Here is a 72,089-nt window from a genome sequence, read left to right on the forward strand (position 1 = left end):
TGTACCATAGAGAAATTTATGAAGTTGAATCCGCCAGCTTTTTCTAGAGCGACTGATCCTGCAGTTGTAGAGAACCGGGTGCAGAAGGTAGGGAAGATTCTGACAGTATTTGACTACACCGATGAGCAGAGAGTTTTATATTCTACGTATAGGCTGACGGGGGAGGCCGAGAGATGGTGGTCAGCCACCAGACTGTTAGAGGAGCAGAGGGCGATACCAGTGTAGATGACCTGGGCCCGATTCAGGGACATGTTCTTTGATAGATATTATCCTACTTCAGTTAGAGATGCTCGAGTACAGGAGTTTGTACCAGGGGTCATTGATTGTCTCGTAGTATGCAGCGAGATTTATTGAGCTCTCTTGTTTCTGCCCCTATGTTGTCCCAGATGAAGCAAAAAAGGCTAGAATGTTTGAGAGAAATTTGAGACGTGATATTTACTAGCAGGTGGAAGTACTGAGGATCCAGGATTTTGTAGAATTGGTTGACAGGGCCACTATAATGGAGGAGAGTCTATCTAGAGAGACGGAGACGCAGAACAAAAGAAGAGGGTTGCACCCTCGAATTTTCAGGCGGGTCCCAGTCGAGGCCCTTGGAGAGGAGGTATATTTAGCTGAGGCCAAAGATAGATGGTAGAGCATAGGGGATTTCAAGATAGACAGCTTCCTGTTATTTTCCCTAGATGTGGACGGAGACATCTAGGTGAGTGCCGACTGGGGGAGAATGTTTGTCATCGATGCGGGAGGCCTAGTCATATGGTTCGATCATGTCAGATGCCGTTGAATTATGCACAGTCTCCTAGACCATTTCGAGGTGGATATCAGGCGCCCCGTGTTGGTCAGTAGAGGAACACTACGTCCGCGAGGGTCTCTGCGTTGACACCAGGAGAGGCTGAGACGGGTGGAGATGTGGTCACAGGTACTCTTACTGCTTTACCATATAGAAGGATTGTTTTATTTGATATAGGTGCTACTCACTCTTTTATATCGACGGGGTATGTGAAAATAGCTGGAATAGAGACAGCCATTAGATATAGAATTTTCTGTGGGTACGCCAATGGGATCTGTGATTAGATGCAAGAGGGTACTTCAGAATTTTCTAGTAAGTATTCAGGAGAGAGTGCTTTTAGCCGATCTTGTGGCCCTGGATATGCAGGGATTTGACGTGATACTGGGTATGGATTGGTTAGCCATTTATCATGCTAGTATTGATTGCTATCAGAAGGAAGTAATTTTCAAACCCCCGGGTGTGCCAGAATTTAGATTCATGGGTTCACACGTGCGTGCTTCACCACAGCTAGTGTTGGCTATTCAGGTGAGGAGACTGCTATAAGATGGTTGTCAGAGGTATGTCACATACATAAAGGAATTTCCAAAAGAAGTATTGAGACAAGCTGACATACCAGTAGTGAGAGAGTTTCTAGATGTATTTCCAAAAGAATTACTTGGTTTTCCGCCTAATCATGAGATTGAATTCACTATAGACCTATTACCGGGATCTGCACTAGTATCTAAAGCACCATACCATATGGCACCAGTCAAGTTGAAAGAACTAAAAGATCAGCTACAGGAATTATTGGATAAGGGTTTCATCAGGCTTAGTGTGTCGCCCTGGGGAGTGCCAGTTCTGTTCGTGAAAAAGAAAGATGGAACCATGAGATTATGTATTGATTATAGGGAGATAAACAAATTGACAGTCAAGAATAAATATCCTCTCCCTAGGATCAATGATTTATTTAATCAACTCCAGGGGACCCAGGTTTACTCTAAAATTGACCTGCAGTCAGGTTACCACTAGGTGAAAGTTAAAGCAGAGGATATTTCGAAGACCGCTTTTCGTACCAGATATGGACATTACGAGTTTTTAGTGATGCCATTTGGGTTGACTAATGCACCAGCGATTTTCATGGATTTGATGAATCGGGTGTTCCACCAGTATTTGGACCAGTTTGTGGTTGTGTTCATTGATGATATACTAGTCTACTCGAGCAGTTTCGAGGAGCATGACCATCATTTGAGGCTGGTATTACAGGTATTAAAGGAAAGGAAATTATATGAAAAATTAAAGAAATGTGAGTTTTGGTTAAGGCAGGTTATTTTTCTCGGCCATGTGATCTCAAAAGCAGGAGTATCAGTTGATCCAAGTAAAATAGAGACAGTGGTGAGTTGGGAGAGGCCGAGAAATGTTCAGGAAGTTAAGAGTTTTCTGGGGTTAGTAGGTTATTACCGGCGTTTTGTGGATGATTTCTCCAAGCTATCAATTCCATTAACACGACTTACGAGAAAAAATGTAAAATTTGAATAGACCAATGATTGTGAGCAGAGTTTTCAAGAGTTAAAGCAGCGGTTAGTTTCAGCTCCAGTACTGGCTATTCCTTCAGGGGAGGATGGTTTTGTAATATATAGTGATGCCTCTTTAAAAGGGCTTGGGTGCGTGTTGATGCAGCACGATAGGGTTATTGCATATGCGTCTAGGCAGCTTAAAGAATATGAGAAGATTTATCCTCACCATGATTTAGAGCTTGCTGCAGTGGTGTATGCTCTCAAGATTTGGAGGCATTATTTATATAGTGGAAAGTGCGAGATTTTCACGGATCATAAGAGTTTGAAATATTTCGTTACTCAGAAAGAGTTGAATATGAGGCAAAGAAGGTGGCTAGAACTTATTAAAGACTATAATTGCACGATTAGTTACCACCCAAGAAAATCAAATGTAGTGGCAGATGCTTTGAGCAGGAAATCAGGAGGATCCGTACTGGCAACTATGGAGATTCAGCACTCAATTTTGGTGGTTTTGGAGAAACTCAATTTGGAGTTAATAGAGGAGAGTCCACAGGCAGTTATTGCCAGTCTAGTGGTTCATCTTACACTATACGAGAGGATTAAAGCAGCTCAGAGCGATGATGTGGAGTTGGCAGCGGTGATGGCTAGAGTACGTGATGGTCAGGGTGAGGAGTTCAACATATAAGATTACGGAACTCTGCGATTCCGTACTAGGCTATGTGTTCTTGCAGATACTGAGATTAGGAGGACTATACTAGAGGAGGCTCACAGATCCCTATATACGATTCATCCCGGTAGTACTAAAATGTACAGGGATCTACGATAGTATTTTTGGTGGAGTGGAATGAAGAGGGAGATAGCCGAATTTGTTCAGCAATGCTTGATATGTTAGCAAGTTAAATCTGAGCACCAGAGACCAGCAGGACAGTTGCAGCCATTGTTCATTCCGGAGTGGAAATGGGACCACGTTTCGATGGATTTCGTTACGGGGTTACCACCAGTACGACAGGGATTGGATGCGATTTGGGTGGCTGTAGATCGTCTGACGAAGACCACTCATTTCATCCCTATTAAAATTGGTTATTCCATGGACAAATTGGCAGAGATATATGTTCAGGAGATAGTTCGTGTTCATGGAGTACTAGTATCCATAGTCTCAGACCGAGATCCTCGGTTAACTTCACGATTCTGGAAAAGTTTTCAGGAGGCTATGGGTACGTAGTTAGCTTTTAGCACTGCTTTCCATCCCCAGACAGATGGTCAAACTGAGAGAACAATTCAGACCATAGAAGATACGCTTCGTGCGTGCGTACTAGATTTTGGGGGTAGCTAAACTTTGTTTCTACCACTAGTTGAATTTGCCTATAATAATAGCTACCAGTCTAGTATCGACATGGCCCCATATAAGGCATTATATGGCAGGAGATGTCGTTCTCTTCTTTTCTGGGATAAAGTAGGTGAAAGGCGAGTTTTGCGTCCTGAGATAATACAACAAGCGTCCGACAAGGTCCGATTAATTAGAGAAAGAATCAGTACAACACAGAGTCGGCAGAAAAGCTGTGCAGACACTCGTTGCTGAGAGTTGAAATTTGATGTGGGAGATAGAGTATTTCTGAAGATAGCTCCTCTGAAAGGAGTTATGAGGTTTGGAAAGAAGGGCAAGTTAAGCCCTAGGTATATTGGCCCTTTTGAGACACGTGAAAAAATAGGGTCATTTTCCTACAGGCTACCTTTGCCGCCAGCTTTGCCTCGAATTCATGACGTGTTTCATGTTGCGATGTTAAGGAAATACATTCCAAACCCATCTTACTTCCTTAGCTATGCGGAGATAGAGCTTAAGGATTCATTGGTATATGAAGAAGTACCAGTACAGATTTAGGATAGAAAAGTTCAGATTTTACGCACTAAAGAAATATAGTTAGTTAAAGTTTTGTGGAGGAATCACGCTATAGAGGAAGCTTCTTGGGAGCTCGAGGAGCAGATCAGACAGAGATACCCGTAGTTGTTCCAAGAGGTATAGAGGTACTCAGGTAAAGTATAATAGTTAGATAGGTTTCTTTTGCAGGTACATGTATTGATTTTAGTTAGTAGATAGTTTGTAGTTTTATATATGTAATCTCCCAGGACGTAATGTAACCATGGTATTCCTCCGCCATAAGTGAGGGCAGGAAATAAAATAAGTAGACCTTTTTCCTTTACGGAATAATGGACTGTATAGATGGAAATATAGATAGTAAATTTCGAGGACGAAATTTTATAAGGAGGGGAGAATGTAACAACCCAAAATTTTTACACAAGGTTCGTCGATGAATACAGGGGATTTGTCGACGAATGCATAAGGGACTTCATCGACGAAGCCATGTCTCGTCGATGAGAAAATACCGAGAGAGGTTTTGGGGCAACCTGAATTTCGTCGACGAGGGAGCAAGTTCGTCAACGAGGTGACGTGTCTCGTCGACGAATTTGGCCCTACAAATAGTGAAAACTCAAAATTTTATCTATTTTCAGTGCCCTTCTCTCTCTCCTCCCTCTCTCTCTCTCTCTCTCTCTCTCTCTCTCTCTCTCTCTCTCTCTCTCTCTCTCTCTTTTTCTCTCTCTACGTCCCTCTCTCACTTCTCTCTTCGTTTCCGGGCCTGTTTCTCGTTGGATCGAAGATCTAAGGCTACCACGACGCTCCTAGCGAAGTTCTTTGCAAGTCTACCAAAGCTGATCGTTGGAAAAGTTAAGTTGAATTTCGTCCCAATCTCAGGGTAAGACATTTTATTCAGTATTTATCTTTCCCTCAGTTATAAGAAATATTGTAGGTAAGAAAATATTGATATTTTGTTCTAGGGGATTGTGTTTTCAGGACGTTGAGCTAGGAACTATGCGGGTATAGAGCTAGAATTTTATAGGGGCTTTTCAAAGTTAAGGTAAGAAAAATATGCTATACTAGGAGTTTTCATAATGCTATCAGAGATTTCATAGACATATATTTATATCAGTTTATTATACAGTTTTTATAGAATATGAGTTTAAATGTTTGTGTGGCCTGAGTAGATTTTCATGTGATGAAGAACTTATATAGCTTTTATAATATGTCATACTATACTGAATACACAGATATAGACAGTATATACAGTTTATATAGTTTTTCCCAGTATATGGAGTTATACAGAATATACAGAGATAGATATATATATATATATATATATATATATATATATATATATATTCACAGAGATTATACAGAGTCCCAAGGATAAAGCACAGTTATGTATATGTATACAGTTTTATAGTATATGATGAGTATAATATGATATTAGCAGTATGAAAAGTAGAAAATACAGATGATACAGTTATATTTTAAATTTTGAAAAGGAAGATATGCTTTGCAGATTATTTATTGTATTACAGATCAATTGTTATTTAAAAAGTATTCTTAACTTAGTTGCCACACACTAGTAATAGCATATTTCCACTTACTGAGCGTTGACTCACCCCATTACTTTAACATTTTCCAGCTGAGCCAGTTAGGCGAGCAAATCAAGCTCGCGGATAGAGACTATTTGATTACCCTGGTTATAGGGTGAGTTTTTGACAGAGTTGTGTATATTTTTGGATAGATGATGCTGGAGGGGTATTTTTGTATGGCTATGGTCTGTATATACTGGATTCTGGTATTGTATAGTATATACGTAAATGGTTGTATGATATGTGTTCCCACTGCTTAGGTATGGATGTAGATACACAGATATATATATATATATATATATATATATATATATATATATATATATATATATAAATGGTAAGAATTCTAAGGGATGTTACACATTTGGTAATCTCAAAATCATGATTTTCAAAATACAGTTTAAAACAAGTCAAGGCAGTGCCATCTCCATAACACAATATATAACACAATATATCCACGATTTTCCAACAAAACTAGAGATGCAACCTGATGTTGCCTTTTTCCCAAAACTGTAACACGAAAACCTCGTAATTTTACCAGTTAGATTTCCCCAAATAAATGGCCAAAACACACACAGGATCGTGAACCACAGTTCTACCAAATCTGATTTAAAAAATAACCGATATAAACAAAATCCCCTTACCTTTCCCCGAAAATCCAACCCAAACTCTACGGCTCCTAAACAGCAAACTGAGTTCCCAAAACCTATAAACCATCGTACAATAATTACTCACAATTTTAATCCCTACAGTTCTACTAAAACGGAAATGAAAACTGAACCCTACCTTGATTTTTGGGTCAAATCCCGAAGACCTCAAAATGAAGATCCAGTCCACAGAACACGTAGAGATTTCTTCCCTAATCCTCGCTGTAACGTTGGTTTGTCGATTTTAATAACGAACGGCGAAGAAATCTAGAGAGAGAGTGTGTGGCTTCAAGTTCTAGAGAGAGATGGAGAGAAAACCTTGTTAACTTAGCTTCTAAGCAAAGAAAAAGATATTTATAGCACCTTTGACTCTGCCAACCTCGTCGACAAGGGAGCATCTTCGTCGACAAGCCAGCGAAGGAAGTTTGTTGACGTAGTGGTGGTCTCGTCGACGAGCCTAAGATTTCCGGATTCCCCAAAACCTCTCGGCTTCTCCTCGTTGACGAACCTCTGAATTTCGTCACCGAATAATAGAAGGGCCTTCGTCGATGAAACTCTGGCTTCGTCAATGAAGTTTGCTGAAATTACTGTTTTACCCTTTTCGTATTTATTTATTTTATATCTCACGAGTCGGGTTCTTACCTGCCTTGTCCATTTGGAAGTAGATTTCATTTTAACAAACTGCCAATGTTTTCACATTTTCACCAACTGTTATGATATATATGCATTAAGTTCATATTGGTTATATACTTGCACTTGCATATTGACTTGATTCTCAAATAATCTTAGTATAGCAATAGTGTAAATATACTAAGATTTGATTTTTAAGCATAGACCACTTCCTAACCTTTTAGTCATCACTACCCCCTAAACCTGAACCTAGGATCTAAGAAAGAATTAACTAATTTGGTAATATTAATTTAAATCCATTTTTCTTAGGTCCTAATGGGTTTGCTTTCATGACAACCCACTTCATTTCTTTATCTATGCCTCTGACACCTCTACCTAAACAAGTGTATTTAATATACCCTTTCTTTCCAATGAATAAGCATGATTTATATGCACATGAACGATTACACTTATTTGTTCTACTTCTACTTGATGAAGCATGGCAATGAGATTTATAAGATGAACCCTTTTTGAATGATTTGTTTCTTTTAAATCCTAAGGGTTGATTTCAGTTATCTCTTTCATTTGTGGGTTTGAAAATCATTTCAAAATAGTCTTCAATTTTTCTCTTCAAGAAAATGATTTTCAAGACCTTCTTAATCTTTTTCTTCACAAAGATAGCATGATGTTCCTTTAATTCTTTTAGTTGTTTAGCTATCCCCTTATTCTCATTTTTCAAAAATATTTTTTGTTTATTCATTCTAACTAGAAGCTTATGCATTTTCGATAAAGCATTTTCTAGTTTTTCATTCAACAAGATGCTTCCATTAATAAATACATTATGTGATTCAATACAGAATTTAACACAATAATTATCATATGAATCACTGCATGAATTGTTAGCCAAAGCATCACATGATCTATCAGAAGATTCATCACAAGATATGTCACAATATTTGTTATCAGAATCATTGCATGCAACATCCGCAGTATAATCATAATTTTTAACAGATGATTCAACGCATAATTTATTCTCGTATTCTATATGAGAATCATCAAGTCCATCAATAATAGGATTATCACAATGTTCGATATATGATTCAGCACATGGAGCAACATAGCATTCAACACATGAGTCATTAATCGAGCTAGAGTAAGAATCATATACCTCATGTTCTGTGAGTGCACTAACCCTGTGATTTACCACTTACAGATCATTTGAGCTTGACACTATCGAAGTGGTGGTCTCCTTCTTCTAAGACTCTCCATATTTCTTTTCAACCTTCTCCCAGATATCCATCGCATTTTTACATCCCAAAATTTCATGAAAAATATGAGAAGCTGAAGCACAATATAAAATCTCCATGGCATATGAATTTGCATGCACAAAAGTAGTATCATTTTCATTCATTTTCATACAAGTTCCTCCAACAATTACTTGCCAAACCCTCCAATCCATTGATTTTATAAAAATGCTCATTCTAATTTTCCAGTGGGTGTAGTTTACACCACAAAACAATGGAGGGCTAGTAGGTATCTGTCCTTCGTCGAATGGGGATACACCCAATTGAGCCATTGCGATCTTTTAAAAAAGCTATTAATCCTAGTGCAACAGGGCTCTGATACCAATTGTTAGCTTTGGTATATTCCCAAGAGTGGGGGTGAATTGGGTATTTAAAAAATTTGTCTCTAAGTCAACCAATCTAATAGCAGCATTACACAAACCTAGGGTCTTTCAATTCAATTATAAACTCAATCAACACATGTAATACATATAATGAATCAAGCATATAACATACACGTGCTGAAAATAAAAGTGCGGAAAATAAATTTGCGAAAATATAAAGAACACGCACGATATGTTATCGGGGTTTGGCCAACTATGCTTACATCCCTACCTCTAGCTCACAAGCCCAAGGATTCCACTAAAGCTAACTTAACGGGTGGAACAGCACCGATTACAACCAGGTCAATTCAAGGGGTTGACCTTAACCAACACGTCTTACCGAGATGGCACACCTAACTTTCCTAACAGGGTTTAAGCCACTTCGAAACTATTTAATAGGGCTAGTCTCCCCCTTCAAGCCCATGTCTAGAACACAACAAATGTGTCTAAAATATTGTGTACACAAAAATGCTTCTTACACTAAGCAGATTATGTACCACTAAGTACAGTATAATCAATGCACCTCAATGATGTAAGAACTATAAGCTCAGTGCTCTACGTGTGCAATCAACATTCAGAATAATGACTTTATCTAATCAAGCACAAGAGTGTATATCAAACAAGCTATTCTTTGAAAACCAGATAAATTAAATCTCAATGTCAGATTAGGGTTTCAAAGATGTTAGCAATAATATTCAAACAAACTCAAAAATATTTTCTTCAATGTAGCAAGCACAAGAGTTGTTCCAAAACAAGCTTTGAAAATGATTTTTGCACACAAAAATATAGGCTTAGGTTACTTGCAATGATAATGCAAGAACGGCAACCTTCCATGTCTTCCCACACAAGATTAATCAAGTTAAATCAGTGGAAGAACTTGATGCTTCTAATCTCAAAAAAATCAAACAATCAATATAATCTAATGAGAGTATTTGCAAGTATGAATGAAGCACAAGCACACAAAATATACTCACAACACTTGTAAGATCAAGAAGGATGATGTGTACAAGTGTTTTGGAGTATTATAGGCTAAAAAAGGATTTTTGATTTGAGAGAGTTTGGCCCTAATCAATTTTTCTAATCCTTGCTAATTATGACAAATGAACATGTATTTATTGGCAAGGAGGTTTTTTTTACCGTTGGGGAATAAATGGGGATTCTTAAAATTGTCTTAAAATGGTTTAGGAAAATTAATTCATTTTACCCCTTTTAAAAAATCAGTAAAAATATTTTAACCTGCGAGGTTCGGGTGCCCGGCCTGAGGTTCGGGTGACCGAACAGACTTATTCAAAAATCCAATTTTCAATGGTTTGGGTCCCCAAATTGAGGACCCATTGGCTGAACCAAAGCCAGTAGCTAAATTTTTGAGGTTCAGGTGCCCGAGGCTATATTCGGTTAACTAAACCAAGCAATTTGGTCGCCCGAGCCCTTTTTGAACATGATCGTTCGGGCGCTCGAGTAGTTGAAAAGTGTTTTATCACAGGTTCATCTACCCAAGGTTGATACGCTCAAATCAAGTTTGGGTGCCCGAACACAAAGTCAATATATTGACTTGTTCGTTCGATCGAGCCGTTTTACATGGCTTGGGTTCGGTCGCCCGAGCCCCCTCGGCATTTCAATTTAAAGTTCATTTTAGTCTTGATTTGATTGCCCTGATATGAAAAGTGATGTTGAGGACTTAAGTGATTGTGCAAGACCTAGGGTCTTTTCTAAGGCCATTTTGAGATAGTCCCAAAAATCCGACGTCAGTCGATTGAACCCTAAGGTCTTGAGTTTGTAATTCCTATATGCATGATATGTATTAAATATTATAGACCTTTTTCCTATTTACTATTACATACCTGAATTGAATGATAATATAAATTACAACATCGACTAATCTTCAAGGTCTTCAGGCTTCAAGCTTTCACATGTCATCAAATATGAACTTGCCAATAAGAATCTGCACACAAACTTGAAAGCCATCAAATACAAAGAGTATTTGTCATTATCAAAACTGAGAATGACCTATAAGGTCAACAGCTATTATTAAGTCAAGCACCAAGTAGCTCGCGAGCGGCTTGGCTCATTTGCAACTCTATTAGTCGCAAGCATTAAAATGTAATTCTAAAAGGTAGTATGTTAGCATGTATTTTAGGTTTTGGATTTAGATGTGCGAATTTGAATAAAACGTAATACAATTTTTCACAACGTTTTGTTTAAATCAACACAAATTCAAATTCAATACTTGAAATTCATGCTCTCGTACATAAGGAAAGTGTTGATTGATCTACGCTTTGACACCTAGTGGTTAATAACCAATAGACCCAAGCTCAAAAATAGCATAAAATTTAAAAAAAAAAAAAAATTTAGCCTAACCGATTGAATCGATTGAACTAGTTGAATCAAGAACAGGATAGTTGCTCAATTCATTTGTCAGCCCAAGTTTTAAAATATTAGCAGCATAAGTTATTTGCACAAATCTTTTAGTTTTAAAAATTCATATTTATAAAAGACATTAAGTTTTTTGAAGTTGACAAAAATACATAATCTTCCCCATGGTTTCACAAATCTCACGAACCTCTCTTACGATTTGACAAAAGGGCAACCTCTCCTAATTTTCTAAAAACTCACTTACCTCTCTCAAAATATCACTTACCTCTCTTGGCATTTGATTTTTTAGGCATCCTTCTTACCAAACTCAGAAAAAATTAATGTTTTTTTAATTGAAAAAAAAATTTTAATGCCCATATATATATATATATATATATATATATAGATAACAAATTAAAGTTCTTCCCATAACGAAAGCCTAGAAGAAACAAGCTTAGATGAAGAGCAGAAGATTTTGAAAATGGGGGTAACTTTGCTCATGTGCAAGCCTTGTAATTCATAGAAATCTTGGATTCTGAAATACCCTACTCCCAACCCAAGGTATATTCAGCACCTTCTGCATAAGGTTCCTACACTATTTTGGATCTGGGAACAAGTTGTACATAATCCTTGAAAATACTTTTGGTGGACTTGAATCGACTAGTTCAGATGTAAAAGATGTTAACATTGAGTCGGAGTTTGTCCTACCAGCCGAAACAAACTGACCCAACCCCACCTAGGTTCATTAAGCTAATTTAAGAATTGAAATAGGAACACTGCCCATTTAAGAGGAACAGAAACACTGAACGCTTAAGAAAATCAGAAACAGTGCCCATTAAGAATTGAGGTCTACAAACAAAAATGCCTGTTTTGATCTCGCTAAAATTACAAGGTGTTGGGACATGAAGATGTAAATTGGATACATATATGAACTTTTGGTGAACTTGACCCTTTGGGGGAAGCAGCTAACAAAAATTTGGTAAGAAACCTATTTAGTTATACACCTTAAGAGAACAAATCAAATGCTAAAAAGGATAGAAGTCAGCCTCATCATCTCCTCCTCTTCCTGCCTTTCCCCGGTTGACCAGATTTGAAAGCATGTTCTTGTTCTTGGAGGAAAGCCAGAGCCCTCCCATATTTCTCCACCCTCTCTTCTTCCACTAGTGCCTTCTCTTTTTCTTTCACTTCATATAAGAAATAATTATCTTTGCGCAGTTCACGAATTGCCCCTCTAGCTTCCTGTTTTATTAGCTTCTTCAACTTTCTCCTCTCAGCCCGTTCACGATCTGGATCATAATCTCTGCCCTTGACAAAGCTGTAAAATGACAGATTATTAAATCAAAGTTCCAATTTAAAAAAATAAACATATATATATATATATATATATATATATATATATAGAGAGAGAGAGAGAGAGAGAGAGAGAGAGAGAGAGCCAAGGGGGTTGAATTACTTCTCCTCAAATTTTGGATTAAGCAATTTGATTGGCACAGGCTTCTGCTTCCGCATTTGAAGTGGTTGACGCTCCATATAATGTTCATGAGCCTTTTTCTTGATGAGCTCAGCCACAGCTTTAAATTTATCCTGCAATGAGTTCAGCATGTGCTGCTGTTCTGCCACTTCAAATAATAATGTTGAAATGGGCAAGAATATTTCCGGAAAGGAATTAAACTCTTCGTAAGCATCAACAAATCCTCGAAGAGTTTCAATTACAGATAACAACACACCAGCCCTGCAAATTATATTTCATCAAACAACAAACATTTGGATAGAAAATATACCAGGAAAGCCCAGTTGCTCACGGGGCAAACATCTCAACATAACTATAAATCAACAACTTAGTAGCAACAAGAAAACTGTAAATACAAATCCAGAAACTTTCAACCTTAGACTTGATGGCACAGGGTGCAATAATTTATTTTAAAATTTAAATCAAAAGGCAATGCCAAGTATATAAATCTAATTGAAGCAAGTTTAAAGAAAGAAGCGAAACCACACACAGCTTTCCATCAAATGGAAGGTCCAAAGCTTATGGATGCAGTGAAGATCTCAACATCAATATATGCTATTTGCGATTGTAAATACATTTTACATCTAGAATTAGCGAGTAAGAAAACCATGCATCTGTACAAAACTTTTAAACTGCAACTTCCAAGAACAAACAGGATATGCGCACTAATTATTTTAAATTAAAGCAATGTCAAGCAAGTAAACAAATCATGGCTCCTCTGAGGATTATGCCATGCACAATCGTTGCCAAGGGGATGGCAAAATATCCGTTTTGTTTGGAAGTCTGGACTTCATGCCTTGGGTTTGGATTTTTATGGATTTTGACAAAATTCCGTACAATTTTGTATTGTATTTTATTCAAATCTACACAAATTCAAATCCAAGGCATGATCTCCATTACAAATATTCATAAAAGACATACAACTACAGCATGACTACAATGTTAAGAGTGTATATGTCGCCCACCACATACTCATATAAGAAGACAAACCCAAGAAATACAAACCTAAAACAGTCAGAGCTGAAGAAGGGAGAGTCCTCTGCCATGTCCATTAGCTTGAAAATATCCAGAGGACTAAATTCATTTATACTATCCTGTATACACAGGAGGGGGCCAATGGCTTTTATTTGCATAACAGAATTGAACTGCCACAAAATAAAAAGTTAGAGCAGTGAGTTTCTTCATGCAACCAACTGATGGTGTCTCTCCCATGAAGAGTAGCACAGAAAGCAATCAGGAAGCCACCAATATTGAAGAAATTGTGCAACAAAAACATAAGCAATGGAAAGGAATCAAACCTGAGAATCCAGACATGATGCTCGTTTCCTGTCCATAGCAGCCACCAGCAAAGTTTGGAGAAACATTATGGCTTCAGGACAGAACTTCCTAGATTGTTTAGCAACCTGAGAAATCAAATTGTTAAGCTGAAGGCCAATACTCCCCAAAAGAAGGGATCTTAACCTATGAAGGTAAAAAACATTACTATGATCATACAGATCAAGTGAAAATTATCCCTCAAAAAATTTAACATTCAGTTCCATCAAAATTGGGAATTTAAATCAGGTACCCTTGCGCACACCCCCCCCCCCCACCCTGCTCCTACCCCTACCCTTGTGTCGTGGTCACCCTACCCTTGTGTCATGGTTCCACATCGGATGTGTACTAGGGAGATCTTGGACATATAAGGAAGGTTTGGGCTCCAACTAAGTGAAGCACCTTTTATAGGACAAACTCATGCGGCCAGTGGGCCAAAGCGGACAATAGCTCACAAAAGTTGGGCCTGGGACCTTTAAATTTGGTATCAGAGCCACCCTAGGGATACCGGATACTATCATGTGAGTGGATCTGCCCTGGGGATACAATCATGTGAGTGAATTCTACACTGAGGTGTAAACCACTTTGATAAGTCAGTCAGAAATCGGACAAGAGGGCCTGTAGTTGTCTCACATCGGATGTGTATTAAGGAGATCAAGCTGACAAGAACATCAGAAATTAAACGGGAAAGCCTGTCACAGACTCACATTGGTTGTGTACTAGAAAAATCACACTAACAAGGACGTCAAAGATTGGACAGGAGAGCTTGTCATAGTCCCACATCGGATGTATACTAGGGAGATCTTGAACTTATAAGGAGGGTTTGGGCTCCCCAACTAAATGAGGCGACTTTTGTAGGAAAAACTCATGAGACTGGTGGACCAAAGTGGAAAATACCTCACCGGAGTTGGGGCCAGGTCCATTACACCCTACCCCGGCCCCTGCCCACACCATCTGCATAGGCTGAAACTTACCCACCCACCACGCCCTTTGGATAAATAATAGCAGCCACACCCATTCAACCTTGCAAAAGAACTTAATTTATGGGCAAAATACACTGACCTCAAGGTTTGTTAAAAAGAAGCTTACCTCTTCTGCCTTTTCAATGCTGGAAACCTCCCTCGGCATCTATTTTTTACGACACTTATTGCCCCTCTATCAAGTAGCTGTTAAAGAACCCAATGGTATTTGATAATGTCATCAAATTTGTTTAAACTAACCCTTCTACCCTTATCAGAAATATAAGGAAATAAAGCATGGTCATGGTTTGAAATAACGACTGCAACTGTTACGTAACACAGTTATGTAACAGTTTTTTGGGTACTCGATATCGTTACACATCACAAAATCAGTGGGAAAAAAAATCACAGCTGTAGCGGCTGTTATGGACCGTGACCATTACGTAAAGGTTGTTACGGACGTTATGTAATCACTACAAGATTGTTACGCCAAAAATTTAGTTTATTTTTTACTTTTTCTTATCACTTCTATTTTTCCACCCTTTCATAAATAATTCTCAAAATACTATAGGGCAAGTGGGGGAAAAGATTATAATGAGGATGATAATGATACAAAATTTACTTTAAAAAAAAAACACACACAAGAGATGCATTAATTAATAATTTGAAAATACTAACTTGTTCGGAAAACATTTTATTTTGATAATTTTAGCAATTTGAAATTTAAGTTCAATATTTTTCAACTTTAACCTTGTTTTCTTTTCTAGTTCTTGTATATTTGTATTATTCGTACACCTTATGTGTCCAATAGATTAATGGAGTGCATAACATTTTTTGTTTTATAATAAATTCAACACACATAAGAATTTATTACACATAAGAATAATGAGAAAGTATAAATACACACACACGCACACACACATAATTTTTTATGTCAATGGTGGTTTAAAACAAATGTAAATTTCTTTTCCACAACTTAGTTGAAATAAAGGATCCAAAATAAACTAAAAACTCTTTCTAAAAAGGATTCAAAGCTTAAAACATGCAATTACACTAATATGCACAACGTTGTGTGTGCTTGAAAAAAATTTACAGCCGTTATACCCACTTCCTGTTCTAGAACATCCGCTACTCCCGCTTCCCGTTGCACCCGTTACTGTTACGTTACGCTACCCACTATTGTGATTTAAAACCATGACCATGGTGGGAAAAACTAACCATAAATGACTAAAATTGGTTTTAGGGTCCTTTTGCACTTTTTCCACTTTTTTTTACCTTTTATGGAAGCTTAGAAACACAATTTTAAGTTGGTTTGATTTATTTAGTAATTTTTTTATTAAAAAAATCATTTTTGCATTTATTTTCCTTGACAAGCATGGATTTTTTTTAGTAACTAGCATTCAAATAAACCATTTTTTCTCTCATTAAATTACATATGTTTGTATTCTAGGTTCTCTGTTTTCTTTTTTTCTTTTTTCTTTTTTAGCGGTTTTTTCTTGCACCTGATTTGGAGACAAAAATACATTCTATAGCCATGCATTTTTGTTCTCGTTTGACATATGAACATTCTACACTTTATTTTTTGAATAATAAAAATTCCATTAAAGATAGAGTCAAAAGATGGCATTCTATATTTTATATTTCTTTACATTTATGATTTCTTAGTTTAAACTTCACTTATAATCAATATACAAAAAAATAGCAAGTGCATGCTTCGTCTCAACAATAGCAACTAAAACAATCAAGATGGCATCCAATACTCGTAGTATATATTATTATATTATATTTAAATTGATTGAAATTTACTAAAAAAAAATTTAAAACATTAGTATATAGGATGCCAGAATCAAAACATGCAATCTATATGCTTTTAACAAGTTCGCAAATGCAAAAACTGAATTCACGGGCATGGTGTCCATTACCCATTATGTAACATCCACTATGGCTGCAACCATTACGCTGTTACTGTTACTGTTATGCAGACTGTTATCATTATTTAAAACCATGCTGCCATCCATATGTAAAAGATATATTATCCAATTGTCAAGGAAACCCTTGGTTATTTCAACTAGAAGGAAGACCATGATTGATAAAATGAATAATATGAAAATACGAAAGGACAGATAGTGAAAATGTTCAAATGAAGGATGACACTCATTTTAGAACAAGATGCAAGCAGGAGGAAAAAGCTTTGTAAGTTAGTTATTGATAGTGAAAGTTGCAAAAATCTGCTTGCTGAAGTACTAGTGGAAAGTTTGAATCTTGAAGTGGTGGAATACCCACAACAATATCGCATTGATGCATTCTTTGGTCCAATAAAAGGCAGGAATTATCCTTGACAACAAGGTGTATGGTCAATTTTTCAATTGGAATCTGTTAAAAAGAATCTGTTTGGTGTACATAGTACCAACAAAAACATGCCATATTGTCGTCCATGGCAAAGTGGTCGAAGTGCTGTCCATGATGAGCACAACAATACCTACTCTTTCTATGTCAGATATGGTGACAAGAAGAAGTTAATTTTAAAGCCTATGAAGGATGTTGATGTGACAAAGGATGAGGATGAGGAAATGCAGGCCAACAGTTTTAATAAAACAAACCATGTCACTTATGAGAAGGTCTTAATGAAGCTACTCAATGCTTCCTCAATTGGAAATGATGTTATAGCGATGAAGCTTTTGATACATTTACTCTCCCTAAAGATGAGTTCTGTTACAACAAAACCTAGCTGTGTCGCTACTGTTGATCTGGTTCATATGAGTATTGAGTAGTTGCCACAAAAAAAAGTCCTTTGATGATCAACAAGAAGAATTTTTTTTTGTATAACCCAGATTTCAAACCTGGATGAGTCCTTTGCCACCGCTCCCCACTCCACCCCTGACGGAACCAAATCAAGGAATGCGTGACCAGCCCCAAATCTTCCTTCTGATAAATCAAGGATTGGCCTTCATGTGGAATTGAACCCAAGAACAAAAGTAGTTGCTGCTACCAAAGCCAAATCAAGAGTAAGACAGCAGCAAAATATTGATGTCAACACACCTTTGCTGGAGCCTGCTGCTCCATGGGGTAATTATGGATTTTGTTGGGGGATTGCCCAACAAGGAAAAAGATATTGATTCTGTAATTGTGGTGGTTGATGGCTTCTCGAAAATAGCACATTTAACAGCATGCAAAAAGACATCAAACACTACCCAACATCACATCTACTTTTCCAAGAGAGTTGGAGATTTCATTGCTTGCCCAAGATAATAAGCCCAAGATAATAACAGATAATTCAAAATTCAGGCTCGGGGATAAGCACTTCTGACTTCTAGTCATGTGGAAAGAGAAGACCGACTATGGAAATTCCTAGATAAGCCAATAGGAGCTTATTTTGAGTGATAGCAAGATGTGCGAATCATTAAAGACAACAACTCGCATAGAGGTGAGTTTCTTCTAACAAGGAGGGAATGGGGCAGTGCTGTTGCAGGGAAGCATTAGTTACTAATATTTCTGAGAAACAGTCCACTCTTTGCTTTGTTAGTTGCAAAAATAGTTATTAATTACAGTTATTTATGTGTCATTTGGGTCATTTCCTAAGTCCCAAGTGTTTTTATTAACAAAGTTCATTTATGAATAATTAGTCTAGTTCCAAAGCTATTTATGAGATCTTTTGGGTCTAGAGAAGTTGATCCAGCTTTAGTCAGCGTAGTCATTTTCCTAAGCACATTTAATGCCCAAAGTTGTCATGTGCCTGTGTTTATATCAGCCCAGATAATGAAAGAGATATTACAGAATTTTCCCTTTACATTCTGCCTAACAATTCTGATATGCTTAGAAATTTCCCACAATCTGGAAGTGTGGGTTGAGGATTCACCCAGTGGCTCCTTCCATAGCCTCCATCAGAACCTTTCTGCATAAGAGAATCTCTCTTTTGCCCACATATGTCCCTGTAATTATACTAATCTGTCAGATTTCTAATCTGACATCCAGAAGTCTATTTTCTCCATGCATGCTGCATCACTGATTGAAACCTTCATTGCATTTATATCTCCCCCTTTCCCTCTCCATTACTCTTCACATCTCATAGGTATCCTCTCTAACTATAACCCTCATTTTTTGGGCTCATTTATTGCCCAGTATGATACAAGCAAAGCCCAAAGTTAGAATGAAGGGAGAATTTTGGATGCTATCATGGATGGAGGGGGAACGAGTGGCAGCAACATCATTGCAGCAAGGTTTCCAGCAATTGGTTGCAATTGTAGTAGCACTAAAATGGTTCACTTCTGTGTGCAAAATTGTCTTTAAAAAGCACAATTAGTTTATTTACAACAACAACAAAACCAAGCCATAGTCCCACTAGGTGGGGTCGGCACAATTAGTTTATTTATGTATGCAAAATTGACTTTGCAAAGCACAATTATCACTGTTAATTAGCTGTCAAATTGTCAAGGGGGTCAATGGTATTGTTGGGAAAAAAAAATTCTAGAGGTCCCTGTCTTTACAATAAAATTGACGGGAGGTCAGTGTATTGTGTCAAATTTTTAATAAAAACCTTCATATTGAAGCCATCTATTTTTGGCTCAACGGCAATGGCTTAAAACAAATCCCACAAAAGTTTAAGGCTACAAATACAAGATACAAAGTAATTATAAAAGAACATTAAAATTAGTGCAAAATATACAGAGCTCCCACAAGGCTTGACAAAAAAGATGCAGACCTTCACATTCAAAATATGACAACAACCTTCCATAACATTTAAATATAATGACAATTATAACCCCAACATTAGTTACCTCCCTCCACAACCCTCCCCCCTCCCCCCCAAAAAAAAAAAAAAAAAAAAGATAATTCATTCATCTAATAAATTTTTTGTTTATAAAAGAAATGATATATTCATTTTAATAATGAATTTAACCCCTCAATGGTAAGTGGGAGAAGCCTAAATGTTGGAAAGAACTCGCATCATTCTTGAATGAGGTTCAATGAAAATATTGGAATTGGATAATGCAAAGCAGGCCCTGTCAAAACATGCACATGCAGAGAACAAGATGCATAGTTGCGAAAATATGTATCAGCATTCACCAATGCGTTCACTTGACACATTTCTCCAAATCCAGTCATAATTTAGACATCAATTTTCAAAGAAACGTAACCATCAGCTAACTTATGTTTTTTCATAGGAGATGGTCAAGTAATAGAGGGGAAAGTGTCATATTTGTATGCCGAGGTCAATGCCATTTTTTGAATGTTGCGGGAAAGTCCACATCTTTTTGGATGACCTATGGGAGGCCAGTGTATTTTGCCCTTAAAATTTATATTGTAAATAAAAAGTTGGAGTGGAGTGGAGGAAGGAGAGGCAACCATATGCCTGCAGCCAATCCTGCCCCAACCTCATCTCTTTTTCAAAGAATATACCTGATAGTAGATGGGTGAGGCAGTACCTGAGGGGCTCGGATGAAATTTATGTTCCTAATCTAAATGCACCAAACTGCTACAGACATCCCACATGACCAACAAAGCCAACTATCCTAGCTCCCTCCAAAGCCCATAAGTTTTTGAAGTTGGAGACTCTCTGAAGATGATGGGACACACGCAACAGAATATCACCACAACCAATTGAAAAATGTCTAGATGGATGATGCCCAAGCTCATTCACAAAGACCAATGCAACTATTAATTGCAATAGTTAAATTATTACTAGTTAGAAAGTTATTTGCATACAAAAAAACTCACATCACTGTATAATTGGAAAAAGAGATAATATTCTTATGGAATGGAATGGAATTTAATAGCAGAAAATCATTATGTTGTCAATTGCAAATAGTAGAAATGACCCATTGAAAATGCCAATGCAACAAACAAAAATAGTTACACCACAAATTTCTTGGGAATCGAAAAATCAGGTAAATGTCTCTAAGCCACTGGTATTTGAAAAACATGAAACACTCACAACATAATAAGAGCAAAGCAAAATAGCAGCAGGGTACATACAAAGAGCAACACGCTTGAGAATGGCAGGTTAGCAAACAAGAAGAAAATATTTACAGGAAATACAGAGTCAAACTAAATGATCAAAATGAAAATAGGCATTTGGAAGTACGTCTCAGGAGCACTGAGACACCTTCCATCACCATCCAATAGATGAGAATTTATTCCCATTTGAACAAATGATAGAGGAGAAATATTGCTCCTTAGACATAATCAAACACTCCACTGTATGCTGATATTGATCACTTCAAATCAACAATGTAGAGATTGAAGAAAAGAAACAGAAAGGTAAGTGGCACATACAGAAAGAACCATGGAGCATAGGAAAGAGCCAATGGCAACATCCCGACCGGACATAATGGGGCAACGCATCAGATATTCACAAATCAGCAATAGTGCAGGGGTCATGACAACATGACGGAAATCAGAGCATGGAAATATCATGGACCACAGTCTGAGGAGTCCTAATGTTTTTAAAGAAGGCCAACAACTTGCCCCTGCAATGATTAGAATAGGCGAGCTCAACCACACTAAGTCCACTATAATATAATTAGGAGAACCAACACCACTTAATATCATCAAAGCCAACCTGTGTTTTTGAGAGCTTCACATAACTGCATACGAGTCCGTAATATCCGTTCACGAGCACAGATTGCTGCAAAGTACGGGACCTCCGCACTCATCTCCATTAATGGCTTGACAAGGAGATTCAGCAGGATGAAATTCAATGGCTTTTTATTTGATAAGACAGCAAAATACTGCAATAGTAGACCATAAAACACCTGTAGAGATTCCACCCAACAACAATAGTCAAGACATGAACGAGTTTGATGACAAATTAATCTCCATTTTCCCATAAGCTAAGGGTCATATTGCCACTCATAAAGGGCTGACTAATTTCCCAACTGCATAAAGTGAAGGAATGACAAAAGAGAGACAGGGAGATGGGGAGGGAGAGAAAAGTAACTTAAAATGAGTCAAATAAAATAGTCAGCTAAGTTGAACAGTCTCTCCAATTGTGCAGCTGCATATATCATGCCCTACCATATGGTATGATAGCTTTGTCTGCTACATATTGCATCTTTTCACTCAGCTAAGTTTAACAAGCAACCTTAATAAATCATTATCAACTGCCACTCCCTTCAAAAAATTGCTTAATTATTTTTCCAGGTATAAATCATTAAAAAGTATCAGGGTAGATGAATAGGAAAAAAATCCATGGCAATTTCAGATTCAAAAAGAGGCCTGGTCAAATAATCTCCTTAATCTCCATCACCAGTTACAACTCTATATAATTGGATTCATTCTGACACCTACAGGAGCATGATGTATGAGTTTGCATATAGGCTAGCACACGACTACTCAACAGTATCCTTTCAATACGAAATTCTTTTACACCCAGAGGTCATAATTCCCTTCTTGTAGTCCCAGAAGATTCAGAACTAGCTCCACTCTATACCTGAAAGATAATGGCCCAATAGTGCAAAGCCAAATCTAAGGCTTAGATGATTCAATTGAAGCCACTTGTTTTGGTAAATAATTTAAATGAATTGCACAATAGAAAAATTATCTTCAAATCAAATAGCAGGCAAATGGTAGTATCAACTTTCATACTTGCATTTTCTTCCGGTTTTCTTCCCTTGAACTGATTGGACTGGATTTACGAATTCGACTAATTGCCTCAAGAATGTCAACATTGGATCGATTCTCTAGCAATGCGCTTAACTCTTCAAAGCTACTTGGAGATTGAATTACAAAGGGAAGGGACTCCTTTCCAGTTGAAGGCTGTTTACCACTAGTTATCTTCTTGTTATCTAAGGAATCTGAATTTCCTTTCCTAATTTCTGCTACGTCATTGCCAATTGCCAGTTTATGGCCCTTCGACTCCAGCTTTTTTCCTTCATCCTCATTGCTACCTTCATCATCCTCTTCGCCTTCTTCTAAATCTGTTCTAAAATCTTCATCATCACTCTGTTCCCAATCCTTCAACGAATTCTTCTCAGATTCACCATTACCTTCATCAGATCCTTCCTCATCAGCATCATCTTCAGCGCTTTCTGAATCCTCAGAAGATTCACCATCTTTGCTTTCAGAATCATTCTCCTCCTCCCTTTCAAGAATCTCATCAATCCAGCCCTTTTTAGCTTTGGATTCTTCATCAAAAGAAAATGAATCACCAAGATCATCCCCAGAAATGGATCTAATCCTTGGAACAGAAGGGCTTTCAACATCCTTTGGAGCATCATCATCTTCGTCACTAGAGTCATCATTTGCAAGCATTCTCTTTTGACGCTCTTCCTGAAAACAAAAACCATTATACAAGTAATTAAATCACAGAGTTTGAAGTCAATTCCGTAATTTAAACCGATGCACAATACCAGCTGAGTTTTGATTATAAAACATAATTAGAACCAAGCCAAAAAAAAAAAAACAAGAAGAAGAAATTGGACAATGATTTGCAATTTAAATTTCTCAAGATATTAGTGACATATATAACCATTAAGAGATAATAAACTCCTAAGCTTTAGGATCAACTAAAATTCTTTTAGGTTTCTCTTCTAAAAACTAGTCATGTACAGGTACATTCATAGCAATGAGGGTAAAATGATACACAATGCAAGAGGGTGACTCGAATAAATTACTTTTTTTTTTCTTCTTAATTTGAGATATAAGTCCTATAAATCACTTCCACAATGTCATTCCAAACACTTTAATTTGAGATCAGAGAAAAGGATGATGCTACTTGCAAGAGAAAATATAACCAATGACAGTCAACATCTTGGACCTCGCATACTGCAGTTGCGCATTTACTCAATAAGGATTAGGACTCAAGAGAGAGACATAAGCCAGTCATGCTGCCACCATGTATCCCTAAGATACTGTTAAAAACATAGTTTTTATTGCTTCCTACTTCCAGATTATACGATTGCTGTGGAAGGTGCATTCACAAATACAATGCTTATTAATCATACTAACATCAAATTGGCCTACATAAAATCATAAACTATAGAGAAGTCCACAAATGATTAGCAAGCCATATAGTTCTCCCCATTGATGATTCGCAATGTTGCACACACATCTAATTGACACACATGCCCACCTTTACACATTGGTTTCAGCAACTAAATACAGGTACACATTTTTACATTAAAAGCTGTACAACAGAGAAAATGAATTATGCTTCTTATTGCCAACATACTTAAGTATTTCTTTAGCATTCTACTTATGACGTTCTTCCATATACATGCATCAATCAGATAAAGATAAATGCATAAATCTGATTTAGTAAATTCATAACAAATTCACATCCTTGTCCCCCCATTTGAATTCATAGAACTTTCCATCTGCAAACCTCAAGTCCCTGTTGAAATGTGAGTATTGTATAGAGGTACATCAAACACCTGGATGTGTATATCTGTAAGCACATACAAACATACCTCCAATCGCTCCAATCGTTCCCTTTCTTCCTCCGCGATCTCTTCATGTGTCTTCCTCCTGTCTGATGGGCGAGCACGCATTTCTAATCCCATCTCTTTGACGAGTTTGTCATAAGAATCAGGTTGTTCCTGCAAAAGACGGCATATAATTTTATATCCAACAATCAAAATTCTGTAATTGCAACAAAAATCTAAGGTTGCATTTGGAATATGAATTTGGGACCATGAATTTGAAATTGTATAAATTTAAATAAAATTACATGCAAATTTGTATTAAAATTGGTCCAAATTCACCCAATACAACTTCAATAACAAATTCATATTCTCAAACATTAAAACAATGCTACAACTATAGAAGCCAGGCATTCACATCATGGAAAAGTGAATAATGAATTAAATGGCACATGGGATAGAGAAGGATTAGAAAACCTGTTTCAGTGTTCTAATGCATTGTAATGACAAAAGAATATAGCATGTCAAGTTGAAGCAGGGAAAAAAAAAAGTACTAAACAAAAAAACTAAGTGGCCGTTTGGCATCAATTTCATGTTCTGTTTTTTTTTTTTTTTTCATTGAGGTACACAGAAGAAACAGATTAAGACAATGCGTTTGTTACATTGCTAGTTTTCTATCGTTGTTGTTGGTTTTCAAGTTATTTTTGCAAAATCGTCAACTAGACTTTATGGTTTTTTAGTGTCACAATAATACATCTAGAATTCAATTGTCAATTAAATCATTGATTTTATACATATTTTTTAATTTAACTTAAAATAAAATGACCACGTGAAATTTAAAATATAATTAAAGTAGAAATATCCATAAAATTTCTACAAATTTGAAAAAAATAAAAGTTATTCAAAAAATAATTTTACCTTTTCAATTGTCATATTCGATAGGATTTTTCTTTAAGCACTAAAAAGTGAGTTTATAAATATGATAATTAAGTAATTATAATTAATTGATTTTTTTATTATAATAATTTTAATTTGTGTTTTTTGTATTTTCATTATTCAATTTTTAGTTTCTATTTCTCTCTTCTTTAGTTTTCATTTCTCATTTTCATAATTTTTGACAATGATCCCAAATGGCTTCAAAAAAAATACACCTTTAGAAACCTGTGGTATCAAGAACTAATTAGAAAAAGTCCCTAAAAGTGTGGGAGCAACCAACACTTTAGAACCATACCTGCTTTGAAGAGTCTACATTCTGAGTAGTGGGTAATTCATCCCTTGTTGATTGGTCATCTGGAATCCCCTTGCCAACAAGGGCCCTCAAAGAACTCATCTTGCTTGGTTGAGTCAATGATAATAAGCCCGCGGATTGTGTCAAGGATGTGAAATTTTTATCCAATTGTTCAATAAATTGTTCATTTTCTTCCTTATCCTTTGCTTTTTGGGCCTGGTTAGAAATTGCAAAAACAGCGAAAGAGAAAAATGAATGTCAGGAATGAAGTCTACTAAGAAACCTCATTACTATAGAAAGATCACCACCTTGTAATATTTGCTCTTTGAAATAATCTCCTCCATAACATCCTTTTTGCTTTTGTGCTTCTGCATCAAACAAGTCATCACATGAATCAGGTGCAGGCCATTGTCAATAAGGTCTCATTATGGGCAAAAAATAGACCAACTTTATTGATAGATAAATGCAAAGACTGAACTGATTTCCAAAATGGTTTCAATCACTTTCCTCATAACTGAAAGGAATACAGTTCAGCAGCTGACCCTTGTTACAGTAGAGTCCAGAAATATAATCTTGGAAAGAGAAAACATCAAATTCCAGATTCCAAAAAAGGGAAACAAAAACCCATCATCCAGGCTTCCGCCAATGCAGAGTTTCGAAAAGGTAAATGGGTAGATAAAAAATTAAAAATATAAATATAAATATGCAACTCACACAGTAATCCAGCAAAAAGAAACATCACAATGGATTAAATTAGCACATATAATCAAATTTTGGTCACTAGACTTGACAGAATACATACAAAATTAAGAATATTTTAGAAACTAATAATCAGCCAGCAAAAGGGTTCTCACACGCTCCAAAAAAATTGAAAATTTTCATTTCTCTCAGCCCAAATTTGTAACCAAAAAGAATGTCAAAGGACAAATCTTAATTGTATAAAGGTTCTAGAGAAGACATCACTGATTGACTAAGAAATGGGCGCATGTGAAAAAGTAAATTGGTGGTCACTTTCTCTCTTCCTTAACAGAGCTCTCCATTTATCCCAAAATCAAAAAAAAGAAAGCAACAAAATCAAAAAAAGGAAAGCAAAAAACAAACTCTTAGATAAGATGGAAACAAAAGAAAAGATATCTCTTCTATCCATATATATATATATATATATAAACAAAATAATGGAGAAATAAATCAGTGTCGAAAGAACTTTACTAATCTTATAAACTTTGCACTTAATTTTAATTTTTTTACCACGTAATAAATTTTAATATAACAATATAATGCCGAAAGAAATAAAAAGGATGGAAAACACAGCCCCATATCAAAGCACAAGAAGTAGCAGTAAGCAGAATAACATACCAATATTCTTATGCAAGCATTAGTCAGTTACTTTGTAATGGACTTTTCCCCCTAATAATCACTCGAGTTCTTGAATTTGACTATTATTTAACTCACTATTTAAATAAAACTTTAATTTGAAATTTTGATTAAATGAATGACCTAACTTGAAGATAGGTATCTCCCTCTATTTATAATAAAAATCAAATACATACTAATAACCATAATACCCTTACTAACTCTCACTAATTAACATACTAACATTTAATAATAATTATAATACTAAAAGACTAAAATAACATTTAACACTCCCCCGCAAGCTGGAGCATAAATATCACATGCTCCTAGCTTGTTACAAACAAATTGAACATAAGCACCCCCCAAAGCTTCGGTAAACAAATCACCACGCTGCATATTGGACTTCACATAACGAGTTTCTGCACAAGTTTCTCCTGAACAATGTGTTTTGTTAGCTCATGAAAGACCGGGTTGGAGGCAATATGAAGAGCAGCTTGATTATCAAACATCAACTCCATAGTGTGAGTCATAACTCTGTACTCTAATTCAAAACTTGACCTTACCACCAGTTTGTTTCTTACTCTTCCAAGAACCCAAATTATCACCAACCAAGATACAGTACCCAGTTGTGGATCTTCGGCCAAAAGACGACCAAGCCCAATATGCATCTGTCTATGCCAGAATATAAGTGTGACCCTAATCTCTATATAAAAGACCTCCCCCAAATGTACCTTTGAGATATCTCAAGATGTGAATTACTGTGTCCCAGTGAGATGTCTCAGAGAATCCAAAAATTGACTCACAACACTTGTTGCAAAAGATATGTCCAGCCCAGTAACTGTGAGATAATTCAACTTTCCAACGAGTCTCCAATACCGTCCAGGATTAGGCAACAAATCACCAATATCTGACACTAACTTCTTGTTAGAATCCATGGGTGTATCAACCGGTTTGGATCCCAATAATCCAATTTCATCCAACAAATCAAGAACATACTTCCTTTGTGACAAAATAGTTCCCATACAAGATGTACATACTTTTATACTCAAAAAGTAATTCAACAGTCCTAAATATTTAGTTTGAAACTTAGTCTATGGAAGAAGTTTGAGACTCTAAATAACTTTATCATCATCACCTATAATAACAATATCATCCACATACACAACAAGGAGAACCCTACTTGATGAAGTATGATGATAAAACACAGAGTGATCCACTGCACACCGTCAAAAGACCAAACTCAAGTACTACAATACTGAATCGACCAAACCATGCTCTGGGAGACTGTTTCAAACCATAGAGTGCCTTCTTGAGCTAACACACTACACCTACCATAGAGTGCCTTCTTGAGCTAACACACTACACCTAACTCCTCCTAAGCCATGGTTAAATAATGGCCGCAACATTAGGTTCTTGATACTATTACACACCTCGAAACCGGTGGGAAGAAAAATCACAGTTGTAGCGGCTGTTACGGACCGCGACCGTTATGTAAAGGCCACCATGTATGATGTAACCACTACAAGATTGTTATACCAAAAAAATTATTTTATTTTTTGCTTTTTCTTCTCACTTCTATTTCCCCCCTTCCATAAATCACTCTCAATATACTATGTGGCAAGAAGGAGAAAAGAATATAATGAGGATGATAATGAAACAAAATTTACTTTTTTATTAAATACTCAAAAGAGATGCATTAATTAACAATTTGGAAATACTAACTTGTTAGGAAAACATTTTATTTTGATAACATTAGCAATTTGATATCTATGTTCTATATTTTTCAGCTTCAACCTTCTTCTTTTTTTTTCCTAATAATAATATTTGTATTACTTGTATGTTTTACTTATGTATCTAATAGATTAATGGAGTGTATAACAAATTTTGTTTTATTAATTAATCTCTCACACATAAGAATTTATCACGCATAATGAGAAAGTATAAATACACACACACACGTAATTTTTTGTCAATGGTGGTTTAAAACAAATGTAAAATTCTTGCCCTTACCAAACAACTTAGTTGAACTAAAGGATCCAAAATAAACTAAAACTCTTTCTAAGAAGGATTAAGAGCTTAAAACATTCAATTACAATAATATGCATAAGGTTGTACGTGTTTGAAAAAAATTCACAGTCATTACACTCACTTCCCATTATGTAAAATCCGCTACTCCCGCTTCCCGTTACACCCGTTACCATATGTTACGCTACCCGCTACCGCGATTTAACCATGTCCTGAGCAACAAACCGAGGTGCTTGCTCCATATAGACCTCCTCCTCAATATAACAATGCACGAAGGCATTCTTCACAACTAATTGATTCAGAGGCCAGTGACAAGTGGTAGCCAAGGAGATGAACAAACGTACAGATGTAAGTTTGGCAACTAGAGAAAAGTGTCAGAATAATCCAAATCATACGCCTGAGTATACCCCTTAGCAACAAGGCATGCTTTTAGGCGAGCCATAGAACCATCAAGGTTGACTTTCACAGTGTATACCCAACAACAACAAACCACAGACTTGTCAAGAGGAAGAGATACCAAGTCCCAAGTACCATTGTCCTATAAAGCATTCATCTCTTCAACCATTGCCTTCCTCCACACAAAATGGGCTAAGGCTTCCAAAATAGATTTAGGAAGGGCAGTAGATGATAAAGCAGTAACAAAACAATAATAGGAAGCTAATAAGAAGTCATTACAAACATAGTTGGAAATGGGATGTTGGGTACATGTGCGTTTACCTTTTCAAACAGCAATGGGAAGATAACATCATGGAAAATATGGTCATTAGATGAGGAAACCAAAGGCATGGTAGTAGAAGCTAGAAGGGACTCTCTTCCTTGGAGTCTCCATTGTGAATACCATCTGCAAATTTGGATGATTAAGACTATGATGAGGACTCAAATTACATAGAGACACAGATGGTTGATTGGGCAAGGACAGCAAACTAGAATCTAAATGATTAAGCAGAGGAAGAGATTCACTGAACCAGAAGCACTTAAAAATTGGGTGTAGTAAGGTGTAGACTCAAAGAAGGTAACATCTACAAAAACAAGGAAGCAATGGAGTGTAGGAGTATAACAATGATATCCCTTTTGAGGATGTGAGTAGCTCAAAAAGACACATTTTATTGCACAAGGATCCAACTTATCCACCCTAGGAGTTAGTTGATGAATAAAGGACACACACCCTAATATACGAGGAGGTAGGGAAAATAAAGGTGAATTTGAAAAGAGAATGGAGTAGGGAATTTTACCACTAAGAACATAAGATGGCATCCCTTTGATCATATCAATGTTTTAAAAGGCGTAGGCATAAGGCGAGGCATTTTAACCCTCAAAAGGCGAGGTGTAAGCCTTAAGGTGTTGGGGCATAAGCCTTTTGAGAATTTGTTTTTTAAGATACAAATTTGTTAAATAAATTAAATATATTTAAATTAAGGTAAAAGTAAAGAAAATCACAAATATAATGTAAAAAAAAGAAAAACTATATGTACTTCACAAAATGCTTGTTCGTCATTCAAAAATTGCTAACTTGAATATATGACATAAATCATGACAAGAGATAGCTATACCATTACAAAGTTCAAACTATTTTATGACTTAAGATACAAGTCCACTTATTTTGGAAAGGTTGAGGTTCAAGAGTTTTAGAAATAAACTCATATTATGACATTCCTTTTGTACAAACATGTAGTTAAAATTTTCTAACCAATTCTAACTTGAGAATCACACACCCAAAATGCATAAGCCTCAACTAAAAAGGCGCAAAAGGCGTGCTTTTTGCAAAAATGCGTAAGCCTTAGCATGTAATGCGTTAGCCTTTTTGGAATTTGGTATTTTAGATTGAGCCTCAAGGCGTTTTAAGCATACCTTGCCTTGAGGCGAGCCTCGATTGAGCCTTTTAAAACACTGGATCATATTGCAAGCAGTAAGTACAACATCACTCCAAAACACTTTAGGTACATGCATTTGATAAAGTAAGGTGCTAGTGATTTCAAGGATGTCTATTTTTCCTCTCTGCAACCCCATTATGTTGAGGAGTGTGGGCACTGAATGATTGGTGAACAATACCAAACTAAGTCATACAAGTAGTAAATTGTGTACAAAAATACTCTTTAGCATTATCACTCCGAAGTATTCAAACTAGCAAACCAAATTGAGTCATTATTTGATAACAAAAGGCAAAAAATATAAGAAATAACTCAAAATGATCTTTTATTAAATAAAGCCAAGTTATCCTTGAATAATCATCCACAAAAGTTACACAGTACCGGAAACCCAACTTGGACACAACTCTGCTAGGACCCCAAACATCAAAATAGACTAACATGAAAGGGCTTGCAACCTATTTATTGACTTGAGAAACAATAGGGACAAGATGCTTCTTTCCCAACTAATAAGACTCACAATCAAAACTAGACACATAATTCAAATTAGCGCCGCACGACCCTTTCAAGAAACTAATATTGATCTTTTCTCCTTTTTACCTTGCTTCCTCCTCGTTCCTCTATATCCCATTTTTTCTTATAATTAATAAGACACAACAAGACTAAAAGGCAATACATAAAGTGAATTAACCAACGGTCATGTTAAAATCAAATCTAGAGTACCGCAACTCCAGCCTTCATCTAGCTGAAAAGATTAAATATAAAAATTTTATAAAAAAAAATCCTCATTCTGGTTAGTGATATAGGAATAACAGGAAATGTCATATGCAGATATAAGACAAAAAGATACCATAAGCAAGGTAACATAATGGGGATCTCACCTGATCCTCTCCTTCCATTGAACCCATTACCAATGGCTCTTGCACATTATAAGCACCAACATGTTTCAGGATAGCTGACTTTTCTGCAGACAAAAAGAACACTTTGCTATAATGCAGCATATAAACCCAAGCCTAGAGAAGAAGCAATTACAGAATGCAGCCACAATATTTTAGAATAAAAATCAGTAACCAAGGAACAACTTCATCAACAGCAGTGATAACACTGATAAGCAGGGGTATCACTATAGCAAGTTGCAACAAAACCATGTTTAAGAGGAAAAATAGAGGTTTAGAGAGCTTTGGAAGGTAATCCATATGGAAATTTCATTTCTGGGCCCTAACTATTAATGAGGGCTGATCATCAAAAATAAAAAAACCTAGCAGCCTGCTGAATCAGTGTGCAATGGATGTTTTATGATGTGACTCTGCCCGAAAAGTGAAAACCAATCACAAAAGCTTAAATTGAAAAGAGGGTGAGATCCCAGACACAGTTGCCCAGTTGTGGTAAATTGTAGGTCATGGTAGGGATATGTGGGCAGGGTACTTCACTTACTTGATATGTTGTGCGCAAGGGTTAGGCTTTGTTGGTGCACTACTTTGGATAGAGGTATGCTTTGAAGCATTTATTCGGGTCACCTACTAAATATTGAATTTGATCTTAAGAAAACATTTTTGACCCAAGTGCTTCTTGATTAAGAGTTTATTTGGAGAAACAAAACAAGAAGAGGTGTTAAGATCAAACAATATAGTTCATTTAATAATTTGGCATGTGGGAAAAATTAAAATGATAGGGATTATACCTCAAACTGTACATAATTGAGGGTTTTTACAGACTTAAGTTTGGCACCAATAGCAAGCATTAAAATAATTAAGCTTGTGACATAAATATTAAAAACAAAAATCAAGGGCTTGTTTCACTACTTGAAGAAATATATATCCCTTACCAATGACTGTCAACAGACAGCCCCAAATTGACTTTCATTCACTTGTTATGAGGAGAGATGGAGGAGGAGGAGGGGCGGGGAGGGGGAGGGGGAGAAACAGAGAGTTGTGGAAATGGGTGTGCAGATTTCGGTGGAAACTGAAATAACTGACAGAACCAAATTAGTTGGGCCCAGTCAGTTTGGTTTCATAGTAACTTCCGTTCGGTTTGGTCCAAATTATCCTACCAAAATAAAATCAGCTCGGATTTCAATTTTCCCGAAACACAGTTCAGTTTGAACCGAACCGACCGAAGTTGTCCAATTTAGTTCACATTAGTCCAACACCAGAAGGCCCAGCCGCCCATGCCCCTTTTTGCTTGCAGCTTGCAGCCTTGCACCTTGCTCACACTGATGGAACAATCGGGGGTTCTTCACAGTAATTCGAGAAGGCTTGTGGTGGACGAGGGTGTATTCTTCAACAGCGTTGCAGATTCAGAGGGAGAAACGGTGCATGAGGAGAGAACAATTGAACGAAGCAGCCGAGGAGGATGGGGGTAGAAACCAAAATCATTGCAGTATCACACCTCAGAACCAACAAATCTTGTCAGAGGACTTATTCTAACGATTTTTTGGAAGCTTCACTAGTTTATCATCTTCTCCAATTGGCAGTGGTCCAGTAGATTTGGATGCGGCGGAGAAGTGAACTGCCCCTCCAGAAGTTCTGCAAAGGGTCCGATCTGGACATTACAGCCAGCAGGAGCCTTCAAGGTTTGGGTATCTTGAACCAACTCCAATGCTTCTTCTTCTACTTCTACTCCCTCCTCTTCTCGATATTCTCTTCTTTTTGTAGTAGTTCATTGCAAGTTTCAATACAGCCACAACCTCACACAGGTTGGGACAGAAACAGTTGGAGAGGGAGTTGGAACCAAACTGAAATCTGCGTGCCCCCATTGATTTTGTAAAATCTCTGTTAGCCCAATTCAGTTCAGTAGGGAATTTTGGCAGTTTGGTTCAGTTTTCACCATGAAGAACAGAATTAAATAGGTTTGGTCCAGTTTCTTCCATTAAATCAGTTCGGTTTGGTTTGTTCTCATACAAAACAGAAAAAATTCAGTTCATTTTGTCCACCTGAACCGACAGATAGCACACCCCCAGGGATAAGGGCTTCTTCTATCTGCAGTGAAACTCTGAACAGCATGATTAGGTCACTAATTATATAGATCTGAATCGCATGCCATCACAATCTGGAGCAAATAAAAACTGCGAACTGGGATGCAACCCAGATCCCAGTTCCAGGGGAGTTGCAGCACACTAGTAAGTATGACCACAACTTAGGGAGATTTAACAGGCAACCTATGATAGTATGATCTCATGAGGCTCCATATAATAGTGACTCCTTCTACGGCCCTCATTAAAGACTACAAGTAAAGCAAATTTTCAATTTTCCAAAAAATTTAAAAATGGAAAAATGGAAATAAAAAAAAAATGCATTTGATGGGGCATTTTTGAAAGCTTTGCAAGGTCAACCTGAAAGTGACTTTGTCATGTTTATCGTCTTCATTTGCCTTTCTTCACATTTTCATTATTAGAATTTTGCACCCAAAAAATGGTCTTCAATAATCATTTCTTGTAGAAAAAAATATATATTTATTAAAGAAAGAAATACAAAGAGGAGGGCAAAGGATTCTCTATGAAAGATAAACAATAAAAAACATATATTAAAAATAACAAAAAAAAAAACAAAACAAGAAATATCAAGCTGACAAAGCCAGTTGACCCCACTTACAGTTTAAAAAACATACACTCTTGAAACAAATAGATAAAATGACCAAGGAGATGCAACTCCAACAGAAACCAAAAATTCAGAAAACAGCCATTGAAGACAGAAGCATTCTCTCCAGCAAAATGGCCCAAGTCACCACAAAGACAGAACAGTCTCACAACCTACTAGTATCTTTTCTCCTGCCAAAAACTCTAAATAAACATTAAAATCTCCAAAAAGTTTAAGCTCACTCATTGCTCTTCAAATAATTTGAGTTAGATTCTTGACTATTCCATAGTAAATAAGATGAATATTGTTCAGAAACTCTATTTCAAGTTTTAAAAGCTTGAAATGATTTTAAGAAGTACAAGATTGATGTAAAAATTGAAGAGCAATTAACAAACTAGTCTGAAGGCATAACAGCTTGCAGCAGACAGTAACAGCGTGTAAAACAGCTGTTAACAATGCTATAGCTGATAATATCAGATTATGCAGATGTGAATCAGGACACTTCGTAGGCATCATCCTATAATGATACCGGCACTAATACTGTTACAGTAATGGATGACTTTTAAAATTGTGCCTTTAAGTGCTCACCTCAAAATCTCAAATACATAAATATTTGAGAAAATTTTGAGAATTCTGGGGCTGATAAAATATTATAATTGTAAAAGTTCTTGTTTATGAGTGTTCAGGTGTGTGCTTTCTGAGAGGTCTGTAGGCAATTTTTTAGACAAAAGAAGATATCGTATTAGGACCGAAAGAAGAGTTCAATCCTACAGGGCAAAAAAGTAAAGAAAAGAAGAGAAACAAAAACCTGCTAAAGTAGCAATTTGCAAAGCCCTCCATTTCTTCGCAAATAACAATGGCTTACCAGGAGAAGTTACTATTATATTTGGGGATAACAGAGAAATCTGGGGAGGGATGATTACCTGCATCAAGAATTCATGATCTCCCCATCCACACAGCCTTATATTATCCATCTCTATTTTCTGAGCAATTACCTCTGTCAATCAAATAATTGAGGAAATTCTGAAAAGGTCTGAGGGGAGACAAAAGGCCTTCTGTGTAAATTACTTGGCAACAAAAGAATAATTATGTGATTCTAAATTGGAAAGAATTTAGATAGTGCAGAAATTTTGTTTCTGGTAAATATGCCTAAAATTGTAAAAGATTTAACTACATGCACATTAAACATAGGTTATGGAAAAGCATTCGACAAGGCTTCTAAGATCTATCAAATCAAAACAGTGACCTAAATTGAATTGAGACTGAAAAGAAGATGTCATGGAATCTGGTGTTTAAATGTCAACTTTAGGCATTTCTTTCCTCACTGATTTTCAGGATCAAAGAGGCAAGGCTCAAGAGTACTCCTTACAATTGCCAAGAAAACATTCAGAGTTGGTACAATGAACCTTTTGATGATCTCTCCACTTTGCTATATAGCTTCAATTCCTTTCTATCTCAAACAGGCCCTCTACCTACTTTTAATCTATTGTTTACCAGACCAGGCAATGGTGAGAAGCCACACCTATTGAGAACTCAGAGGAGAGGCAGAATTAATTAGTATTGTGCAAAAGATGTCATTCATTAAAAAAAATACAAGGGAGAACAAAAGGAGTGAGGCCAATACATTATCCCCAAAAATTGAACAAAACAAACAACAAAGGCACAAAACAGCTTATGAAAACTCAACCTCCTAGAGTTTCCAGGTTCTTAGTTTTTAACTAAAGACAAAAAACACCTCAAAACTCAAAAAGATAACAAACTTACTAATAATCTATGCCTTCTAGTGCCAGTCCTGCAGTTCTCACATAATACACTTACGATATTTTGTTTATAAATTTAACTTCAATATACAAATGAAAGTGAATTCAATCAACAAAATAAAATAAAATTGCAACTAGGCTTATCTGCCTAAAATATCAAATATAACATACAAGAACAAGAAGAGCATGCATACTCTCAGTGCCAGCATTTTCTGTGTCATCATCGTCATCAGGTTGTATTTCATCCTCAAAATCATCCCTTTCCAAGAAAGAACCAAGACCTTGAATGTCAAGTTCATCTTCTTCCCCATCTGATAAATTATATCTGCTCTTCTTGTTTAGTTTCAACTACATAATATATTTTAGAATAAGAATAAATATAATCGTGAGAACTCACAGGGATTTAGATCAATTTGAAAGAATGAAGCACAAATTTAATTTCCAAGAACATGTAAAATGAAGCCAAAAAAAAGGAAACAAAGAAAGAGAATCTTAGAAAATGTAAGTCTCAAATAAACACCTCCACACAACGAATCATAATACAACTACTTGGCTTAATCTGGGTAAAACTTTACATTTTGCTGAAGTCAAAACAATATTAAATATACAATTTAAAACCATCTTTTTTCTAACTGTCCTTCCTTTTTTTCCGAAAAAAAAAAAGAATGCATCAAGTAACTTACTCAATGACATGTTCTGCAATTCAGCAACCCTGAAAACTTCAATAAAAGCTTACCTGTCGCTCAACCTGAGACCGCATAATGGCCTTATCGAACTCCCCAAGTGCATCATTCTGCTCCCCTATACGCTTATCCAAAAATACAGATGACTTCCCACTCTGTTCATACTCCTTCAGCAAAGTTTTTTTCCTCTGCCATTGCACAAATTCCACATGTTGGCTAAAGAATATATAACAGAATTCACACACTTGTATGTGTGAAAATAGAATGCAGCACATATAAGAATATACCTTTTCAATGGCCCGAGAGCGAGCTAGGCCAACACGATGTTCTTCGCCTTTACGCTTCTTGCCAAGAATATCAAACTTTCTTCGAGACCATATGGTCTCAAAGGGGTTGTCTTTAGGAGTCTTCAGCTTCATGGCTACAGCATCTGGGCCTGATTTCTTGCTCTTCTTCTTCTTCTTCCTTGTATTAGAACTATTAAGGATCTTCTTTGCCATAGTCACGGGCAGTCTCAAAATCTGAATGTGGAATTATTTAGTATCCAAATAAGCATTGTTTTCCATTTTAAGCCTATGAAGTGTCTGGCGCAGAACTGTTTGGTAAAATTAAGAGCTAATTGCATAAATCAAATTTTTTTAGCAAATAATATTCTCCTTTTCACATTTATTCTATAATTTAAAAAAAAAAAAAAAGACAATATAATTTCTGATTAGAAAATTAAAATTTAGGACAAAAACTCACCTCCCCTGAGGTTTACCAAAAGGCGGGGACCTCCCCTGAAGTTCTTAAATCCCAGACACCTCCCCTGTGAGTGATGGATAATTAACACCGTCAAAAGAAAATATTCGGATAAATATGCCCTTGAAACTTGCAGGGGTCACCTGTTTGCAACCAAGTCAGTGTTTGATTCCATCCTCCCCTCGATCCTGCCCTTGATCATCCCCATCCTCCCCTCTCCCGATTAGCCTCCATTCCCAGCAACCCCTGATCAAATAGCCTCTCACCAAAGATCTCTAAAACCCTATTTACGTTTAGGGTTTGTAGGAAGAGTTTGAATATTCATCTCCTTCAGCCTTGGTGGGTTTGTAGAGCAGGTCCTTGACTTAAAGGGGGAAGCATACGTGATTTTGGGGAGCAGTGGCAACTTCGACCTTGGTGGGTTCATGGAGCAAGTCCATAGCTTTGAGGTGGAAGCATTCGTGGATTTGGGGACCAATGACTCCTTCAGCCTTGGTGGGATCATGGAGCAGGTTTGTGACAGGAAGCATTTGTGGGTTGGATACCAGTGGCTCGTGGGTTTCTCTCCCTGAATTTATGCATCTCTGTGTGTTGGCCCTTAGTGCTGAAATGGCCTTTGCATTGTTGAGATTTTGAATGGCACTGTGATTTCATTTTGAATGGCCTTTTCTTGGTTCTTCTAATGTGAAAATCCCTAAATGATATATGCTACACAGTGGCCTTTTAACAATCTTGCATATTGCATGTCCATGTTTAGGTCAAATGTTTCCTCCCTTTCCAAGACTTGTATGATTTGCTAAATACGCGTTTTGCGTATTTTTTTCCCCCAGTTGAAGATGGCATCAAAACCAGTCCATGAACTGGTTGTGTATGGTTGTGAAAAGGGCAGAGCATCGATAATGGACCCTATATGTATATCCATTTGTTGAATGATGTGTGTGAGATTGCTTTGAGGGGTTCTTGTGCTACTTCTAATGTAGCGATCTCTTTGTTCGGCAAGGTCCTAGGAAAAAGGGGCGATATTCTAATTACTTCTGATAGAGTTTTTTGAGATGTACAGAGGAATCGAAAATATTCCTGTTATAGTCAGTGTTAGTCAGTTGCATTCTCAACTTACACAAGGGCCTTCTAATTTGGGGTCACCACCATCTCAAGATGCTAACCAGCCTAATGTCATAGAAATTGACGAACTTGTTGTTGTCCCTTGTGTTTCTAATGTAAGAAGTACAGGTTGTCTAGGTGAAGGACAAGACAACAAGCATTTTGGATTTAGTTCTGTTGATGATGAATGGAATCCTTGAAGTGGAAGAAATAGAGATGGATAGCTTTTCTGGGGCTTCAGAACATGATTATGGTAGTGACAGTAATCTCTCTAATTATCATTCTGATGAGGTATATGATGTTGCGAGTAGTTCAGATAAGAAGTTGGATATACTTACTCAAACTAACCATCCTTATGGAAGCTCACAGTTTGATGGACTTAATGATGGTGGGGCAGTAGTGTTGGAGCCCTTTATAGTCTTCAAGAATGTCACTGAATTTAGGGATGCATTGAGGGACTTCTCCACCCGAAAAGGCTTTGATCTTAAAAGGGATAAAAATATTCTAAGGTAACTGCTAGGAGTGCGGCAAATGGATGCCCTTGGCGTATACATGCCTCCCCATTACCTGATGGAGTGACATTTAAAATCAAAACATTCCAACAATAGCATACATGTGTTATAAGTGTGAGAAATATGAATGCAACTTCAAATGGATATCTCAGAAATTGTGTAGCTTGCGTGCCAATCCAAATATGCTTTAGAGGGCATTAGGGCTGAAATGCAACAGAAGTATAGAATTGAACCTAGCCAAAAGCAGTTGTATCGAGCATGACATAAAGCTAAAGAAGCAACAAGTGAGCCATGTTAAGTCCTACAAGAAGCTGGCTGCATATGCTCGTATTGTCATAGAAACAAATCTTGGAATCATAGCAAAGCTAGAATGTGAGAGGTTAACATTTCTTAACCCCACATTTAAGAGATTCTTCATTTTGTTTGAGGCCATGATTCGAGAGTTTTTAAAGGGATGTAGGCCATTTGTTGGCTTAGATGGGTGCCACTTGAAAGGACCCTATTGGGGGTGTAATGTAGCCTGCAATTGCTTTGAATGGGAATATAGGTTTGTTTCCTTTCACTTATGTGATTGTTGAAAGTGAAAACACGGAGAATTGGGCATTTTTCATGCCCTACTTCTGTGGGATCTTAACATGATGTGAAGAAGCGAAGCCTTGGTGCTTTATGAGTGATAGGCAAAGGGTGAGATAAAACTTCTATTTTTTTCCTTGTTACTTCTTGAATGTTTTTTCCATTAAATTTCTTAATATTTTAATCTTTTTTTATTGCAGCATATAGTTTTGTTAGGGTGTTACAGATGTAATTTCTGGGGAGATGCCTAATGCAACCCACCAGATTGTTGTAGACACTTATATGCAAATTTTAGAGCACATTTCTCAAGGTTATTGCTTAGAGCGTACTTTTGGGAGGCTGCCTATGCACATAATAAACCATTATTTGAGAAAGTTACAAAAATAGGATGGGAAAGCTCATGATTGGTTGATGAAGGTACCATTGGAGTCTTGGGCAAGACATGCATTTGATCCTAGAGTGAAAACAAATCATAATACCAACAACATGGCAGAGTCATTCAATGAATGGGCTATTGAATTGCAAGATAAGACGCTTTTAACTTTGTTGATACAATTAAGTGCGAAATGATGGTGTGAATACACAAGAGGTATAAGAAGGCCTGTGGTTGGGAGACCTTGATCACACCAAAGATAATGAAGAAATTAGATACCACATCATTGGACGCAAGGTTTTGTAGGTTTCAATATGGTGGAGGAAATCAATATGAGGTAACTAAAGGCTACACAAAGTTTGTACTGAAATGTCGGATTTCTAGGGAATAAATTAGGAAATTCTATTTTTTGAATAAAATCTGAAATTACTATTTCAGATTAGTAGTTTCAGTTTCCTGTTTTCTAGCCTAGAAATCTGCTTATTTGATTTGCTGATTTAGTGGCCTTCCTCTATTATTTATCTTGTAATCGTGTCTCTTGAAATTTAATAAGAATGGTTATTCTTCTTCTCAAAAATCCTTCATGGTATCAGAGCCTCGTGCTCTTTTTCTATTTTGCTATTTCTTCTCATGATGTAGTATAAGTCAGCAATGACCGGCGCCCAAAGAAATCCAACCGGCTCTTCCAGTACTTCCGAAACCATTCCGCCCAATCCCACTATTGCCACCAAGTCTGTATCTGCTTATTACTATTCCCAGAAACCAGCAGATTGGAAGCCAAAATCCAAACATGACAATCACACCTACCAAACCACTGCTGAAGAGACTCTAGAGCCTTCTACCAACTCAGATGCAGTCCCTTTTACCAAAGAGCAATTAGAGCACCTGTACAAATTGTTTCAATCTCCAAAACTATCCTTAACTCCATCTTGTTCTTTAATACAGAAGGGTAACTCTCTTGCTACTGCGTTTTTAGGTGTTATTCCTAATTCTGTTCATTCTTGGATAATTGATTTTGCCTTAACAGATGGTATGACTGGTTGCTCCAAATTGTTCTCATCCTATAGTCCGTGTGCAGCCAATAAAAAGGTCAAAATTGCAGATGGTTCACTCTCGGTAATTGCCAGGATAGGAACTATCAAACTCACTTCGTTGTTAACTCTCCATGATGTGCTCCACATTCCAAAATAAAATGAAATTGCATGTGTGTGTTGGCAGTGAGTGCGTGTGTTTGTGTGTGTTTAAGTGACCGGACAGTGTTGCGGTGTGCACGAGCAGAGGGACTTACCGGGGAGATCTTGCCGTCGAGACTCGTGGCTCACGAACAGCAGCAGGGGGCTCTGGCAGGTGGCTCCTTGGAGAAGGAAGTCTGGTGTCTGGCCTGAGCGGCCGAGTGAAGAGGCGCTGTGGTTGCTGTGATGGGCCGCCGGAGATGATGGCTGAGAGCAGGGGAGTTCTGTTGCAGAGATTTGCTCGGGCCTCAGTGGTATGGTTTGCAGCAGAGGTTGGTGAGGATGGAGACTCGTGGAGTCGTGGCTAGGTAGTGTCGTAACCGCGGGAGGCTGGGTGGTGGCCGGACAGACAAGCTGCTGCCTTCTCAGCCGTGGTGACGTCTCTGAGTGTCTGCGAACGAGAGTATGAGAGAGATGGTGTTGCGGCTACGGTGATGGGAGATGGCCGTGGGAGACTGCGGCGGTGAGGGTGGATGGCCGTGGGGGCACCGCTGGAATCAGAGAGAGTGGTGATGGGAGAGGGTGACGGCGGTTGTGTGTGTCTCCGGGGAGAAGAAGAAGAAGAAGCAAGAGTATTTTTCTTTTATTTTTGCTCGGCTGCGCCCTGCCCCACTGGCTTCAGTTTTTCTTTTGGCTCTGTTTTCTTTGGCTGTGCTCGGCGCCCCGTCCCCAAAAACCCTAAGAGTATTAATAATAATAATAATAATAATAATAATAATAATAGCATTAATAATACTAATAATAATACTAATATTAATAACACTAATACTAATAATATCAATAATAATAATAATAATAAAAGTAATAAAAAAATAATAATAATAATAACGATAATAATGATAATAGCAAAATAATAGTAAAGTACTAATAATATAGAAAAATAATAATAATAAATAATAATAAAAATCATAATAATAATAATAAAGTATCAATACTGAATAAAATAATAATAATAATAATAATAATAATAAGGTAATAATAATAATAATGAAAATAATAAGAAGGGACCCCTTGTTCTATTTGGTTAGGGTAAAAATAGGATGTCTACAGTTGTCGCTCTTTGTAGGTTTGGTTGTTTCAATGTAACGGTAGGAACTATCCTATGTTTTTTGTAGCAATAAACCTGCAAAGATAAAAAACACATATTTTAGTCAAGTCTTTCAACTCCCTATGGCTTTTCAGGTTAATCAAAAGTTGTTTATTTCTGCCAATCAGGGACGATTTGTACTGCATGTAAGAATCTAGACTGAGGTATACAGGGATGGCTTGCTACGAATGTAAGAATCCAAGCCGTAAGGATACGATGATCTGAGTCATAGGACACAATGATGGCTTACCTCGAATGTAAGAATCCGAGTCGTAGAGACACAATGATCCGAGCCTTGGGACACAATGATGGCTTACTTCGAATGTAAGAATCCGAGTCGTAGGGACACGATGATTCGAGTCATGGGACACAATGATAGCTTAGTTCAAATGTAAGTATCCGAGCCGTAGAGATACGATGATCCAAACCATGGGACACAATGATGGTTTGCTTCGAATGTAAGAATCTAAGTCATAAGTATACGATGATCCGAGCCATGAGACACAATGATGACTTGCTTCGAATGTAAGAATCCGAGCCGTAGGGATACAATGATCCGAGCCATGGGACACAACGATGGCTTGCTTCAAATGTAAGAATTTGAGTCATAGGGATACGATGATCCGAGTCATAAGACACAACGATGGCTTGCTTCAAATGTAAGAATCTAAGTCATAGGGATAAGATGATCCGAGCCATGGGACACAATGATGGCTTGCTTCGAATGTAAGAATTCGAGCCGTAGGGATACGATGATCCGAGCCATGGGACATAATGATGGTTTGCTTCGAATGTAAGAATCTAAGTCGTAGGTATACGATGATCCGAGCCATGAGACACAATGATGGCTTGCTTCGAATGTAAGAATCCAAGTCATAGGGATACGATGATCCGAACCATGGGACATAATAATGGCTTGCTTCGAATGTAAGAATCTGAGTCGTAGGGATACGATGATCCGAGCCATGGGACACAATGATGGCTTTCTTTGAATGTAAGAATTTGAGTCGTAACGGATACGATGATCCGAGCCACCTCAACCAATAATAAGGTGTGAAAGCAAAGTTTGGAAAGTGGTTACTCCATTTGAAAAATGCACCTGGGATAAGGTCTGAACGTCAATGAATGAATCCCTTTGTCTTTGGAATCTGTTACCCCAGTTTCAAAATAAATCAATGCGTGTCTGGGGTCAGCTGCCCCAGTTTCCAAATAAATCAACGTGCGCTTGGGGTCAGCTACCCAAGCTCAGATATTAGCACAACAGGAATCTCTTAATCATAGATGACAAATGATCATTTGAAAGCTTATTCAACAAGACAACTATGAAGGGTGCTCTATTGCTGCTTGTGATGCTAGAATGCAATGATATGTTGCTATATGTATACATGTTGATAACTTACGATGCTATAATGCAGTGATATCTTGCTATTGGTATGCATGCTGCTAACTTATAATACTAGAGTGAAAGGATATGTCGCTATGTGTATGCATCTCTTCATTTTTTATTTTTTATTTTTTTATTTTTTATTCGTGTGCAATGCATGAAATGCATAATGATGCATGAAATGTATGGTAATGTGTGAAATGTGAGGTAATGCGTGAAATGTAAGATGACACATGAAATGCACGACAATGCATGATATGTAGGGTAATGCATGACAATGCATGAAATGTATGGTAATCCGTGAAATGCATGGCAATGTATGAAATGCATAATAATGTATGAAAAACATGACAATGCATGAAACATGTAAAGATGTATAAAAAAAGTATGGTCATGCGTGAAATGCAGGGTAACGCATGGCAACGCATGAAATACATAACAATGCATGAAATGTAGGGTAATACATGAGATGCATGGTAATGCATGAAATGCATGGCAATGCATGAATCTTTTCTCCCAACGCGCTTGTGATCAATGACCTCATCTTTGATGAAACTCGCTGCATTTGAATGGATCTGTAACTGATCTTGGCTTAATCTCCTTGATTCATTCGATCATGGAAGTGATTGACTCGGCTAAAATGAAAATCACAAAATCTGCCCCAGTTGAATGGACCTACAGCTGATCTAGACCCTGATTTTATATTCCCATCAGATAAGAAGGCGCTTAAATGGGACCCACTAAAACTTAATTTGAAATTTGCCCGAGTTAAATTCATCAGCCACCGATTTTGACTCTATTATTGGATTCTTTTTGAATAAGCAGATCTTTGAAACTTGACATAACATTTGCCCCAGTTAGGCTGCTCTTTCTCCATAGGTATCTTTTTGTAGAAACTACTGGGGATTTTGAAACTTTTTGACTATCCATCCTCTTTTAACACTCTGAAGAGTAAGAAGGGTTTTTTTTTTTTTGAACAAGAAATGATTATGTAGCTATGACATCAACTTGTTAAATCAAAAAGTCACCCACACCAAATAGATTATTTTACCATGTTTCAATGCTATCAAAGGGAAAATTCATACCAGTATTCAAAAGTCGTATAACGTTGATTTCTCTGCCTAGATGACTGTCTTTCTCTTCGACTGCCCCAGTTTCATCAACCCATGCTTTGATCTCAAGATGGTCTTTAAGACTCGGGATGAAACGTAGGCTTAGGGATGTAGGCTTTCAGAATAAAAGGGAAACTAAGGCTCAAAAATACCACCCCAAATGATGTTTTATACCCCCAGTTCGAGTTGAGGTGCTTTGTAAGATGTTGACCGAACTTGTTATTTAAACAAGCTACTTACGTACCTTTTCAGGGATCAGGTCATTACGTATTTCAAACTCAGTATTAAGTCTGACAAATCACTTGAGACAACAATGTATACCAATCTGGTCAGGACTTTCATTTGAACCGTAATGTAGGCTAAGGGTATGAGTTAATGAAAAAAATATTTGAATAAGGCTCAAACTTTATCAATCTTATCACAAGTTTTTGCTAGTCAAAGATCACATATGAGTCATGTCCCTTATTTTTCTTTCTTCTTCCTTCCGCTTTCCTTTTTTCTTTCCTTTTTAATCTTCTTTTCCTTCTTTTACTGCAACTTTCACTTTTCCTTTTATAAAGGAATCTTGACTTCATTTTCATTTGAACTTCAATTGGGACCAATCTTTTAAAAACTGCCATAGTGTGGGGTGTGATCCTTTAACAGGTTAATCAAGGAATGAATTTTTCAGGCTTAAAAGGATTGTTAAGGGATTTCTTCTTTGACTCTCTTTTAGGTAGGAAAAAAATGGCCTGCCATCCTTTTGGTAATGATTATTATCTCAAATGATTCGTCAAACGCTAAGGGACCCAAACCCAAGTTAGATTTCTGGTGATCTGACTTTTAAGAAAAAGTCGGTTTAACATTCAGGTTCAATTTGGTTAACAAATGGTAAATCATTGTTTGGGTTCTTTAAGGGATAACTGGTCGGCCAAAGAGGGTCATCCATCATTTGACCAAAACATGAGTGATGAATTGACAGGAAATTATCAGAATAGTGCAGTCACTTCGTTGAATTCCTTGGAAAGTAAGATACTTCTTCATAACATTTGAATTTGATGATTGTTTCCTCCTTCTCTACTTTCGCCTCTTGGGTTAAATTTTCAAAAATTAACAGCTCTTTCCGGTTTGTGAATACTGGCAATATTACTTTCCCTATTCCCGCATGAAACATAAGCAAACAAAATTTGGCAACTGGACTCATGATGCAAGTAAGATAACGAAATGCATAATTCATTTTTATTAAAGATGGAAAATCTTCTAAGACACAGGCATCCATGGATTACAAAAAACAAAAAACAATGGGAAAAACAAAAGAACGTCAAATGACAAGGATTAGATAGTCAAAAGCTCGCTACTCCAGCACTTTAGCTTCTGTGGATAACGACTGAAACCATTGATTTGGGAACCTCCCTAATATGTGAACCACTTCCTTTCTCGTGTTTAGGAAAAGGATTCCCCTAGACTCCCGGTTGCTTGTCGTCAAACGCTAACCATCCTACATCTCTTAATGATTGCACCTTATGCTTGAAGGCCTAACATCGATCAATAGTCTAGCCGGGAGAGTTAGCATGGTACTCCCAACGAACCCCAGGATCATACCACTGTGGAGGAGGGTTCGTAACGGGCATCCCAGGAATTGCAGATACCATCCCCCTTTCCCGTAATTGAGGAAATAATTTCGCATATGTCATGGGAATGGGGTCACCTTCGGAGGTTTCTGGTCACATTCCTGTCTTGTGCTTGCTGATTCGGTAGGATTGGCGTAAGCCTAGGAGTCATGAATTGGGGCCTCATGCCCATATGCACTGTTTGATTTACTGCAGGCTCAAAACCAAAGTTTCTCTTGGACCATTGGTCCCCACCTTTTGGGTACTGATTCTTCTAGTTAAAATGCCCCTGTATCATTTGTCATTCTTCCTCCTTCTTCTTATTAGTCCACCTTTTGCCCGAACCAGTTTCTGTGCCACTATCCTTGACTAGGCCTGCCATGATATCGCCTTCAATTCTTCCCCCCGCAGTCACAATATCCATAAAATCGTGGGGAGTTGCTCCTCGAAGATGTGTGCGGTACTGGTTTTTTAATGTGCTCACGAACAAGGAGATGGCCTCTCAATCACCCACCGGGGGGTCCACCTGGATTGACATATCTCTCCAACTATAAGCATATTCTCTGAATGTTTCGGTGGATTTTTTCTCCATTTATTGTAGAGTCATTTCATCAGGCGCCATTTCCGTCACATGGCGGTAGTGAGTAACAAAGGCATTGGCCAAGTCCTTCCAGGTGCGAATCTGGGCCTTATCTTGCTAAATGTACCAACGGATAGTGGACCAGGTCAAATTGCTTTGAAAACAATGTATCATTAGTTTTTCATCGTTTAAGTAAGTGGCTATTGTTTGGCAATACATCACTAAATGCGTTCTAGGGCACCAGGTCCCGTCAAACTTTTCAAAGTCTGGCATTTTGAACTTTGACGGCAGGGTGACTTTTGGCACCAAGCAAAGGTCATTTGGATTAACGAAATTGAAAGTATTAGATCCTTCCATTGCTTTCAAGCGCTCTTCCAATACGTCACAGCGATCCTTAGCCTCAAATTTGCTTATCCCCATATTAGAAGGTACTAACGGAGGATTTCCTACCACTGGGAACCCCTGTGCGGGCACAATAGGGATGAAAGGAGGCATATTTGACAGTAGACCCCCCATGACACCAGGTGGTGGAACTGATGTTTGTCCATGATCTGGGGTGAACCTTGGGGGATGAGTGGGGTCCACATCTACTTCGAGATCAACCTACACCGCCTTTCCTTTGTTCATTAGTAACTTTAGGACCTTACTTATCTTATCATTTATCTCTTCTTGTCCTTGTTCCCAACCTAGGACCCTATTTTCCAATTGTTCACTCATTTCTCTTGCTCTTCGCCTAGTGTTGTACTGATACGTGGTGGTCTCAATTATTGTTTTATGTTACTTAAACGACCTTTTTGATTAGGAACTGAAAATCAAAAATTTCCTTTTTAGAATCATGAATGCACAATTATGTACTACATGAGCGAATGTCTTTTGATGCATGATTAGGGTATGCAATAGGTGTTTATGCATAGATGCAACTAGTGCACTTATACATACAAACAAAGATATGAGCGTGCATGCAGCCTATCGTGCATGACTATGAATGAAATGAAGTGCATGAATACCATGTAACCTAAATAACTACTTTGCCAGGATTCTAGAAAAATTCCACTAATGAGAGATTTCAAGATTAACACGAACATTGATGGGCCACGATTTCAGTTCAAATGTTCCTCGAACCATTCATTTCCTAGTTGACGGTCCATGTACCTCAGATTCTATGAAGGGTCAGATTATATTCTGAGGTTGGGGTTAACCCAGGATAGTCAACCCGTTGGATTTGTTCAATGCGGACTTGTAAACTTTAGTGTGCACTTATGCCTCGAGTATTTTAAAATATGGGCTTCAATGTAACACCCCAACCTGGGTCTGCTAGGGAGCATTGCGTCTCTCCTCCTCCACCTGGACCAGACAACAAGGGGTGAGCCTTATCAGACTAATGACTGGCCCCACAAACCAACACGTGTCCTTTTCAGTGTGTTTTGTCCTCATTCACACACTTCATGAGAAAACTTCCCAGGTGGTCACTCATCCCAAGATTGTTCCAAGTCAAGCACGCTTAACTATGAATTTCTTATAGGAAGGCTCCCGAAAAGAAAGGTGCACCTTATCGATATGGGTAGTAACATCTAATCTCTTAAGTCTTTCATCCATGGGGTATCACATTAATGTGACAACCCGAATAAAAATGGGATTTAAATAATAAAAAGGAAGGGAAATGGAAATAGTAACACCAATAGGAGGTTGATGACATTGCACTTTGGAAGGAATAACTGAGGAAAATCATCAGGACTTCCTCGATGAATATAGGGGATTCGTCGACGAGGGTATAAGAGGATTCGTCAACGAAGACAGGATTCGTCGATGAGGAGATACCGAGAGAGGTTTTGAATAGTCTGAATTTTGTCAACGGGGAGTGGGTTTCGTCAACGAAATTATTAAAGGACTCGTCGATGAATGACGTGACTCGTCGATGAATCCAATCCTATAAATATCAAAAGTCTGAATTTTTACTTTACTATTAAGAAATCTCTCATCCTCTCTCTCTCTCTCTCTCTCTCTCTCTCTCTCTCTCTACGATTCCTCTCTCTCCTCTCTACGATTTAGGGCCATATTTCAGCCGGTTCGACGATCTAAAGCCACCACAACACTCCTAGAAAAGTTCTCTTCAAATCTGCAGGAGCGGATCGTTGGTGAAAACCAGTTGAAAATCATCCCTAAATTGAGGTAAAGCTTTTTAAGCCAAATTTGATTTTACGGTAGTTATAGGAAATGATATACACATAGAAATACTGAAGTTTAGTACTGGGAGTTTTTATTTTTAGGGTATTGATTAGGAAACCCTATGGGTATTAGACTAGGATATTTTAGGGGCTTTCTCAGTAGCCAGGTAAAGGAATAAACTAAAGCAGTTAATTTTTCACATATACTATTATTAGTATCAGCAAAGTAATTTTTGGGGAATATGTATTATATTTAAATATCATTGAGAAAATGTATGCTATTGGGAAAATACTGCTATACACGAATGTGATTTTAGAATAAAATGTACGGATTTACTTAGCGTTGTGTGACATGAATATTATTTTCATGAAATGTATCATGTTACGGTAATTTTTCGAATAAGTATGTTTTCAGGAAGTACATAATAATCCAGTATATGACGATTTTGAAATATATGATAATTGATTTATTTTCAAAATGATATGTATGAAATGTTCAGCACGAGGCCATAATTATGAAATGTTCGGCACGAGACCGTAATTATGAAATGTTCAGCACAAGGCTGTAATTATGAAATGTTCAGCACAAGGTCGTAATTATGAAATGTTCAGCATGAGGCCGTAATTATGAAAGATGCCATATTATCACGTATTATATGTTATCAGAACTCGGATGTTAGTTTAGTTCAGTTCAGGAGCTCGGTACCGTAACTATATAGATCAGATATCTATGTTCAGACTTATGCTAACCACCCCACAAGGGGGTAGGAAATAGATAGTTAGTGTGGCTTTTAGTGTAGAGTTGTAGACGTTCACCTGGTAGTTCGGACCAGCGTACGGTGGGCCCATCGTACTTACAGACATTTTTGACTCGGTAGTGGTCGGCCAACCATTGTCGGGTCCCGCCTTTGGGCTGCACAACCCGTCATGGAGGGTAATACATGACATTAGCTAACTATTCATCCTGGGTTTGTTTTCAGTATTACCAGTTATAACAAATGTTTTATGAACGTTATGATTTATTAATAAATATGAATGTATATGAGGATTCAGTATAATATGATGAATGTTTACAAATATATGAAATGTACTATATATGTATAATTGTATTAAATGTTCATGTTGCCACATAGCTGTATTTAGTTTATTTTCCCTTACTGAGAAGTGTCTCCCCCCTGAACCTAATTAATTTTTTGGGAGACCCTGAGTGACCGGCGGGTCGTGGCCGCCATTGAGCGTATTAAGTTAACCCACTAGGAGGGTAAGATTTTGTACTAGGATCAGGGTTATTTTGTTGTATAATCCTAGAGTTGTTTTGATGTTTTGGAGGATATATATAAATACAGTATGTTGATGATATTACGGTTTTATGGTTGGATGATTGAGATTTTACACTTACTGCTACTTAGGTTTCCGTCGGGATTGACAGGTGTCCCCGTTACCTACGGGTTCAGATTGATTATGTAACACCCCGAACCCTAAAACCCTGATCCGGCGCATTGTACCTAATCATATCCCTGATAAATCATGATCCATAACATACGCAGTGGAAAATATAAATAAAATCTCCATATAACATAACACCAGAGTTTACTAATTCTAATTATAATCCATATTAAATCATCCAACACCTGCATTTCCATAAATCTACATAACTCCCAAAATAATTCAGTATTTTCACAATCATTCCTTACTCAATAGCCTTAAAACATAAAGACATAAAACTTAATTATTTACTTTCTACAAAAACATCATTAAAATGTTTATACCCTTTTTCTTATATCTCCCAATAATGCTATAAAAACCTCGAGCTCTCTAAGCTCGATCTCGAAGAAATCCTAAAAAAAAGATAAATTCATATTCGGGTGAGACACATCTCAATAAGGGAAGAAACCATATATTAAAACAGTGTGTGGCCAACATGAGTTTATTTATAACATAATATTTAACATTTGAAAATCCTTAACATAATTTCTAAAATCATTCCCTGATCCTAATCAAACACATTCAAATGTTTAACCCACGAGATTACCCTGGGATAGGAGTGATTACCCACCCATACAAGTAGCACCCCTCTGCTCTGATATTTTTGACAACCCAAAAGTCGCAGCTAAAGCATACCAGGGCACTCACCTTACTCAGTAAGCCCTATAGTGATAAATTAATCTCATACTCACACTGTTCAACAATAGCTTACCGACAAAGGCCCTAAGGATAGAGAAATCTACCCTCTCATAAAAGTAAGTTCCCTCTGCCCTAGTACATGATGCGACTACTGCCACATCTGTAGCTACTAGTGCACTCTCCTTACTCAGCAAGCCCTTAGGAAAAAGGTACGCCTCGCCCAATCGTAACATGTTCTATGTACATTCATACTTCTAATATCATAATACATCATTCTTTTCTGTCATTATACATTCATGCACATTCATTCCTGTTCATAACTTAATTTTGCATTTTATTTCACTTTAAGTGACTCTTTCCCATTTACATCATTTACCTTTGTTATTTCATTTCATTGCCATTTTATCATCATTTCATTGCATAACATTTCATTTTATTACTTCGTACTACAGTTGGTCTTTAGCCATCATCAGTTAGCCTACTTAGAAACGTGCTAGATTTGCTAACACAACTCCTTTTAGCTATCATCAGTTAGTCTACACAGAAGTGTACTAGAACTGCTAACATGGCTGTCTTTCAGCTGTCTTACATTTACATGGTTGCATTTAACATACACAGGCAACATTGTCCATATCATATTTTTATTCTCATTATTTTACTTACTTAGCCTGCATCTCATATATTTAACATATATTTGCATAGATTCTTATGCCACACAATTTAACAGTAAAATTCATACATTACCTGTAAAATAAGCCAACCAAAATTTAACGTTTATATACTGAAAATACCTTTCATTTCTTATTTAATTCTTCAGAAAATTCTTTTCACTTTCACATATACATAACTATATCGACAATTCTAGACTCAGAAAACCTAAATTTTATGGCTGACATTTTAATAATTCACACCAAAACATACATATAACATAACATAAATTATTGCCTTTAATTTCATAAAATCTGATTTAATATATAATTTTCCCTTACTTGATTTCTTGAACTACGCCAACAGGGACTCCCGAAAATACTTGCGGCGCTCACCCGGATCCTAAAATTAAATTCATAGTTCCAATAAATTATTCCTGAATAAAATATTAATTAAATATTTCCTAGGGTCATAATTTCTAAATAAATAATAATACCCTTAAATTTAGTCAAATTGTCAAATTTCCTAAATCTCACTCTCGCTTTGGAGCAGGGCCTAGAAAATTCCAATTGGAAAATTACTTACGTCAAAATGACGACGACAACGACTAGGACCCCGTGGTGGTGTTCGTTCATCAATTTAACCACATATTAACGACAAAATTGAGAAAATGGAAAAAAAATTACCTTTCCCTAGGAGCAGTGCCTAAGTCGTTCCCATGAAAAATCTGCTCTGGTAGAAATGTCGGCAGTGGAACCAGGATTCCAATGGCACCTTCCGTTTTTCGATCTGTCGCAAACTCGCCAAGTAATTAAGAGAAAGAGAGAGACGGAGACGAACACCAGAAAATATTTACAGGGGGGGGGGGGGCGTGTCTGCTTCTTCTTCTTCCTTATTCTATCTTCTTTCTTCTTTCTTCTTATCTCTCCTGTCAGATACTTAACTTTACATATATATATATATTAACTTACTTATATATATATATATATATATATATATATATATTATTTTAATTATTATTATTTTTAAATCCAATACAATAATATTTAATTTAACAACTAGTTATTTAATTATTTAATGTATCTTAATTTAATTTAATTTCTTTAATTTTTATTTTATTTTAATTCAATTTTTTTTTCTTTTTCCCACGTCATTCCTTTTATTTATTTATTTCTTATTTTATTTATTATTTATTTTTTCCCAAATTATTTTAATCCTTTTAAATTTTCGGGTCTTTATAGATTAATTGTTTATTATGTTTCATTTATGTTAAATTAAGCAGGTCGTTACATTCAATGTATTTCATGATAAGATCATGTAACATCCTCAAAATTTTCACCATTTTTTTTTTATAAATTACTCCAATACCTACATGTAATGGGCACTCCTATGCAGCGAAAAAAAAAACATAAATCACATAACCACCAATACATGTATATACAATACCAGAATTCAGTATTTTCAACCATAGCTACATAATACATCTTTCTCTCCAGTGTCAACTACTCAAAAATTACAAAACCCTATACAAAACTTACCCTACAACTAGGGTGACCAAATGATCTCTATCTGCGAGCTTGATCTGCTCACCTAGCTGGCTCACCTGAAAAATGGTAAAGTAATGGGGTGAGTCGACGCTCAGTAAGTGAAAATATGCTATTACTAGTGTGTGGCGACTGAGTCATAATATTATAATAATAATATTTAAAATTGTATGATTTGGCAAATCTATAAAACACATATACAAAAGCCTAAAACATTTGTATCATCTGAGCTTTCTATCATTCATACTGCTATAACATACTATATACAATGAAAACTATAAATCTGTATACGTATATATATAACTGTGTTCTTTCCCTGGGACTCTGTATGTCATGATTTGACCCCTCATGATAGGGTTGTGCAGCCCGTAGGCAGGACTTAACCTGGTCGGCCCTCCAGATAAGTTATCGTACACTACACTACCTTAGTCCGGCCAAACTGCATCCACTCCTAAGCGCGAGACTAGCTGTTAACTCGTCTAACCGGCCCCCTCTACCCAGTGTACTAGGGAGCTGCATCCTCTCTGAGCATGGTTAGACGGTACCCACACACTATCTGAGATATGTGGTTGCACTCTATCTATATATAGCAACGGTACCGTGCTCTGTAAACTGTATGTGTCTGTAATAACTCCACAAGGATCTGATACTATATAAATACATTTATATATATATATATATATATATATATATATATATATATATACCTTTGCTGTTTTCATTACGCTATAATTTTGTACTATAAAATCTGAGTAACTGTAGCATCTCGATGCTATAACTATATAATCTATCTTATAAACTGTGTGTTATGGTATTTAGGAAAACATAACATTCTATAAAAACTATGATATACTGAACTGAACAAAATCTATATAAATCTGTCTGTTAATTATCTGTGAATAATTGTATATACATGCTATATAACATGATATGCTGAAGTACTGTATGAATTTTACATCAAGTAAATATCTACTCAGGCCACACAACATTAAAACATTCGTTTTGTAAAAACTGCATAATAACTGGTATACATGTATCTATGAAAACTCTGTTAATATTCTTAAAATCCTAGTATAACATATTTCCCTTACTTGGTTTCTACTAAAATCCCCTTTTTGTAACGGGTCCTACACCTATAGGATATTCCACTCAACACCTTGCAAATCACATTTGTTAGAAAAAAATATCAATATTTCTTGACTTACATCATTTCCTACAACTGTCAGAAGGTCAAAAACTGAATAAAAGACCTTACCCTAAATTTGGGATGAATTCCAACTTCATTTCCCCAACGATCCGCTCTGGCAAACTTGCAGAGAACTTCGCCAGGAGTGTCGTGGTGGCCTTAGATCGTCAATCCGGCAACTGATGGGGCCGAAATCGAAGAAAGAAGGAGAAGGAACCGTAGAGGAGAGAGAGCGAGGGTTTCAACTGAAATTTCTGCTTAAAAATCCGAGTTAAACACTATTTATACTGCAGCCTTCGTCGACGAGCCATGTCATCTCATCAACGAGTCCTTATGTAATTTCATCGACGAACCTTACTTCCTCGTCGACGAATTTCAGATGGCCTAAAACCCCTCTTGGTATTTTCTCGTCGATGAAGCTCGCCCTCGTCGACGAGGTCCTGTTGTACCCTCGTCGACGAATCCCCTGTATTCGTCGACGAGGCCCTCATAAATTTATTGGGGTATTTTCCCAAAGTATGATGTCATCGACAAATGCAGATGACTGCCTCCTTCTGTTACTATTTCCATTTCCCTCCCTCTTTATTATTTAAATACCATTATTCTTTGGGTCGTTACAAATGAACTTGACAAAGACTTTGGTCGACCTTCAGCCAACTGACGTTGGATTTTTGGACTTAATTAAAAAGCTTAGGCCATAATCTGACCATAAGGAACAAACCTTTCACCTAAAACCCTATTTCAAAATTGCTTAAAACTCAAAAAGGGTTTAGAATATCTTTAGGATCATAGTAAGGACAAAATGGTAAATTTTTAATGCCCTTGGTCGACCGGCCAATCTTATGTTATACCCCTTGGTTGACCAAAGTACTATTTGCCTCGGAGTCAAAGTCTGACCATAGCTTGGTCATCCAACCAGTTTAAAACATAATATCCTTGGTCGACTAGCCTCCAAAATTTTGACTTTTCACTGTCCTAGGTCGACCGAACTCTCAGTTCAAAATGGCCTTGGTCGACCGAACCGTTTGAAAGGTGGACCGGTCGTGTGCCTTGGTTGACCAAACCCATAAAGGGTTTCGTGTCGCCCAACAATGGTCGATCAACCTATTCCCTTGGTCAACCGAACTAAGCTTAAGAATTCAAATCTTTGTCTTGGATGGTCAATTGGCCAACTCATTGGTCAACCGAACCTCTGAGGTACTCAATTTTTTATCGTGTTTATTAGGATTAAAACTTTATTAAACAATTTTAAAAATTTCCGTTGTGTCCGTAACGGTCATAATTCTCCCTGTGTCTATATATACCATCTCATAACTTAAGATTAAGTATGAGATTAGGAAGAAAAATCCTCCCAAATTGTTTTTGTCCTTTAATCATTTATACTCTCTTATCTTTACTATCTTGACAATTTTTTTAAGAAAACATATATTTTTGGGCATTCTTTCTTCATAGTAAAAGCATCTTACTCCATTTTTTTTTTTTTTTGTTACATTCATTGGAAAAATTCATTTTGGAAATAGTGCTTTTATTTAGTGCATTTTTATTCAAAGCATTTACTCTCAATCTTTATATTGACTCTATGAATCCAATCCTGTTTTGATAATGACAAATCACTTGGTATTTGATATATGCATTGAGATTGTGAATAGGAACAATATTTAGCATGCACGGAAGGCTAGAAAGTCATGAAGATTAAAGTATACACATCTTGGCGCAAATTCATGGAACTAAAAGAGTAGAAGAATGAAGATGCAAGCGGCAAGTTCAAGATCGTCATGGGAATGAGTATTTAGAACTGAATGTATTTACATGTTTCATATGATTTCATTCGAAACTCAAAATATACCCAAGACTAACCTTAGGACTCATGCATCTCATGAACATCTTTAGGGGGTATTTATGGACTTAGAGATTTTTTAAAACCCCAAAAAATATTTTATAAAAGAGCAAAGAAAGAGAGCTAAAATAGATTTTTGAAACTAAAAAGAAAAATCCAAAAAATGTTATGTTCAGAAGACCGAACTCTCTGCCCAGAAGTCTGAAGTGCACTTTTAGTCGTTTGAAGATTCAACTTCAGAAGACCGAAGTTTAAGCTCAGTTGTCTAAAGAATTTCTTCAGAAGACCGAAGATTAAGTTCAGTCGTCTGAAGAATTATTGGAGAAACACGGAAACAGGAAAAAGCACACCAAAAGACTCAACACTGACTTCAATCGTCTGAACCCGTAACTTTAGAAGTCTAAACCCAAACTTCAGACGTTTGACCCTGTGTCCAGGTTTAATTTTTCTTAACTTTAAGAAACTTCAGTCGTCTGAGCCCTAATCCTCAGTCGTCTGAACCTGCGGGAAGATTAAAAATTTAATCTTTAATGAGAGAACACGAGAGTTATTTTTTAATAAAGTTGATCCAAAAGTTAGGACTCATTCTAAGGGCAAGGTTACCTATATAATCAACATCTAAACCCTAGTGCCTCGAAGAGAAACAACCTTTGGCATACGATTGAGTGTATTGAACATTTAGCACAACTTGGGAGAATATTGAACACACTGCTGAAATTTTTGCTTGGGATTTCAAAGCTTATACTTCAAATTTGAGCTAAGGCTACATTGATCTTCAAAAGGGCATTCTAGCAATTGTTGTGCATTCAACTTGGTATTGAGGTTTGGTAAATCGAATTGTTTGTTAATACTTATTCTCAAAGAATTTTTCATCTCAAAATCTATTATTGCATATTATTTAAAAGATTAATCTTGAGTGTACTTATATACATATAGATTGTTTTTGATAAGATCGCTACTTGAGAAAAGTTTTGCCATTGGTTCAATATTTTTTATTCAAGTGTGTATTCATTTAAAGATTCGATATTTTCGATATTACAAAACCACTTGATTAAATATCCATAGAGCCCATAATATTTTATTAGGTTTTGATCTTTGGAACACATACCATATATATATACATACATATTCATACATATTCATGCACAAAAATCATATTGTGTTTTGGATATTTGGAATAAAGCTTATTGATCTAGATCTTTATAATATTCAAGACAATTTTTTTAATAATATCACATTTGGTTTTCGTGCATCTAGATTGAACTAGAACCCTAAGTTCACCAAAGCATTTACTTATATAATTATTTTGGGAGACTTGATAAAAGGAAAATTTTGTGAAGCATATCATTTATATAATGATTACATCGTTACATACATATTGAGCTTCAAGTTTTATCATATGGATATGTGTTAGGTTTTCAATTGTAGTCACTAGTTTTGTTAGAAGTAATATTGAGTTTTTTTGCAGATTTGAAATTCTATATTGTAATTAAGGTTCGGGTTGTGAACTGGGTGAAGAGGAAGTGGTGTCTCTTGTAAGCAGCAGATGTAAGGGAAGTTTCGTCTCGTTTAAAGGAGCAGGGATTTAGTGGAATCCTTTAGTGGGTTGCTTAAGGTGAGGATGTAGGCCAAGTTGGCTGAACCTCGTAAAAACTGTGTTTGTCTTCTCTCTTCTTTTACTCCTTTTATTTTCCACAACGCATTTCATTACTTATCTTTCATGTGTGTATGTTGAATAATCTCATACATACTTGATAATTAATTGGGTAAAATAGAATTCATTGAGATAATAATTTGAATCAATTTCAAATCCCTGCAATTAATTTGTTAAATATAGAAATAAGGATTAAGTGGTAAATAATATTAAAAGTTTTTAAAAATACCCAATTCATCCCCCCCCCCTTCTTGGGATTACACCTAAATTAACACTTCATACTTTGAATATCATTTTTCTTGAGAGTAAACTTCTTTGTTCTCCTAAATAGTTTTGTTGATAAATATTATTGGGAGAAATTTTTGTTTGGTCATTTTTGAAAGACTTGAGCACACTCCTATATTCATATATTTTGTGCTAGGAAAGTCTTATTACATTTGTGCTTACATAAATACATGTTATTTTGCAAGATTGGTTGAAAACAAAAACCCTAAGTTCCTTTGAACAAGTTTTTTGAAAATCTTTTTGGAAGAGATATTTTGGGGTTGAATCTTTGAAATATTCACTGCATACATTTTATTCAAACATTCCAAAAATTTATTTTGAGAAAAATCCACATACTCACATTGAGCTTTAATTCATATCATTTGTGAGTGCATTGTGTTTTAAATTGTACACATCTACTTGTTGAGAAGCATTTATCTGTACAAATAAATTGTTAAATATGTTGTATTCCCAACGTGTGGTCTGAAGAGGTAGACTAGCCCTATGAATAGTCCCGAATCACTCAGACTTGGTTAGGAGAGCATCGGATTGATTTAGACCCGGTTGCGAGAACAAGGTGTACCAACCTATAAGGTGTTGTAAATGGTGTCCCTCCACCCGTAAGTGAGCAACTAGTGGAATTCTCTTGCTTGTGAGCTTGAGACAGGTACGTAGGCAGTATTGGTTGAACCCCAATAACATATTTTGTGTCGGCTCTCTATTTAATTTTCGAACTTTCAATTGCGCACATGTATGCTAGTACTTGAACTGCTGTGAATGTTTTAATTGATTTAAATATTTACATACATATTTTTTTGGGGAATACTGAGTTTGCGATATTTGTTTTGATCATTTGCTCAGTTCTATATTAGTGGTATTACTGTTTGCATAGAAAGACCCTAGGTTGTGTAATACTATTTGTGGATTCAAATTTGACCTAGGCATAAATTTTTTAAATACCCAATTCACCCCCCTCTTGAGAATACACAAATTCCAACAAAATTATCTATATTTAGCTTCACTAACGACCTTTTTTTACATCTTTTCTCGCCTTTTATACTTTTCAAAGTTATTCATGTTTTTACATTTTTGTCACATTTTAGATCAAATTCTTTTTGTCTTTATGACATTTCGGACATCTTTATCACACCACCAACTGTCTTTGCTATTTGAGAATCTTCCCCTTGATTCTCCTAAAATCTAATTAGCTATCTTTCTAATACAATTGGCTAATATGCTCCAAAAAGTATTTGTATTTATCCCATCCTATAATCCAATCCCCATCTTTGATCATTTTAGCTTTAAATTTTATTATATTTTCTCCCTTTAGGTTCCACCACCTAGTTCTCTTACATTGGTTTATTTTATCATTTTTTTTTTCATTTTTTAATACATATATCTAATACTAAGACTCTATGTTGTGTGGTTAGACTTTCACCTGGAAAAATTTGACAATCCTTACATGATACATTATCTACCCTCTTAGTAAAAAAAAAAAATCTATTTTTCTATTTTGACCACTTTTAAAGGTTATTAAGTGTTTTTCCCTCTTCTTAAAGCAAGTATTCATTATACTAAAGTCATATGACATAAAAAAATCTAAGATCATCTCCCCAAGCTCAATTTTGTCTCCACATCCATGTCCTCTATGCATCCTCTCATAAATTTTATTATCCCTTCTAACGTGTCCATTCATATCTCCATCTATAAATATTTTCTCAGTCCTTGGTATGTCTTCTATAGTACTATCCATATCTTACCAAAATTGTCTCTTAAGATCTTCTGTTAAACCTACTTGAGGAGTATAAGTACTAATGATATTTTTTATCTCTTGGCATAATACCATCTTGATTTTTATAATTCTATCCCCAACTCTGTTTACGTTAAAAATGTCATCTTTTAAGTTTTTGTCAACAATAATTTTACTCCACTCTTATGTTTTTCTTTTCCAGTGTACCAAAGTTTAAATCTTGACTTATCAATTTCTCTAATTTTCTTCCCCACCCACTTAGTTTCTTGAACGTAAATTATATTAATTATTCTTCTAATCATTGTGTCCACAATTTTCATGTTTTTACCCGTAAGTGTCCTTATATTCCAAGTTGCAAATCTAATCCTAGTTTCCTAAACTAACTTCTTTACCTGCCCACATCCAAAATGATGCAGGAACCCTCGTATAGCTCATTGTTTCGAGGCGACAACCTAGCCCACCCTCACCCACTTTTCGCTACACTTGGGTGTTACAAGTGCAATGCATCCTTTGTAGGGGACGCCTTAGCAAATATTCGATAAGGATTCATATCATAATGATCTGACAAATTTTACGTTGGCTATCAGCTACCTCACACAACCCTCCTTCAATTCTTTACCCGAGCTTGGGACCGGATGTGTGTGAAAAAATTAGGACATTAAATGTATCATAGGTGAAGTTCGAAAATGCAATCAACTATCAAGATTAATTACATGGCAAGTTCCCATACAATCCTATTAACCAATCCTTTTGAATTTTCTGTTCTTTTTTCTTTCTCCCTTTTTCTTTCATTTTAAATTTTGCAAAAAGAGGTTAGTCCAGCCACATAGGCGGGATACCACCCAACAACTTATTATTCATTGTGTGGGAGTGTAATTTTAAATTTTTACTTTTGCATTGTTGTTTACTAATAATATGAAGGAGATTCCCACTAAAGTGATCTTGTCTTTAGACCTACAAAAATATTTTTATGATTACCCATCTCGTTTGCAAGTCAAAAGGATATAATGATAAAATAAGAATTTATTATTTTTAAAAGTTAAAAAAAAAATTCAGAGGAATGGAGATAGAAAGTAGCACAATACACATCATTTTTGAATACTATAGAGTGGTTGATGAAGATTGGAATATACTTTCTTTTCACCATTCTAATTCCTTAGATCATTTTTTGTGATCTTGTAGATATTATTCATTTAAAGATAAAAAATAAATATATATAATTTTCATGTATAAATAAATCACAAAAGTTTACATTCTTATATTATAGAAAAAGAAAAAAAAAAAAAAAAGGTTCAGAGCATTGAAAAATTATATCTTCTGTAACAACCCGAAAATCTCTACCATTTTTTTTCAAATAAATAAATAAACCTTACTATATACTTTATTTTACTCTGATAGCTCTGAATTATTTACTATAACATCTCAGACCCCAAATGAGCATTGAAGAAATCCTATTCATTTTGCACAGTTACGCAGCGGAAAACATAAAATTGTACATTCATATTTACAATACCACAATTCCATAATTTCTCAAAATATACATACACAAAAATACCTCTCCCTGTAACATCCACCAAAAACAATGGAAGATTACCCAAAAACACATCTCCCTGAAAACACTTACCCCACAACCAGGGCAGTGCAACAACCCCTCTATCGGCATGCATGATCTGCTCATCTAGTTGGATCACCTGAAAAATGTTAAATCACCGGGATGAGACAATGCTCAATAAAAGGAAATATGCTATTACTAGTGTGTGGCGACTGAATTCCATAAACACTATATTGATAAATATCCGAAATCGTAAAGGCTGGTAAAACAACATACAATACAACTTGCATCTATCATAATTTAAAATACAGTTGTAATATCTGAGTTCTTTACTTTTCATACTCCTAGTATCATAATATATATGCTGATAATCTATAAATATGTATACGTATTCATAACTGTGATATTTACCCTGAAAAACTATACGTCATGATTTAACTCTTCATGACAGGATTGTGCGACCCGTAGGCGAGACTTAACTCTAGCTGCCTAATCAGGATAAGTCAACTGTAACTCTACCAATCCTCAGTCCGGTCATCTGCAATCACTCTGAGGCACGGTGCTGGTATCTGCCTCGTCAAATCGGTCACCTCAACTCAGTCTCTAGGGAGCCTGCAATCTCTTCAAGCACGATTGACAAAAATCTTCCACACTCTATCTGAGATGTATGGTTGCACTCTAATTTATAATAGCAATGGTACCATGCTCTGCTGATATCTGAACTGAATCATCAGGGTCTGATATTGTATAATACTATTTTCTATATATACATCTTACTGTTTCATCATGATTCCAAAATAACCATAACACCGAAAATTGTTCTACAATTACTGTAATATTTGAACTGTAATAACTAATCTATAATATCTGAACTGTATAAACTGCATATCATAGTGTTATGGCTTTAACATATTGGAAAACATGGTAATCTGTGCATGCTATAAAATATCTGTCTATAAAATATATCTGTCTGTATAATATCTATTTGTAAAGTATATCTATTTGTATAATATCTATCTGTAGAATATATCTGTTTGTATAATATCTATCTGTAAAATATACACTCTAATTCATAATTTTGTATAATCTGATAATGTCTCATGCCACACAACTAAATAAATAAATATTCCATATTTTGAAAACTATATCTTCTAATATATAAATAATTTGCATCTTCGATAATAATCTAAAAAACATATAATTTACTGATAAACATTTCTCAATTCCTAGCATAGCATATTTCCCTTACCTATCTAACTGGGAGGCTTGCCTCTAATTCAACCCTCACGCCCTCGGCGTACCAACCTATGAATCCTGTAATTACATATATACAAATTCCCAAAAAAATCATCATACTCACATTTTTTGAATCTGCCTATTCATGATTTCCTAAACTATAATTTACCTGAGTTCCTAGAAAAATAACCACTCAAGTCCTCAACCCATGCCTGCATGGTTCTAAAACACCCTAATTCTGAAATCACAGCACCCTAATTTTTACTTCAGAAAACACCGGTATATTCTTATGTAACAAAAAATCTAGCCTCAGGTTAACCTGGTAATACTGGAAATACCAAAATAATTTACTTACCCTGAAATTGGGACGGTGCCCAAACTTTTCAAATCAACATTCTACTCCAGTTAGGTTGTAGAGATTCTGCCCAAGATCACTATGGTAGCTTCTGATCATCGAACCAGGAAGAACCGGAGCCGAAAATCCAGAGAGAAGGTAAAGGAGCCGTCTTAGAGAGAGAAAATGTTTTTTCTTGCTGAAAATGAATTTTCGGCTATACATAGGTGGTTCACCACGTGGCCTCGTCGACGAGCCACGACACCTCGTCGACGAGTCCAAAAAGGAGGTTCGTCGATGAACACATAACCCTCATTGACGAATCGTAGGCCTTGAAATAAGCCCTATTAATAAATTCTCGTCGACGAGACACATGTCCCCGTCGACATGCCTAAGAAGACTGCTCGTCGACAAACGCTCTGCGCTCGTCGACAAGATCCTGCTGAGTCCCCCTTTGAAATTTCCTTTTCTCTCCTTCCTTTTATTATTTAATTGAATAATTCTTCGAGTCTCTACATTCTCCCCTCCTTATGAAATTTTGTCATCGAAATTTGATATCTATATTGAACACCATCATTTGAGGAAAATATGCTACTTATTTTATTAATTACCCTCACTTATGGCAGAGGAATACCGTGGTTACATAAGCAATTGTGGAAGATTTCAAATATATTCATAAAAGAAAATTTCTCCCAAAACCAAAATACTAGTTTATCCTATAATCTAAAACATAACTAGTTTCTCTAATATCTCGAATGGGCCAATGAACCTAGGGCTCAGCTTACCCATCCTCCCAAATCTCACAGCTTCTTTTAATGGTGATACTTTAAAAAATACTTGATCTTCAACCTCAAACTATAATTCTTGGTGACGCGTATCAATATAACTTTTCTGCCGACTCTAAGTTGCATTGATTTTATTTTTAATTAGTCAGACTTTATTGTACGCCTGTTGCACCAACTCTGGTCCCAGAACTCGCCTCTCACCCATTTCATCCAGTATAAAGGTGAACGACATTTTTATCATACAACGACTCGTAAGGTGTTATGTCGATGCTGACCTGATAGCTGTTATTATAGGCAAACTCAACCAGCGGCATATACTGGGTCCAACTACCCCCAAAATCCAACACACATGCTCACAACATATCCACTAATATCTGGATCGTTCTCTATGTCTGACCATCAGTCTGAGGATGATGTGTCGTGATAAATGATAACTGAGACCCCAAAGCCTCCTACAAGCTCCTCAAAAATCGTGGTGTAAAGCGTGGATCACGGTCTGAAACGATGGATACTAGCACTCCATGGGGTCGAACTATCTCTTGAATGTAGATCTCTACCAGTCTGTACATAGGGTAGCAAACTTTAATAGGTAGAGAATGGGTTGTTTTTGTCAATCGGTCAACAATAGCCCAGATAGCATTTTGACCATGTAGTGCCAGTGGTAACCTAGTGACAAAATCCATCGATATGTGATCCCACTTCCAATCATGAATGTGGAGTGGCTGTAACTGTCCTACCGGCCTCTGGTGCTTAGCATTTATCTGCTGGCACATCAAACACTGCTGCACGAATTCAACTATCTCCCTCTTCATTTCCCTCCACTAGAAAGTCTCTCGAAGATCCCGATACATTTTAGTACTACTAGGATGAACTGTGCATATAGATCTGTGAGTCTCCTCTAATATAGTCCTCCTGATCTCAACATCAACAGGAACGCATATTCTGGCACAGAACCTCAGGGCTCCATCCTCTGATATTGAACTCCCCTTCCTGTCCATCCCGCACTTTCTCTATCAATGCTGCCAACTCTCCGTCATTCTTCTGTGTAGCTTTAATTTTCTCCTACAGGGTAGGTTGTACCACCAAGTTGGTAATGAATGCCTAGCGATCACTTTCTATCAGCTCCACACCTAATCTCTCCAAATCCATCTGGATAGGGCGTCGAATATCCACTGCTGACACCACTGCTCCTGCTATTTTCCTGCTCAATGCATCAGCCACCACGTTTGCTTTCCCTAGATGGTAGCTGATAGTACAATTATAATCCTTGATGAGCTCCAACGATCTTCTCTGCTACATATTCAAATATTTATGGGTGAAGAAATACTTTATGCTTTTATTATCAGTGAAGATCTTGCATTTCCCACCATAAAGATAATGCCTTCAGATTTTCAAAACATACACCATAGCAGCTAACTCTAGATCGTGCACAAGGTAGTTTTTTTCATACTCTTTAAGTTGTCTAGATGTATAGGCGATGACTCTCCCGTGCTACATCAACACGCACTCGAGTCCCTTCTGAGACGCGTCACTGTATATCACAAAACCATCTTCCCCTGATGGGATAGACAATACCAGTGCAGTGACCAGCCGCAGCTTCAACTCCTGGAAGCTCTGCTCGCACTCATCGGTCCAATCAAATTTCACGTTCTTTCTCATGAGTCGTTTCGGTGGGCCCGATAATTTGGAGAAGTTATCCACTAAATGCCGGTAATGCCCTGATAGACCTAGGAAGCTTTGGACCTCCTGAACATTCACTGGTCTCACCCAACTCACTACTGCCTCTATTTTATTGAGATCAACCGATATACCGTCCCTGGAGATCATATTCCCGAGGAAAGTAACCTGCCTCAACCAGAATTCACATTACTTGAAATTAGCATACAGTTTCTTTTCCCTCAGCACCTATAAAACCAGTCTCAAATGACCCTCATGCTCTTCAAGACTCTTTGAGTAGACCAGTGTATCATCAATGAACACTACAAAAAATTGGTCTAAGTATTGATGGAACACCCGATTCATTAAATCCATGAATACCGCTAGTGCATTTGTCAATCTGAATGACATTACCAAGAACTCATAATGCCCCGTACCTGGCTCGGAATGCTATCTTTGATACATCCTCTGTCTTGACTTTCACCTGGTGATTGTCTAATCGAAGGTCAATTTTGGAGTAGACCTGAGTCCCCTGGAGTTGGTCAAATAAATCATCAATTCTAGGAAGAGGATATTTATTCCTAATTGTTAATTTATTTATTTTCCTATAATCAATGCACATCCTTATGGTCCCATCTTTCTTTTTCACAAACTGAACTGGGGCTCCCCAAGGTAACACACTAGGCCTGATAAACCTTTTATCTAGAAACTCCTGCAAGTGATCTTTCAATTCCTTCAGTTCATCTGGAGCCATTATTTACTGTGCTTTAGATATTGGTGCTGACCCTGGTAACAGATCCACGATGAGTTTGATCTCTCGATCTGGTGACAAACTAGGTAATTCCTCTAGAAAAATATCTGGAAATTCTGTGACCACTAGAATATTAGCTTGTTTCAATTCTTCCTTCGACAACTCTTTTATGTAAGCTACATATCCCTGGCATCCACCCTGAATCAGTATACTCGCTTAAATAGCTGACACTAGCTGTGGCAAGCTATGAACACGTGAATCCACAAATCTGTATTCTTGCTCACCTGGGGGGGTCTGAAAATCACTTCTTTCTGATAGCAATCTATGCTTGCATGATTGGCTACTAGCCAATCCATACCTAATATTACATCAAACCCCTGCATATCTAATATCATGAGATTAGTTGGGAGTACTTTCCCCTGAATGCCCACTAGAAAGCTCTTAAGTACCTTCCTACACCTCATAATAAATCCAATCGGCATGGCTACAGACAACCCAACATCTAACAACTGTGCTTCTACCCCAGATACTTTAACATACCCCATCGATACAAAGGAATGGTTGGCACCTGTATCAAATAAAACAACAACTTTATATGGTAAAACAGTAAGGATACCTATCACGACGTCTCCAACAATCTCAGCATCTCTCAGCGTCAACGCATAAACCCTCACAGGTGTTGTGTTCCTTGGCTAGCCCCTATGAGGCACCTGATAACCACCCCGAAGTAGTTTATGAGCTGGTGCGTGGATCGGTGGTCCCTGATATGATTGTGCCATATGACTAAATCTCCCACACCGATAGCAGACATTCTCTCTCAACCGACATTCACCTGGGTGCCTCTGGCCACATTTAGGACAGATAGGAATAATTTGCCCACCCTAAACAACATTGTGCCTGATCGTCTATCTCCGGCCTTCTCCATATCAGTCTCCCCTCCAAGGGCCTCGGTTGGGACCTACCAGGAAACCCAGTGGCATGGACCTCTTCCTTTGGCTCAATACTCTTACATCCATCTACTCACTCTCCTCTGCTAATATAGCTCTATCAACTAGCTTAAAGAAATCTTGCATTTTCAGTACTGCCACCTGCTTGTATATATCTCGTATCAACTCTCGCTCGAACATTATGGCTTTCTTAATTTCATCTGGTACTATATATAGAGTGAATCGTGACAGCTAGATGAATTTCACTGCATACTGCTAAACTGTCAACGATCCCTGGTCAAACTCAGAAACTCGCATACTTTAGCCTCTCAGACTATGGTAGGATAGTATCTGTCAAAGAATATGTCTCTGAATCGGGTCCAGGTCATCGGCACTGGGATGGGTCTCTGCTTCTCTAACAATTTCGTGGCCATTCACCATCTCTCGGCCTCTCCTGCCAACTTATATGTAGCGTAAAGGACCCTTTGCTCGTTAGTGCAATTGAGCATCGTTAGTATCTTTTCTATCTCCCGCAACCAGTTTTCTATAATTGCAAGATCAACTACTCCCAAAAATGCTGGAGGGTTCATCTTCGTAAATTTTTATATCGTGCACCCCTACGTAGTAAATGGACCTCCCTGCTCCCTAGAGCTCCGTGCAATCTTAGTTATGACCTGTTGAGCTACATTTTGTAATACCGCATCTGAGTCCCCGCCTCCTACACCAGAAGACCCAGCTCCATCGTCTCTACTAGCATGTGCGTTACTACCCCCTAGATCCATCCTGCAATAATACCAAATTATTCTAAGAATCTAAACCTTACAATACTATTCTAACTAAAATACTCCATACCTCCTATCACTAAATTAAGGTCTAGTCCCACCATATGGAAAAAGAAACCGGCGATAGTTTACTATGGTTTTCTTGAAATCGTCACTCTAAGAAAATCACAGAAACCACCCCAAAATTCCTGCTTCTAGACTGCAGAACAGAACCCTAAATTCTCATCCTAATTTCCCAACATTATCTCACCAATGTTATGTTCTATCCCAATTCCTATGCTTCCTAAAAATCCATTCCTATATTCTGGTATTGCTTTTCATTGCACTCTAGAGTCTGTAAAACCTAGCAACCTAGGCTCTGATACCAAACTGTAATGCCCTAACCTGGGTCTGCTAGGGAGCACTGCATCTCTCCTCCTTCACTTGGACCAGACAACAGGGGAGCATGCCTTATCAAACTAAATGATTGGCCCCATTAACTAATACGTGTTATTTTCGTTGTGTTTTGTCCTCACTCACTCACTTCCTGATAAAACTTCCCAGAAGGTCACTCATTCCAAAATTACTCCAAGCCAAGCATGCTTAACCGTAGAGTTCTTATGGGAATGCTCCCGAAAAGAAAGGTGCACTTTGTTGATATGGGTAGTAACATCTAATCCTTTAAAATCTTTCTTCTATAGGGTATCACATTCTCCCCCACTTACAGAATGCAACATCCTCGTTGCGAATCCATATTTCCAAACCCCGGTGATGTGAATCTCATCACACTTCCGGCTGGGTAATGGCTCTGATACCAAACTATAATGACCCAAAAATCTATATCATTTTTTTTTCAAATAAATAAATAAAATTTAGTATATACTTTATTTTACTCTGATACCCCTGGATTATCTACTATAACATTTCAGGCCCCAAATGAGCATTGAGAAAACCCTGTTCATTTTGCACAGCTACGCAGCGAAAAACATAAAACTGTACATTCATATTTACAATACTAGAATTCCATAATTCCTCAAAATATACATACACAAAAACACCTCTCCCAATAACATCCACCAAAAGCACTGGAAGACTACCCAAAAACACATCTTCTTGAAAACACTTACCCTATAACCAGGGCAATGCAACAACCCCTATATCGGCAAGGTTGATCTACTCGCCTAACTGGATCACTTGAAAAATGTTAAATCACTGTGATGAAACAACGCTCAGTAAGAGGAAATATACTATTACTAGTGTGTGGCGACTGAGTTCCATAAACATTATACTGATAAATATTTAAAACTGTAAAAGCTGGTAAAACAACATATAGTACAACTTGCATCTATCATAATTTAAAATACAGTTATAATATCTAATTTAACTGTACGTCATGATTTAACCCCTCATGACAGGGTTGTGCAGCCTGTAGGCGAGACTTAACTTTGGTTGGCCTACCGGCATAAGTCAACTGTAACTTTACCAATCCTCAATCCGGCAATCTACAATCACTCTAAGGCACGGTACTGGTATCTACCTCGTCAAACCAGCCACCTCAACACAGTCTCTAGGGAGTTGGCAATCTCTTTAGGCACGGTTGACGGAAATCTTCCACACTTTATCTGAAATGTGTGGTTGCACTCGAATCTGTAATAGCAATGGTACCGTGCTCAACTGATATCTAATCTAAATCATCAAGGTCTGATACTATATAATACTATTTTCTATATATACATCTTACTATTTCATCATGATTCCAAAATAACCATAACACTGAAAACTGTTCTACAATTATTGTAATATTTTAGCTGTAATAATTGTAATAACTGATATGTAATATATGAACTGTATATCATAGTGTTATGGCTTTAACATTTTGGAAAACATGGTAATTTGTGCATGCTATAAAATATCTGTCTGCAAAATAAATTAGTCTGTATAATATCTATCTGTAAAATATATCTCTCTGTATTATATCTTTCTGTATAACATCAGTCCGTAAAATATATTTGTCTATAAAATATACACTCTAATTCATAATTCTGTATAATCTAATAACGTCTCATGTCACACAACTAAATAAATAAATATTTCATATTCCTAAAACTATATCTTCTAATATACAAATAATTTGCATAGTTGATAATAATCTAAAAAAAACATATAATTTATTGATAAACATTTCTCAATTCCTAGCATAGCATATTTCCCTTATCTATCTAACTGGGAGGCTTGCCTCCAATTCAACCCTCACGCCCTCAGCGTACCAACCTCTGAATCCTGTAATTACATATATACAAATTCTCCAAAAAATCATCATACTCACATTTTCTGAATCTGCCTATTCATGATTTCCTAAACTATAATTTACCTAGGTTCCTGGAAAAATAACCACTGGGGTCCTTAACCCATGCCTGCATGGTTCCAAAACACTAATTTTTACTTCACAAAACACTAGTATATTCTCATATAACACAAAATATGGCCTTAGTTGAACCTGATAATACTGGAAATACCAAAATAATCTACTTACTCAAAAATTGGGATGGTGCCTAAACTTCTCAAATCAACATTCTGCTCTGGTTAGGTTATAGATAATCTCTCAAAGATCACCGTGGTAGCTTCTGATTGTCGAACGGGGAGAATCGGAGCCAAAAATTTAGAGAGAAGGTAAAGGAGCCGTCTTAGAGAGAGAAAATTTGAAGAGAAAATGATTTTTCTCGCTGAAAATAAATTTTCGACTATATATAAGTGGTCGACCACGTGGCCTCGTCAACGAGTCACGACACCTCATCGATGAGTCCAAGAAAGAGGTTTGTTGATGAACACATAACCCTCGTTGATGAATTGCGAGCCTAGAAATCAGCCCTCTCGGTAAGTTCTTTTTGACGAGACACGTGTCCCCGTTGACGTGCCTAAGAAGACTGCTCGTCGACGTGACACTGTTGAATCCCCCTTTGAAATTTCCTTTTCTCTTTTTCCTTTTATTATTTAATTGCCATTACCCAACCAGAAGTGTGATGAGATTCACATCGCCTAGGTTTGGAAATGTGGATTCGCAACAAGAACATTGCGTTTTGTAAGTGGGAGAGAATGTGATACCACATGGAAGAAAGGTTTAAAAGGATTACGTGTTACTACTCATATCAACTAGGTGCACCTTTCTTTTCAAGAGCCTTCCCATAAGAATTCCATGGTTAAGCATGCTTGACTTGGAGTAATCTTGGGATGGGTGACATTCTGGGAAGTTTTCTCAGGAAGTGGGTGAGAGAGGACAAAATACACTAAAAATGACATGTGTTGGTTTGTAGGGGCAGTCATTTAGTCCAATAAGGCCCACCCCCCCGTTGTTTGGTCCTGGTGGAGGAGGAGAGATGCAGTGCTCCCTGGCAGACCCAGGTTGGGGCATTACATCTTCTCTCTCTCTCTCCCTCTCTCTCTCTCTCTCTCTCTCTCTCTCTCTCTCTCTCTTTTAATTTTAGAAAACCCATACTAGAATGGATTGACCATCATTGACTGATTCATTTTGATATTTCTTATAGGACTTTATTGAAGCTTTTTATGTACGGAGGATTGTTGTAAAGAAAATAGATTTCTCTAATTCCGAGGGGCTATTGCATGCGCTGGATATTTGAATGTTGGGTCGTGAGCTTTGAGGGTCTCGGGTATGCGCTGGTTGAAAGAAGCAAAAGGCTGCTAGGGGACTTTAATGAAGGAGAGGAGGGCATCTATGTAAAAGTAAAGCTAGGGTTTGGTAGGCTTTTTAGGTTTTGCTTTTGGAGGGATTTTGAGGAGAGTTTGCTTAGGGGAGAGCACCGCACACAGCCGTTGTTACCTCCATACTCCACGGCCACTCTCACTTATCTCTCTCTCTCTCTCTCTCTCTCTCTCTCTCTCTCTCTCTCTCTTTTTGTTATTTTAATATTTGTTAGAGTATTATTAAATTTAGTTTGTCCTTTTTTATTTAATGCCATTGTTGAATTTAAATTTTGTT

At 36.9% G+C, this 72,089-nt stretch overlaps 1 protein-coding gene across 2 annotated transcripts; it reads right to left on the reverse strand.

Moving 5' to 3' along the window:
- Nucleotides 1-11,817: 11,817 nt before the first annotated feature.
- Nucleotides 11,818-41,835, reverse strand: LOC131153166 (uncharacterized). 2 transcript variants are annotated; one of them, XM_058105301.1, is made up of 16 exons: nt 41,227-41,835; nt 37,383-37,446; nt 36,926-37,159; nt 36,692-36,826; nt 36,150-36,303; nt 31,502-31,584; nt 25,686-25,745; nt 25,381-25,593; nt 24,198-24,326; nt 22,375-23,058; nt 21,350-21,542; nt 21,064-21,257; nt 13,816-13,920; nt 13,523-13,662; nt 12,461-12,739; nt 11,818-12,322 (listed from the first exon to the last, which is right to left on the reverse strand). In XM_058105301.1, the coding sequence occupies exons 3-16, from the start codon at nt 37,136-37,138 to the stop codon at nt 12,058-12,060; spliced, it is 2,847 nt and encodes a 948-aa protein (XP_057961284.1). In that variant the 5' UTR covers nt 37,139-37,159; nt 37,383-37,446; nt 41,227-41,835; the 3' UTR covers nt 11,818-12,057. The 2 variants fall into 2 exon arrangements, with proteins under 2 accessions (XP_057961284.1, XP_057961275.1); XM_058105292.1 differs by lacking the exon at nt 37,383-37,446.
- Nucleotides 41,836-72,089: the final 30,254 nt, after the last annotated feature.

This window comes from Malania oleifera, chromosome 1 (assembly GCF_029873635.1).
Source record: "Malania oleifera isolate guangnan ecotype guangnan chromosome 1, ASM2987363v1, whole genome shotgun sequence".
Taxonomy (NCBI): domain Eukaryota; kingdom Viridiplantae; phylum Streptophyta; class Magnoliopsida; order Santalales; family Ximeniaceae; genus Malania; species Malania oleifera.

Excerpts from the sequence above, each read along its gene's own strand:
- LOC131153166 (XM_058105292.1), bottom strand. The coding sequence starts at position 37,138 with ATGGCAAAGAAGATCCTTAATAGTTCTAATACAAGGAAGAAGAAGAAG. Across the intron at positions 36,827-36,925 it reads GCTCTCGGGCCATTGAAAAG|AGGAAAAAAACTTTGCTGAA; the intron begins GTATATTCTTAT and ends GTGCAATGGCAG. Across the intron at positions 23,059-24,197 it reads AACGATTGGAGCGATTGGAG|GAAGAGCGTCAAAAGAGAAT; the intron begins GTATGTTTGTAT and ends TTTTGTTTTCAG.